The 72,089-nt window shown below is 37.5% G+C and overlaps 1 protein-coding gene and 1 non-coding gene across 3 annotated transcripts; one reads left to right on the forward strand and one right to left on the reverse strand.

Moving 5' to 3' along the window:
• Positions 1–7,670: 7,670 nt before the first annotated feature.
• Positions 7,671–54,423, reverse strand: LOC105034621 (DNA-directed RNA polymerases II, IV and V subunit 11-like). Of its 2 annotated transcripts, XR_012137190.1 has the most exons (6): positions 54,271–54,423; positions 54,039–54,128; positions 53,792–53,870; positions 53,602–53,697; positions 9,279–9,418; positions 7,671–7,910 (listed from the first exon to the last, which is right to left on the reverse strand). XR_012137190.1 is itself a non-coding variant. In XM_073249426.1 (5 exons), the coding sequence occupies exons 1-5, from the start codon at positions 54,321–54,323 to the stop codon at positions 7,872–7,874; spliced, it is 357 nt and encodes a 118-aa protein (XP_073105527.1). In that variant the 5' UTR covers positions 54,324–54,423; the 3' UTR covers positions 7,671–7,871. The 2 variants fall into 2 exon arrangements, 1 of the variants encoding a protein (XP_073105527.1); XM_073249426.1 differs by lacking the exon at positions 9,279–9,418.
• LOC114913094 (small nucleolar RNA R71) lies at positions 34,734–34,839 on the forward strand. Its single transcript, XR_003799134.1, has one exon. It is a non-coding gene; the product is annotated as a small nucleolar RNA R71 (small nucleolar RNA).
• Positions 54,424–72,089: the final 17,666 nt, after the last annotated feature.

Below are 72,089 nucleotides of genomic sequence, written 5' to 3' on the forward strand. Positions count from 1 at the left end.
TCCCTTTTGGCATAGACTTGTTACGATTGGGGATAACCCCTTCAGACAATTAAAACAAGATCATGTTAGGAACAGAAGGAGAATCTCGTCCTAACATGAGCAAAGTGAAGGTCCGATTATTTTAAGATCAGATCGGGGGAGAAGCCCATATAACGGCCCTTGAGCGCCCCCAAGATCATATTAGGAACAGGAGAAGAATCTCATCCTAATATGAGCAAAGTGAAGGTCTGATTATTTTAAAATCGGATCGGAGAAGAGGCCCATATAACAGCCCTTGAGTGCCCCCACAGCCATGTTAGGGACAGGAGGAAAACCTCATCCCAACATGAGCAAAGTCAAAGGCCCGATTCTTCTAGACCGGATGAGGGGAGAGGCCCTACAATGCCCTAATGTGCCCCCACAGCCATGTTAGGGACAGAAAGAAAACCTCGTCCTAACATGAGCAAAGTCAAAGGCCCGGTTCTTCTAGACCGGATGGGGGGAGAGGCCCTACAATATCCTAATGTGCCCCCACAGCCATATTAGGGACAGGAGAAAAACCTCGCCCTAACATGAGCAAAGTCGAAGGCCTGGTTCTTCTAGACCGGATGGGGGGAGAGGCCCTACAACGCCCTAATGTACCTCCACAGCCTTGTTAGGGACAGGAGGAGGACCTCGCCCTAACATGAGCAAAGTCAATGGCCCGATTCTTTTAGACCGGATGGGGGGAGAGGCCCTACAACGTCCTAATGTGCCCCCACAGCCATGTTAGGAACAGGAGGAAACCTCGTCCTGACATGAGCAAAATCGAAGACCCGGTTCTTCTAGACCGGACGGGGGGAGAGGCCCTTGCAGCGACCTTTCTGCGCCCCCACTGCCCTATTGGAAATAGGAGGAGAACCTCGTCCTAACCTGAGCTGAGATCGACTACGTCAAGGACAGAAGGAGGACCTCATCCTGGCGATGACAAAAATCTGATCACCCGACATGATCGGATAAAGGAAAAAGTCCCCTCAATGGTGCCTCCACACCTCTACGCGACCCCACGAAAAGCAAGGGGAGGACCCTCGCTCAGAAAAGAGAAGGAAAATTAAAAAGAAAAAGCGACAAACTACATCGGCAACAGATGAAAAACAAACTACATCAAAAACATAGGAAACTTTGTCTCAACAAAGATGGAATTTTCTACCAAACATCCCCGGCCTCTAAGAAGGCCCTCGACACAGGTCAAGAAAATAACGACCCCTTCGAAATAATGTGGAGTTCGGACCACCGAGCTCGAGCCTATGGCCATGGACGATAAGAAAAGCAAGCCAGCGCGGCGACGACTGGGCACCTCCAAACGACGTCGACGTCGGACAAGTCAAAAGACAAAAGAAGTTCGACGGACGATAATTTAACACAATACGTGGACGAGGTAACACAAAATTCTCTTTTCATTTCATTTGCGAAATATACACCACGAAGCCCAGAAAGCTAAAGGAAGAAAAGCAAAACCACAAGAACCAAACAAAACAACAAAAGAGAAAATGCATGCATGGAAGGATGGAAGGCCAAAAAGAGCCCTAGGGAAGCTCTGCTCCTTTCGATCTCGAATTATCTGCTTCACTCCTTATCAAGGACTACCTCAGATTTTCAACTTCTTCTTCTAGCTCTCTCTTTTTCAGCAGCATGTCCTTGGACACCCGGCGGAGTCGTTGGCTTTCGTTCTCCGCCTCTCGATGCCTCTTTCTCAGGACCTCGGATTCCACCTCCGCATCCTTGACGGCCTGCTGCTCACATGCCAGCTGGATCTTCAATTGCTGCAGCTCGGTCGTCCTCCCCCCAAGGGCGATGGAAAGCTCTTCTGCAGTTCTTCTCAAGGATTGGAGTTCGCTGGAATCCCGAGAGGAAGCGAGCTGAGCTCTGCTAGCCAACTGCCCTTGAAGACGGACAACTTCGTCGGTCGCCATCTTGAGTCTCCTCTTGTATTCATCCACCTGCTTGCACCAGCCGGCCCGGTATGCATCGTAGCTCACCTCGACATCCTGGAGCTGCTGCTGGAGGTCGGAGACCTTCTTCGACCACTCCCGATCGCTGTCGGCCCGAGTCAAAAGTTGGGATGAACCTCCCTCCAGCTGGCCGATCCTCTCCTGGGCAGCCGACAGTTCCATCTTGAGAGAATTGATCTTGGCAGCTTGGGTCCAAATTTGGTTGCTAGCGCGCTTCTTGTGTTCCTCAAGCTCCATCTCAAAGTTCGCCTTCCTCCAGCTGTACTCCATGATCCCCTTCACGTGGAGATTCCGAAAGTAGGTGGCCTTCACGGTGGCTTCGGAATGACTCTCCCTCAACCTGCGGAGCTCGCCTTCCATCTTCTTCGACCTTTTTGATAAATGGAGGACTTCCTTTTTCAGCCATTGTATTGTAGATTTCAGCAAAATCCCTTGAGGCAAGGGAAGCGCTTCGGTGGGGCGCTGCCATTGGGAGGTCAACACGTTAAAACGCAGCTCATTACAAAGAAGAAGAAAGAAAGAGAGAAAAAGAAGAGAAGAAAAGTCCCCCAAAAGGAGGAGACCAATTTTATTGACTGAACGTTTCTTGAAGACAGAAAAAAGAAGAAAAATGGCAATAAAGGAAGAATACAAAGTTAGAGATCTTGGACCTCTGGATCAACAGGGGGACTCTGCACATCTGGGGGGTGGACCGCGGCAGCTGCAACGACGGTGGAGGGTCCGGCTTCATCCTCGGATGCCTCGTCCAAGAAGCTGAGGTCGAGCTCGAGAAATTTCATGACCATCTTCTCTTAGCAGAGCTCGAACCCTTTATTAAATGCGGCCTGACCGAATTCAACCTTCAACTTCTTCATTTCGGTGGAAGTCTTGAACTCCTCCACTGCTTGACTTCTGGCCTCCGAGACCAGGGTCGGGATCTGTTCCGCCATGTTGGCAACATCGGCCTCCACCCTCCTCACCATCTCCTCCAGGTCGGCCTTCTGTTCCGTCGAGGTCTGTCTCTCTCTCTCAAGCACCTCTCGGAGACCGGCCACCTCGAGGGCCATTTCCTTAAGGCGGGCAGCCTCGGCCTGCTGACCTTCCACCACCTTGTTTGTCATCTCGATGTTGGCGAGGAGTTGGTGCCCGAGCTGCAAGGGCGATCGGAGAGTCAGAATGGGAGCTGAAAAGTTAATTAAATGAAGAAGCGAAAGGAAAAAGGAGGACAAATCTACTTACCTCGAGGAAGGCCCCCAGCGAGTCCCAGACACGTTGTGTAGGATCGACGCGGACGATCCTCTGGACGACTTCAGGCAGTGAGCACCCGTCTACCAGCTTTTTTATTAGATCCCTGTCACTAAAGGGATCATCCCCCTGCTCCTCTTCAGAGCCGCGAGACTCCTCAGTGGCAGACGGCTGACAGTGCCTTTATTGTGCCACGCCTTGAGCACCGTTCCGCTGCAGATTCCAAAAGAGCCTCTTCGGATCGCCTCGATTTGAAAAGACCCCAGCGCACGCGCATTAAATGCCAAAATATCTGAGGACGATTGCACGCGGACATCGAGGGAGCAACTTCGACTGTGACAATCTTTCTGTACTTCCTTCATTCGAAATTCGAACTCGAAAGTAGGGGGACTGGTGTTGGGTATAAAATATCCTCAGTCGAAGTTCTTAACGGGATTGACCCTCCCAGGACTCCTCCGGCTTTCGACCGCAGATGGTATCTCTCCGGACTTCTCCAACAGCCGGATTCCCATAGTGCTGACTGGATTCTCTCGACGGACGAACTCCCACTACACCACCCGAGCTCCTTCAACATGAGTTTCCCTAGTTATCTATTAAGCCGCCCTAAGCACTCACTAAGCTCCGCCACCAGCCGACTTTCTACGAATATCAGCTGTTCCCCGAATCCCTTCCAGACTTCTTCCAGCTGAGTCCAACTCCAATCCGAACTACTCCGGACTTCACCCCTGATTTTGATTGCAGGAAGATTCAGTCCGGACCCCTACGGGAGCTGGATCTCGTCCCCGACCTCGACTGCGGAGAGGCCTCGCTCGGACTCCTACGGGAGCCGGGCTCCGTCCTCAACCCCGACTGTTGGTAAACTTCGTCCAGACTCCTAAGGGAGCCGGACTTCACCCCTGATTTTGATTGCAGGAAGATTCAGCCCGGACTCCTACGGGAGCCGGATCTCATCCCCGACCTTGACTGTGGAGAGGCCTCGCCCGGACTCCTACGGGAGCTGGGCTCCGTCCTCAACCCCGACTGTTGGTAAACTTCGTCCGGACTCTTAAGGGAGCCGGACTTCACCCCTGATTTTGATTGCAGGAAGATTTAGCCCGGACTCCTACGGGAGCCAGATCTCGTCCCCGACCTCGACTGCGGAGAGGCCTCGCCCGGACTCCTATGGGAGTCGGGCTCCGTCCTCAAACCCGACTGTTGGTAAACTCCGTCCGGACTCCTAAGGGAGCCGGACTTCACCCCCGATTTTGATTGCAGGAAGATTCAGCCCAGACTCCTACGGGAGCCGGATCTCATCCCCGACCTCGACTGCGGAGAGGCCTCGTCCGGACTCCGTCCTCAACCCCGACTATTGGTAAACTTCATCCGGACTCCTAAGGGAGCCGGACTTCACCCCTGATTTTGATTGCAGGAAGATTCAGCCCAGACTCCTACGGGAGCTGGATCTCATCCCCGACCTCGACTGCGGAGAGGCCTCGCCCGAACTCCTACGGGAGCCGGGCTCCGTCCTCAACCCCGACTGTTGGTAAACTTCGTCCGGACTCCTAAGGGAGCCGGACTTCATCCCTGATTTTGATTGCAGGAAGATTCAGCCCGGACTCCTACGGGAGCCAGATCTCGTCCCCGACCTCGACTGCGGAGAGGCCTCACCCGGACTCCAACGGGAGCCGGGCTCCGTCCTCAACCCCGACTGTTGGTAAACTTCGTCCGGACTCTTGAGGGAGCCGGACTTCACCCTCGATTTTGATTGCAGGTGGACTTCGCCCAGGCTCCTACGGGAGCCAGACCTCGTCTCCAGCTCCAGCTACGGGAAGACTCCGCCCGGACTCCTACGGGAGCCGGGCTCCACCCACGGCCCCGATTGCTGGTAAACTCCGTCCGGACTCCTAAGGGAGCCGGACTTCATCCCTGATTTTGATTGCAGGTAGATTCAGCCCGGACTCCTACGGGAGCCGGATCTCGTCTCCAACCTCGACTGCGGAGAGGCCTCGCCCGGACTCCTATGGGAGCCGGGCTCCGTCCTCAACCCTGACTGTTGGTAAACTTCGTCCGGACTTCACCCCTGATTTTGATTGCAGGTGAACTCCGCCCAGGCTCCTACGGGAGTCAGATCTTGCCTCCAGCTCCGGCTGCGGGAAGACTCCGTCCGGACTCCCACGAGAGCTGGACTCCGGACTCCTCTAGAACGGGTAGCTAACCACCTCTCCCCGCTAGACACTCCAGCCGAGCTTCGGCCGACAAGCCTGCACTCCTTGGCATGGCCGCAGTAACGGCCACGACTCTGCCCCACTTCCTGCGATGGATTCCACGCGGCTCCATTACTCCTTGGCCAACTGCTATGATGCCCACGATCCTGCTCCACTTTCTGTGACGGATTCCACGCGATTCTTCCATCCTCTGACAAGTCGCGACAATGGACGCCGCTCCACTCCCCACGACATACTCCACATGGCATGTCCCGGTGATAGCCACGATTCCACTCCACTACTCTCCGCAACAAACTCCTCCTGACTCTGGGCGGCCCACTGCCAGACGGTTACAGATGTCGCTATCATTCTGTTGCTCCCTCCGCCTATAAAAGGAGACCCCAGATACGTTATTCTTTAAGCTCTATTTTCTATTCCAAAACTCTGCTAAAATTTTCGTTCGAGCACTCCATTCTTGTTGAGGCAGAGAACTGACTTGAGCGTTGGAGGGTCTTGCCGGAGCAAGCCCACCACCGGTTTAGACTTCTTTTGCAGATCCCGACGGCGACCGCGACCCCCACAGCTCCAGCTTCTCCGGCGCACGGATTTTTGCACCAACATATATAAAGCACAATAAGATATTTTTATTCTTATTTAAAATTATCATTATGATATATATTACATGATAATATATTATTGCATATGATGATTTAATATGATAATATATTATTGCATATGATAATATATTATTGCATATGTTTAATATGCAATAATATGTTTAATAATATGTTTAATAATATGCATATTATGATAATATATTATTAAACATATTATTGCATATTATGATTTATTACATGATAATATATTATTAAACATATTATTGCATATTATGATTTAATGATAGTTTTAAATTAGAATAAAAATATCTTATTATACTTTATATTTATATAATAAAATATTTAATATATTATTTCAATTTGTCTTATTTTTTTAATCAAAATAAATATCATATTAATAAATAATATATTATAAATATAAATAAAATATTAATTCTATAATAACAATTGATATATTTTATAAGATTGATAATTTATAGGACTAATAAATATATTTTTATACAATCTATTAATTATTATATATTATAAATAAAATATATAATATCTAATATAATATAATATTATATAGATAATATTGATATAATATATTAATGATGTATTGATATATCAATTTTTTTACTTAAACTGAGAGATATTTTTGTCATTTCTATTTCATTCCAAGATCGCAAGTGATGTTAGATTTCCGACCTCAAGAACAAATATGCTATTGTTGAATTGGAGCATGATTTGAGAAGTAGAAATGATTTAAAATCATTGCTGCATAAAATCACTATGGTACAATCGATTTTATGGTACAATCAAACACGATGATCTCATTATCTCCACCTATATCATCCTTGATCTTGGATCATCCCATACTAAACACCCTTATAAGATATGGTTTCTATTGCAAATTTTCCTACAACCATTACAATAGAAGCAGCTTTACAATTTTTGGAGGGCTTATTTCTGAAGACAAGAATACATCCATAACTCATTTATAATGGCTATTACACAAGCATACGGCCATCATTAATTTCATATTCACATGGTAGATTTACTTGTTGTTGAAAGAATCTTATAAATTACCAAAAAATCAATTAATACCAAAAAAAATATTAGCTATAACATCCCAAGTTTGTGCAGGAGTGCCAACCAATTTGGTTGTAAAGACACTGCACTTGGATAGCAGTTACTTCAATTAAAGTCCCACATAAAAATTTCAATTAAAGTCCCACTTAATAATTCATAATCTCAATGAATTCAGCACGCACAAAATCATCTCATAAAACATCTTTATCTTAAATGCAGCACGAGCAACATACAAGCACCACCCTCCATCTCCCGCATGGCAAAAGAGATGGCCATCTGACACTGCATTGAGTAAACAAGTGATCCAACAAGCACAAGTTCACCTCTGAATTCAAACCAAATGATCAAGTTTCGCAATCCGTGGATGCCTGACCCAACAAGCCTGAATTTCAAACCGGCCCAACCTATCTGTAATGCATGATGATTCATTTATCTTTTAAATCTAGAGAACCGCACAGCTGATCAGTATAGCATCCAGCATCAATAGGCTCATGCATATTTTGTGGAAGGTCAAGAGAAAAACAATTTGATGAGAACCAATTAAGCAACTCTTCCATTTGAACAGATCATTCCACCTTCAAAATTACTACAGATGATCAAGTTAATGCAGTTTATAAGCTTGTAATCATCATTTATAAGAGTCAGAAAGACTATCCGTTTAAGGTATATCCAAAGCAGCTTCACACAGTTAATAATTTCTGTTCTAAGGACATTTAAACAAGCACCCGCTAGTGCCTACTAATTGGCTCGTCCGCCAGATGATGGGCACTCATGAACGTGATAATACAAGCAATTGCTGCCCTGGCCTAGTAGAATGGCTTTCCTTCAAGTCTGTTCTTTTCATCCTGCAACCAAATGATGACATCCTGAGGTCAAATTTACAGCAGATTTGGAGCATGTAGCTTGCCAAATGGAACATATATTCTAAAAGGCCTAACCAGCAAAACTATGATATAATGTGAACAACTAATTTAAGTATGTGGCCAAGACCAATGAAAAATATTTTAAGATAAATTTAATGTCAAAATAGTGATCTAATCATCTTTAAAAATACCAAACTTGTTAATCTTGAAAAACATCTCAATAGAAATGTGCAGAAAGGGTGCAACAGAAGTAGGAAGCTCATAACCAATTTTTTTATGTGGAGAACATCAATGTGATATACTTCTGCTTGTTCAATTTATTTTCGGTGAAGTTGTTTGACAAAGCGAACAGCTACCAGTGTTCAGATTGTTGATTTCTCCTTTAGCTTCTATGATGACAAGTTCTACCAAAACGAACTTACTCGACCACTTCCCAACTACAAGCACTACTTTGAATTAGGGTCTAAAGAATCTCTCTAGTACACCTCTTCTATGCCATGGGCATCTTGCTACACCCTGATGCCTCCAGAAGTTGTCATAAATCAATCAACAGGGTTGACTCACATCCTTGCAACTGCTCCATGAGGAAGCCTGCCTAACATGCTTTTGATACTTCTATAGCAATCTTGTTAGGCAAGCCAATTTGAAGCATCAGAATCTGTTTGATATTCCATAGTATTACCATTGTGATACTCGTATAAGCCTGGAACCGATATTAAGCATTATGAACATGTTAGGCTATTTTTCCTAAGTGGTTTAGTTTGATAACAATAAAGGCTCCAAACTCTTCATGCACTGATTTTTTTTCTGGGATGAAACAGGATTACTTATAGAGGTGTACATAGTAGCTTTGTAATGGAAATGAATGCATTTTCAATTCAAAAACCATTGTTTTAGTCTTTGAAGCTAGCAATTAAATTTTCACTTTCATAGAATGGTCGTTAGCTTTGAATTTAGAAAGACAATGTGAAACTCCATGGCCAGGATGCTTATCATTTTGTTAACTCAAAATAACAATATAAACTTACCAACTTTCTTTTACTTCATTTTAAACAACAAACAATCATACAGAAGAAAACCAAACAAAATGATAAAGCAACAGCCACAAACAGACGATCATACAAAAAACCACAACAATATCATCCAACTCATTTGATGGATCCTAACAAGTCTACCAAGTTACACCTTTTGAGTAAAAAACTAACTATTAAGGGTGCAATTCACCAGATCAAAGTAAGTCTGTTTATGGAAAGAAAATTAAATCGAAAACAGGTCGATGTGTCACTTTTGTCCATTTCGAGTTTATAAGAGCTATACAAGACTCAATGAGATTGCACTGGAAGAACTCACTTTCCTATCGTTCAGTAGGAGATCCCTTCTTGTGGCTTGAAAATGATTGAAAATGATTCCCTCTTGCTAATGGGGAGAGATCTTTCATTAGGGTTTGATGCTCCTCAATGGAGATCCCCAGAATAATAGCTTCCTAACCCCTTACAAATATGCATATGGATATCAGTCAGATGGTAAATTTTGTAACCACATCCAAGTATGTTCAAATATGAAAATGGATACCATACAAATATTATATATTCATTTCACCCCTTAATATCTATTTAGGTTCAAATTTATCAAATTTTGAAGTATCAAGTTGGAGAAGTGTAGATGTTTACGAAATAAGCAAGACATAAGGAGGAATACCAACCTAATACTAATTCAAGACTTTAAGGAATCAGTTTTGATTCACTTTCCTGATGATTACTATTTTCCACCTCTGCTGTCGAACCAAATAGCCTATGCAAGAAATTAGAATTAATCCCATATTCAAATGGCTGTCCGACCTATCATTTGCAATACTCACCTTGAATCTAAATATTTGCACCTTAAGCAGTCCAAATTTAGTAATGGATCACAAAAGGCTGAGAGATATGATGGAAGACATTCATAGCTCTGAGTCTATATAATGCCCCAAAAGGACATGCTAGTCTAGTTCAATGTAAAGATGCAATAATCTAAGCCAGTTTTAAGGACTTGGTGGTCTACGTCCTCTTTTATGGAACATCGTGTCTGTTAAAGGAAACCACCAATCAAAAGAGTAAAACCACAAACTCTAGAGAAGAGTTCAAAGCAAAATTTTTGCAAATGCACCTCAACCTCTGGGAGAAGACTATGCTATGCAACAGACCATTAGAGGTAGGCCAACCACTTGCAAAGAGCAGATTTTAACTGCTAATAAAATTAGGCCAACCACAAAGAAGAGCATAATTATGCAACAACCATACATTGGAGTAATGCTAACCTGGTAAGGAAAGGCCATACACCCTATGAGATAATTCATGTGAAGGAATGACCAAATCTTGGAACGTCAGGCCAACCCTGAAGGAAAAGACTATTATGTTATGCAGATTCTTGATGTGGACCAACATCAAAGGAAGCCAGGAAGAAAGTCACATACTCCAAGCATCAAGTCTTCTAGAGCATAAGATAAGATGTTATGAAATTAGGCAAACTAAAAAGTTTGATGTATCCTAATGCACGTTTTAAGGCAACCTCAAAGAATTAAAAAAAACAAAAAGAAAGATGATTTGATTTATATCTGAATTGAAATGAAATCTTAACTATTTTAGCTTTTTGTAAGATAAGCAGCAGTTTTGGTTCAAAACAATAACCAAAACAAGTCGACTGCTAATAAAATGAAATAGAATTGAATTCAAAAAAATCTGTAGGCAAACAATTTAACTTTAACCTAAAACCCCTGGTAAAATCTGTTAAAAATGTGGAATCTAACAACAACTGACTAAACAACAGAAAGAGAGGAAAGTAAAAGAGAGGAAGAATATTGACAATTGAGAGAAATTAAAGAAAGAAAGAGGGAACAAAGAGAAAAGATAAATGGTAGAAGAAACAAAAGAGGCTTGTGGCCAACACCTCTCAAATTTGTCTATGTTCAAGTCCAGAATTTCATCCAATCAGCTGGCCTTAACACCCTTTCATTAAGTTCAGGTGGTGGTGCACTCGCAACCATCCCACCTCATATTGGTCACAATTAGGACTCCTCAAATGAAAGCTTGCAGTGACTGTTCCCCAGATTAAACTAGTCTCTAAGTTGAGATCAACAAGGGCTCCAAGAAAGGAAATGGAATCAGAAGCTTTGCACATCTACCTACTAACCTATGTTAGCGTCCAGAAACCTTCTAGACACTCCAAAAGATTTTGAAGATAAAAACAAATAAATAAGAATAGATAACATTTAGGGAAGTGTTGATCTAGCCTTTAGGTTGGTCTTTCTCTGACCAGCAACCATCGGCCAAAGGGATGTGTGGCTGCTCCTTTAGCTACAGCAATTTGTTTCCTTGGCACAATGAATCACCCTCAAGCTTTAGTCGATTAAGGCCTCGATATTCCATCACTGAGGCTTTGAATCAGCCTTCGTACAAGTCGAACCACTTCGAAATTACCAAGATACTTCTGACTTCACTGGTTGCAAGATCAGCCATTTATATTTTATAAGAGAATATAAGTTGTAAAAAGAAATCATAGCAGGATTTTTTTTTGTAACAAAACCATGTTGCCTTAACAAAACATGATATGCAAAATAGGAATGATATCATATTGAATCTCATCCGTGTCAGTCTGACCAAGGTTCGGTGCACCAACATCAGAGATGGTACCCACCAGCAACCCATTCCATATAGTATGGATCCATATCATGCCATTCTAGGGCACAATTGAAGAGAGAGAGGTAGAAAGGGAGGGAAAGAGGGAGAGAGAGGAAAAGAGAGAGAAAGATAGGGAGGGGGGAGAGAGAGAGAGGCCAAATGAGAGAGGGCTAGAACTGCAGTCATCATTGTTGAGAGGGAGGGAGAGAGGGGGAGAGAGACTTACCTAGCTCGAGATCTCGTCATCATCACTGTATAGCACTGTCGTTGAACCGGCTAAGGATGGAAGGCTTTGGGGATTGGGTTTTGGAATGGATAAACATGAAGTGAAGCAAAGCAAAGATGATCAGCTAACCCCTATATATCGAACCAAAGCCTTGAATCATGCTAGTAACCGAGTGGTTCGGTTGGGTATGCCCAAAACTAGTTGGATCAATATCGTTCAACTAACCTTGGGTCTAACCCATGGAAAAACTAATCGAATCTTAATGCTTAGCCATTTTACCACACATGCATGATCATTCAACCAAACAAACTAGTAGAGACATTCCATGCTTTCCATCTCTAGATTTTACTTCTTAACTAGACAAGAGAACACTTCCTATACTACCTCCATCGATGATAAATTCACATAGTTTTTCTTGCCAAGTCACATCAGTTGTGGAAATGTTAGCTTTACACCAATTTGTGCTTGGATGCTGTTTTTACTAATGTACCACCTAATGAATAAACCAAGATTCACCTCCTTCACTAAATTCTAGAGCCAATTCTTTTCATCATCCTCTAACTTAGCCTTTTTTCTAATGATTCTTCTTCGTCACCCACTTTTGAGATGCAATACTCAGCATATGTCCTCATCCTCCACAAAAATAGCATCTAATACTCTCTTTGCTCAATCATCTAAAAATCTTAGAATTGATCTTATGATAGTATTGGTGTTGATAGATCATGCCCCAGTTAGGTTTAGCCATATCCATACCCAAACCTGAAATATACTTGTTAGATCTATACCAAAAGTCAAACCCAATCTAATATGTATATATACTAGAATGGAGGCTCTACTTGTGCAAAGCTCTCTATTCGCAAAGTGGATGCCCATATTAATAGAGTTATTTTAGTAATAAAAAGTTTAATAGCTTATTGAATCATATTAAAAGAAGAATTGTCATTAGTATTACTAAATTAATACAGAAACTAATGATATTATTTATAACAATATTTGCTTAATATTTACCAATATTAATTAAAAAGCCTTTTTGTTAGTATTCTACAATGCTCATATCCCATGTAGGTCATTAGATTACATTAATGTTTTATTGATTTCTATTACAATTTTAGGATCAATCTTACCTAAAAGTGAAGTAAACACTAATAATTTTGACGTATTCAAGATTTTACATCTCGACAGGATGGAGGCGTCCCGACCTTCCCATCCTCTTTTTATAAGAAAACTAGATTGTGATGGGGTCGAGACTCCGAATCCTATCCACACAGGGAGCGAAGAAGAAAAATGAAAGAAAGAAAAAAAAAGGAAGGAAAGATGAAGAAAAGAAAAAAGTAAAAGAAAAGAAGAAGAAGAAGCACTAAAAGAAAGGGAAAAGAAGAAGAAAGGAAGGAAAAAGAAAGAAAGGAAAGAGAAAGAAGGAAAAGAGAAAAATGGAAAGCAAGGGATTACAAAAGAAAGAAAAGGGAAAGAAAAGAAAAGAAGATAGAAAAAAGAGAAAGAAAAGAAAGAAAAAAAGTAATTAAGTAAGAAAGAAAGGAAAGGAGAGAGAAACGAAGAATATCTACTGAGATACATGATCAAGACTATTGCTAGGATGGGACAGGTAGGACAACGGGCGTCCGTTCCATAGAGAAACTAGGACACCTCCGTCCCATGAGATTCAAAATCTTGGACATATTGTATTTAAATATATCTCCTAAATGCAATACTTTTCTATTTATTATTATATGCAAGTTGGACATGACCTTATTATTTCCAAATAATATATTATTTTATTATATAGATCGAAATATATATATATGCTATTAAAATTTTGTTACTTTTGTATAGGGACCATAATATTAATATTAAAAAAATATTTTAGAAAAATAATTATGCTCTTATACCTATTATATTCTATTCCACCTTCGTTATCTGTTATATTATATCTATTATATATTGTAATTCAAGAAGAGTTGGAAAAGGAGAAAAAACTACATCTCGCGCATCGCATGGGTTATATGCTAGCAAGTATTTACGTTCCACCAAGAACAGGCATCTCGGCCATTCCATCCCATTCTTATGACAAAAAAAGATTGACACAAGATCGGGACGCTGAAATTCGTCCATGCAAGGAGAGAAGAAGAAAGAGGAAAGAAAGAAATGAAAGAAAAATGAAGAAAAGAGAAGGAAAGAGAAGGAAAGAAAAAGAAAGAAAAGGATCAAAAGAGAGAAAAAGGAAAGGAAGGAAAAAAAGATAGACAAAAAAGAAAGAAAAAAAAGAGAAAGAAAGAAAGAAAGAAAAGAAGAATATGAGAAAGATGAAGGATATCTATCCAATGCATGATAACGAGGCATCCCACTCTATGAAGAAATCGGGATACCTCCGTTCCATGAGATTAAAAACCTTGTATGCTAGTTTAAACTGTAAACCCATAAGAGTAATCAAGTATTAATAAGTTATTTTGCTAGTTTTATGGAGTAAGTTTTCAAATTATTTGATGCACCCAAAGTGCCGGTTTGGTTTGGCCATATTCATGCCAAACCAAAAATATATTTGTTAGATTCAAGCCCAAACTCAAACCCAATTTAAACTCTAAACCCATAAAGTAATTGAGCATTAATAATTTGTTTGCTTCTATCAAAAAAATAATAAGTTGTTTTGCTATATTTTTCAGCTACTTTTTCAAATTATTTGATGGACCCAAAGTGCTACCTCATGAACTATGAACCACCAATGAAAGAACTAAGATATAGAAAAATGGAAAAAAATTGTAGCCAAAAGAGGGCATCAGCCAAAAAATCACATAAAAAGAGAGAAAATTTGTAAATAATCAAGCTCAACATACACGTTAAGTCATAGTAATATCTTCTTTTTTTTTGCAACAACTATTAACCATAGCTCTACTAATGTAAGAAGCTAGGTTGAGCAGCCCAATGACTAGGCCTAGAAAAACCGGGCTCAAGCACAGATTTCAAACCCAATAGCCTGATTTAGCCCAAAACTAACAGGACCCAACATATTCTGGGTCAAGCATGTGTTGAGTTTTCAACTCAAAGTAAATGGGGGCCCAACTTGGGCTTAGCTTGGCTCCAAATAATACACATAGTTAGTCGGGCCTGGGCCTAGGACCCTTGCACTTAATTTGCACCACACCAGGCTTTGGCTTTAGCTCTAAGATTCAACTTGCATTGGGCCTGTTAGATTTTAATAGGATGCTCATGCATATAGATTTCAAAACTTCCTTTTGAAATACGCAGTGGAACAATAGATTAAAACATCTTTTAATCTAGAACATGCATAAATAAAATTAAAGCACTAAAGGATCTAGTTCAAATTCAAAAATTAACACATGCTAATTTTATGCTGAAAATAAAATGTGATCGGATCACATACATGTTTTGCTTTTCCTTTCTTCAAATCTGGATCTAAAAGAAGATTAGGTTCTATCTTAGCCATACAAATATCTGACCTCTACCGGTATCCACTCAAGATCAATCTGGATTGGTCCTGTTGATGTAGATCTTTCTTCTCTAAGAAGGATCTTCCCGCGAATCTGAATCAAGTCTGGATCTTTATCAACTCTTTGATCCTTTCCTTGATCTTCTTTTCCTCTTCTTCTTTTTGATCTCTTTCTCTTGATTATGAAGCAACCAAGATCTGAAATCAGATTGGGAAAGAGGCCGCCCAAAGCTCTCTTGGGCGTGGGATGATGGGACGTCCAAGGGATCTTGGACGTGTGAACCAAAGGGAGGAAGAGAAGGGGCATGGAGGCTCTTTGGGAGGCTAGGAGCAATATAAAAATTCTCTTCTAGAGATCTAGAGAAGGATCTCTTAAATAGAGGAGTATTTAGAGTCCAAACCAAAATTTTGGTGTAAAACACTAGTCCTAATCGTATTAGGACTCCTCTTTAAATCAGCCTTTTGACCATGCCTAAGGGAATCACTTGGCACCTTCTAAGGCTCTCTCTCACATGCCAAAGGGAGGAGGACGTGCGCCCCTCCCTTATCCTTCACGTCGACCATCATGTGGGCGCACCCCAACTTGATCAAATCAAGTGGCACGCCCCTTGATTAAATCCAAACAATCAAGGAATAAATTAGGATATTGGACCCCTTGTACCTTGATCCAAACCTCTTGGGCGCTCAACATTTGGAGCCCAATCAATCTAATTCAATTAGGTTCAAAGCAGATAATTGACTCAAATTAATTCTTATCAAATAAGCAATCCAAATCAAATGAGGAACTAGATTCAATCATGTGCTAGCAAAGTCATTTTAAACCCAATAGAATTTCTCCTAACCCAATTGTGACTTCATAAGCTCAATTGTTTAATCCAGATCAAATCCTTTTGTTGTGTGATCCCATAGATTCAATTCTATCTGATAGTGAGATATACCATGATCTCTATCATAGTATCATTGAAACTCTTTCAATGAGTCGGAATATTTTCACTCTTACTCAATAAGGATTGTTGGTCCAGAACAATCCTAGTGAGCTTTCACAATCCACCAATGACACCTAGTAGTATATAGTGACAATCCAGCAGAACCAAAAAAGAACCTCTAGATGTAGTTTTTGTACGATTTAATCCCTCTATCATAAGTTCCGACTGATGACAGATCATGGATAAATCGTCAAACCTCAACATCAGTCATATGATAGATTCAATCAGCTCAAATCCAATAATGATTCTCATGAAAACTCCTTTCTATCAATCATACTATTGTGGCCACATACTGAAGGACTTAGCTTCTCGAATTCTATAAGACTACTCTCCCTTAAGATCGATAGATTCCATCTAGATGTGGCCAACATATGCAATAAATGGATCAACTGTCGCCAACATACGCAATAAAGACTCAAGTGGTTAAGAGGCCATATTTCTGTGCAGTCAAACTCTAGCAACCTCACCGTGAGTAGTCGTGGTACTGCAGGTCAAAGGACCATTTACATAACTACAGCATCAAGATGATCACTGACGATAGAGTAAAAATCCACATGATCTCTCGTATGGTCACACTCAGTATTAATTGTTCTCTAATAACTATCCGCACTTGCCACTCAGTGTCTCTACACTGTAAACTAAAGACTTATCTATCCCGAAAGAAGTGATCTGTGCGCCAGTCTATCCAGATCAATCATCATCCTCATGATGATACTATGACCGGGAGCAATTTAGAAATTAATTATACATACCTCTACTTCTCAACTTTTTAAGAATATGTATCTTAAGCATTAATTCTTTAGATGATTCACGGACACATCACACTTGAATAAAAAATAAAAAATTATCCTTTTATTGATCAAATCAATATTTTAAGTATAAATTTGTGCTCTAGAATAATACAATGTGTCCACCATATTGACTTTTAGGACATACATCCAACAGGGCCTAGGCCCAACTTGGCCTATTCACGGCCTTAATTAGCCATAGGTCCATAACCACACATGACACATCTATGAACCTTTTCAAGTGGTCAAACCATAAGCTACAGATAGGGATTTTATGTCATAAGGTGGGTTATAGTTTAACTACACTTCTCATGATTTTTTCTGATTATACATATATACATAATACATATATTGGATCAATTTCAGGTTTTTGGCTACAAATCCACCTAAATTCAAATCCAGCCAAATTGTCTTTGGGTTTGTTTTGAGGACTCAAACCCAACCTAATAGCTCGTTGGTCTATTTTATAGTCCAAAACCCTACATTACATATCAGTTTCAGATCACGTTCATGGGAGGTCAAGCCCTATTAACACCCGTATATGGTAGACATCTTCGCTTCAGTTGAAGTTCTTAGTGATAGAAACTTTTTGCAATTTTATGTCAAGCTTTCAATTAACTCACCTAGTCAACTTATTTTCAATGTGTAGTGCCAGCTAAATAACATTTTCCACTATCCAAACTCAAAGACTCAACATCTCACCTCGCATAGATTGTTCGCAAAATTGACCTTTTAAGACAGCTTTTGACATAAATCCAACTTCAAGGTGCAAAGTCAAAGAATTTCTTGGCAACTACTCATTCTTGTGATTCAAGTTACAAAGGCAAAATATAGTTGTTGCACATGATCCATGAGCAAAAATATATTCCACAAAATGCATTCATTTTAGCCCATGTAGTCACCTCTTCTTGACCTCCTATTAATTTCTTATTGTCATCCCCACCACATATCAGCTTGAGCTTTAGATTTCACGCTTGCAAACTACACTTCTTCCTACACTCAATTGGTGAAAACAAAAGACAACAACAATATAGGTCTTGGTACTGAACCCTATGCTACTGACTTACTGGTACAAATGGTGTCGGTATGATACAACCGTATATAGACACATGGTATGCCAATGCAGTCAGCAAAGCAGCTACACCATGTGTCAATGCAATGGTGTACCAAGCCCCTATACTGTATCAAATCAATATGGTATGCCCCATAACGGACAGTATAGTTTTGTACTTAAAACCTTGCCTCTTGCAATCTCTTGCTCGTCAAAAGAAAATCAACCTTCAAAACTACATAGGCCTTTTTCTTAGGCTTTAAAATTGTCTTTGTTTTCTTATTTTAGTTGACCTTATTTTCAGAAAGATTAGAAGTATTTAGGAGTTTTTTTTTTGGATGTCAACATAGGCTAGTAATTACATTCACAAAAGATCTAACTCTATTCCCCTTTATTTGTTGATCTCAAATTAAAGACTAAATATTTAGCTGGATAGCCCTCTTAATTTGCAAAACAGTAGGCTGCAAAGTTTTGTTTTAAGGTGTCCATGACAACCAAAGAGGGGCAAGGCAATTGACAAAAGACAAGGCACTATTCTTATTTTTTTCTTTCTAATCTTTTATTCCGTGTCTTATTTAAATTACTTGACTGTTTGATAATAATTCTCTAGATTTATCATTTATGTTCTCTCAAAAATAAGATTCTATGAAATGGTGTTGTAAAATAGATTCATGCTAGTGCGCTAATCTCTTATTCATATGTTCATCCATCCTCTTTCTCCCAATATAGGTGGAAGTTCTTGTAGTTTTCTTGTCATTTGATCAAATTTCTTAAATCCAGTCATCTTTTGCTGATTTTCACTAAATCATCACTTCACATTAATGATTCAAAAATTGAGGTACCAACCTATACCAATCTTCTGGCTCATATAGCATGTATCATGGCACAAACTTGCACAGAAACAAGGTACAAGCTAACTTGATCGGAACACCATGTTGATACAAGCCAATATGGGTGGCATCATACAGGCCATATTTATTGGTCCTTGAGTTAGTGCTTCAAATGTTTTGACCAAACCATATAAACCCAAGCTACTCCTCCCATCTTCCCCCACCCATGAAACCCTGAAGCAGATCTATTTGACCCTTTATTTACCTGCAATATTAAAATTAGTTCCACACCATCCTGTTCACATATTTTGAGAAGAAATGACCAATTTAATTAGAAGCATTGTTCAACGAATTCCCTAGGTACACTTGCAAAAAGCAGACCATCAGAAAGGTTCCATAAACACAAGGACAAGTTTGATCAACAAAATGTGAACTTCAAACACCTAGATTTTATCACCAAATGACATACAACAATTGAAAGCAAAAAAAAAAAGGCATGCATGGCTGCAATATTTGATCATCTTAAAAATGTGATGACAATCTTGAAGAATCTGAGGTAAAATATATAGTCCATTGAATATATTAATGGGGCTTCCACATCACATAATGCATGAGAAAAACAGACCATATATTTACCAAAGTAGCATCATTATTGTAAGGACGAAACTACATCAGACAATAACCATCAACATCCATTCTTATATCAGATGCTATACAGATATGGACACAAATTTTAGCATCAAACAGATATCCATACTCATATTTGTATCCATCAAAGAAAAGTGGACATGGATATGGATATATTCACAAATACATTCTTCTATCCCATTCCTTTCAGCCTTATTTGGTCTCATATAGCTCTCGTAAAATTTGGAATAAGTGATAGTATGTAATACCACAGCACCTTAACACCTTAACACCTTACTTATAGTGAATGGTATATGTAGGCTGAGATATATTATAGAATGTCAATGTGTATGTACAGAATCACTTGGAAAATTTTGTTTGTGCAGTTTAATTTGGAAATATATACCTTATGGACTAAAATACAGATAAGAAAAGTTCAATGACTAGGTTGCAAATACCAAAGAATTAGGACATCACGTTCTTGCCAAACACTTAAAATCATCGGAATAATTTTATCCAACCAAACTCAACTTCTGTGTGTCTTATTAGTAAAGAATGCCAGAACTCGCAGAACCACAGTTCAGCTTTGACAACTTTTATTGAAATAAGCATAGTTATTAGAGCTACAACTTACTAAACTGTATTGCAACAAACCATGATTCTCCCACTTCCTATTTTCACCCTGGCATGTTTAGTTAGGATAAATCAAAGGCTTGAACCATGGTTCTGATGTAGAGTGTCAACTTCCTCATGTTTGCTCCATAGAAAGTATGCGAAAGTTTGAAATCAAGTAACAATTCCTCCACACTCCCCCTCCCACCCAAATAAAAAAGCCATAGGGGCTAAAGTCAAGTTATGGGAAAATAGCAGGCACATTCAGTGCAATCTTACGCTCACTGGTCTATCACCATTAAATTTTTGATTTTACCTGCATGAATGCCATTAAAACAAATATGAGAGGTTGAGCTCAACCTTGAGTTAAGCATTAGTGACTCCCACACTACCAAACACGTGAAACTCCAGGCTGACATTGACAAACTTCAATTCATATACTTTATGAATTTTCATGCAGCCAAACACAACCTTAATCAAGTTGAAGAATTCTTCTGAACCCATTAAAGATGAAGATAGAATTTAAGATCTCAAGATGGCTTTTGTCCGATTGGATAGAATGCTCAAGGCAATAAGTTTAATAGAGCAATGGAATGCCATATCATGACTAAAACAATAATTACTCTCATGACTGGAAAGCATAATTCTAGCAACATTTCTAAAATGTGACACTCCACATTGGACAAGTGGACCAATAATCACAAAAGAAAAGGGAAATATGTGCCACTTGGACTATGTTAAGCTGAACCCAATTTGCTGAACTTGACCTAACAGGCAGATTGATCCAGGTTGGGACACATGTAAGATATCAAACTAGTCATAGAGCAAGGAGAAACTATATGGGTTCTTCATCTTGTGTTTGTTTTAAATTCCTTTCAGATTCTTTATATACATTTTTCAAAGGAAAAAAATTATGGACAGGGTTAACTATCTTCCACGGTGGCTTTAACCCTTTTCCACTAGAGATTGCAATATATTGGTATGTTATTAGGTATTCGCATAATTGCTTGATAACAAGGAAAATTGATTGAGATGTGATTGTTTGATTGAGACAAACATAGAAGGTTTCTTAAAACAAGAGTTTTACATAGAAATATTTTCTCAAAAAAGAGTTTAACATATAAAGAGTGGTATATGAGGAATATAATACCAGAATTCCACAAAAGTTTCCATGAAGCTGCAAGAGGCCTTTTTGGATTGAAAAGAGAAGAGTCTAATTACGACAAAAAAGAGTGTAGTAGAGATCTTTAAAAAGGGGCCAAAATGCATTTTTCTATATGTAGTTATTACAAATTTGGCAAAAAAAACCATAGAAACCCATGTTGGTGCAGTTACTGAAGTTTATCCAAGAGACTCTTGACCATGGTTCGCTGCATTGTCGCTAACTATCCAATTCAAAGTGCACCAAGTCATACCGAAGGCAAACCAACACGGTTCTGCCCCTCAATTCAAGACACCAGCAAGGGTGGAGGAGTGGGAAAAGGAAGGAGAGGAAGAGAGGGAGAGGAATGGAAGAAGAGAGGCCGAGAGAGGGGGAGAGAAAGAGAGAGGGATTTCAAGCCCGCTCTCCTCCGACACAGTATAAGAGCAACAAGGGCGGAGCCCCTATTTCAAAACAAAATAGGAGCTCTACCCCTTTATTTATTTTTTTTGAAATTTTTTAATTGAAATCGATAGTTGTTACCAACTTCACTTTAAAAAAAGAAATTCAAAAAAAAGGAGCCAAAGCTCCTATTTCGTTTCAAAACAAGGAATCCAAACTTGTGATACCACAACTGAAGGAGAGGAGGCTCAAAATCCCTCTCCCTCTCTCAGCCTCTATCTCCCCTTCTCTCTCCATACCTCTCCCTCTCTTCCCTCCCTCCCTCTCCTCTCTGTTGTTACACCATGGCCGAAGGAGAGGGAGCTCAAAAGCCCTCTCCCTCTCCCTCTCTAGGCCTCACCCCCTATTCCCTCTCTCTCCCTCCCTTCCTCGCTCTCCCTCTCCCTCGCTCCTCTCTCTCTCTTTTCCTCTCTTTCCTTCTCCCTCTCCCCTTTCCCTCTGTGGCTCCCCTTTATCAATATGCTGTAAGTTGGCATAGCATGATGCCGCACCATACCATACTATCAGGCAACCAATATAGATACCAATACCAATTCTGCTGACTTTTATCTTGAGAGGGGCAACCACCATACATTTTAAATGGAGATTATACTATTTGGTTGGAATCTTAGGGGAGCCATGGACCCTAGCCCCACTCTAGATTGGCTAGTGGTAGGGCTGAAAATGGATCCAAGAGGATCAGATATCAATATATCCAAATCCATAATTGTTTATATTTGATGAATATGGATGCAAATATGGATATTAATTACATGCAAAAATTCATATCCATATTTGTTTTAAATGAATATAAATATATATCAAACACTAAAAGTATGGGTATAAATATGGATATAAGTCAGTTAAAATTTTTGACCGTAATCAAAAATATCACTAAACAAAAGATAAATTAAGCCAGTAACATGTTAATATGGTCATCTATCTTTCTTGAAAGTTTATCAATGCTAATATAAGATTAAAAAGGGTGACAAACAAAATCAGATATTCAAATATAGATTGGATAGTTGTCTATCTAAATCCACATCCACTTTCTTAAGGACATGGATTGGATACAGATTCGAAAATGGATATTAGTTAGATACTTAAAGTTGTTTTCGTATCTAAATAGATTCGAATACAAGAGCAAATCCTGAAGGATATCAGCTCCACTTTCACCCCTAGCTAGTGGTGAAAAGAGAAATTATATCTTAGATCTTTGCCTATTGGTTCCATGATTATGAAGGCAACCACTACTTTTAATCAATAGATGTTGTCTCGAAACCAAAAATACAATGAAAATGAATTTGAACTTATATTGTTAGATATATGCCCTAGAAATCAATCGGGCCGACACATGTAATTTTTTTAAGAGCATAGTTTGTAATCTTGACTTATTAATAAAATAAAATTCGGATTATTTATCCATTCATATTATGAAATGTGTCTATGAATCGTCCAATAAATTAACAAGATGATGACACATATTCTCAAGAGTTGAAAATTTGAGGCATGTGTCATTAGTGGTTAATTCATAAACTGTTCTCGACTGTAGAATCATCATGGGGACGGTGATCGATGCAGATAGATTGGTGCACGGATTGCTTCCTTATGGATAGGTGAGTCTCAAATGTACAGTGTGGAAATACTGAACGAGAGTACGGGTGCTTGTTAGAGAACAAGAATGCCGAATGTGACCAACACGAGTAGTCACTTGGATATCTACCTTCTCATCGTGACATACTTGATGCTGCAGTAGTGTGAATAGTTCCTCAACCTGTAGTGTCTCGGCTATTCACAATGAGATTGCTGTGGTTTGACTACACCATAACTCAGTCTCTCAATCACATGGAACCTTGAGGTGCATATTGACTGCAGTAGGTTTATTGTAGGAATAAGATGTGCACCTATATGGAATCTATCGATCCTGGTAGTTAAGGAGAAGTCCTATGAGGATCATGAAACAGAGTTCGAAAATCCATGACCATAGCAAGTATGAATGATAGAAAAGAGTTTCCATGAGGATTCACTAAGAATTCAGATTGATTAAATCTTACATATGACAAGATCAGGTTGACAAATTATCCATAACCTTAGTCTTGTCAGGACTCATGATAGAAGAACCGGACCACACGACAACTACACCTAGAGGTTCATCTATTCAGTTCTACTGGATTGCCACTACATACTGCTAAATATCACTGATGGATCGTAGAACCAATTGAGAATTATTCTGATGATCAATAATTCTCAAATTGGCTGAATTAGAAAGGATTCTAATTCATTGAAAGGAGTTTCAATGATATTATTGATGGAGATTATAATATATCCTACTATCAGACAAAATTGAACCTGTGGGATCACACAACAAGAGATTTGATCTAAGATCGTACAATTGGGCTCATGTGGTTCCAATTGGATTTGAATTTGAGAAATCCTATTGGGTTTAGAAAAACCATGCTAGCACATGGTAAATCCAAAATCCTCTTTAGACTTAAATCCCTATGAGATGGGGATTGGATCAAGTCAAATGCAAGCAATATGGGCAGCCAAAAGTTGGTTTTCCCTCATAAATAAAGTTGGAAGAAATTGGGCTTGAGCCCAATTGGATGGATCCAAAAGGCGCCAACTGTTGGCACCCCCTTGACCTACTGTGACAAGGAATTGGAGACTAGGATGGGGCACACGCCCCATTAGGGTTTGGCACCAATATGGCAGCTAGAAGGCACCCAAGAGTCCTAATAAGAATTGATTTTGGATTCCTTCTGAGATAAAGATCTAATTTGATCAAATTTCTAAACGAAGTAGGACTCCTTTTGGCCTATAAAAGGGGCTTGAGATGTGATCTCTAAAGATATAAGAAAGCAACCAAAAACCCTAGCCTCCCTAGCTCTCCGCACCCCACTCTCCCTTTATTCCTCATGCCCACGCCCAAAGGGTTGGGCGTCATTGGTTTCCACACCTAAAGGTTGGGCGTCTTCTTCCTTCTACGCGCCAAAGTTCGGGGTGCTGATTTGAGAGGAGTTTTCTCGTCTTCCTTCTTTCTTGAAGTTGCTTGCTGATTTCTTGGTGAAGAAACAAAGAGGAGCTTTCCTAGATCTGTCCCATGGATATCTATAGAGGCCGAATGCTTGTGCTGCTCAAAAAGAACCGAAGAAATATCCATGATTAACAATTATGGTGAATAACTACCCGCACAAAGGTGAAGATGAGATCTTCATGTTTTTACTTTAATAAAATTTTATTTGCTACATATAGATCTTAAGAACATAATAGGGATGATCTCATGAGATGAGATCTAGAAGATGTATGTTAGATAAATATGCTTCCACTGTTTGTATGAAAATTTTTATTGTTCTAACATGCATGCTGCCCTAATTTTTCTTACAACTGGTATCAGAGCGTAGGTTGCATGATCATGTTCTTAGATCTGAAATTCATATTAGATCTAAATTATTTTGCTTATGATTGGATCTCTATTTCAGATTGGATCTGAAAACTCATGTTTATCAATTATATATGAAGTTTAGATGAGATCTAAATTTTATGTTTTCAAATAAACATGATTGTTAGATTAGATCTAATTTTCTGTTTTATTTGAATCTGATTTTTTGTGCTTTGATCTGGAATTTAGATTAGATCTAAAATATTAGATCAGAAATTTTAAAGAAAAATCAAAAATTATGATTGATAAACAAAGAGTTAATCAAAGTTCATCCTGACATAAGGTTGTCCTAGCATAACAAATATTATGTTGAAAGGTTGTCCTAAGATGATAAGAGATGAAACCCTAATTATACACCTGAAATTTAGATTGGATCTAAAATTTTAGATTAGAGATCTAATTAATAAGCAATTGGTTTAGTCTAAGTTCATCTTGATATAAGATTGCCCTGGTATAAAGTTAGTTATGTTAAAAGGTTATCCTAGGATGGTAACTAATCGAACCCTTTAATCATAAGTCATCTTTTGAGAAAAGAAAAAACTTAATTAGATTATGAGATAATCGCGATGCGGTTCATTGATACGTGTAGTAATCACATTGAATCATTGTGACCATTGGTGTAGGGTTGTATCATGAATTCACTTAGTTGCAATTAGTCAATTAGTGGTGAGGAACCAAAAGCCGTAGCCAATTTGGATGAGGTTGACCTATTAATGTCTAAGACAAGTGTTTTGAAAGGTAGTTACTTAGTTAGGACTGTTGCACTAGCAGCGAGGAGCTTCCCACCGATCTCTACTTATCTGGCCAATTTGGTTGACCAATTCTAATTTGGGGTACTTAGCATTGAGTTCAGCATAATTGCGTTGCACCACGAGTCTGGTCTTGATGAGTCAAGACGTGATCTCACTAGTAGATCCAATCTAATTGTGGATTTACATACGATGCAAATAAACAATTAAACCTAAAGAAGATCAAAAATAAATCTCCTCACAAAATATTAAGTCGAGCGATTTTTCACTGTTGTAGATGTACGGATTCTTCCGGATGTTGCCTGTTCTCGACTGAATACAGTGGTTCAGTTGTATCAAGGAAGACACAACCATTCTATTAGTATGAGATGCTGCAGGGTGGAGATGGGGTTAAGCCCAATAACTGTCAGGTGAGGGTCCCAATGACGGCTTCACTTTCGCAAGAACAGTGGATCTGACTTAACTAAGGAATGAGGCCAATAACTGTCAGATAAGACATCAGAAATTAGAGATTGGTGATCACTGCAATTTGTTTAAGAAACATTGGACAAGAGTTGTCCACTCATTGATTGACATATCGTCAATAATTGTCAAATGAGATGGTATGCCAATTGGTGGGACCGCAGTACCCACTTGAAACCCTAATTGCGGAGGTTTTCGTTTCTCCACTAGAGGAGTGTGGAAGATCTGAAGAAATAATTGAAGTTTATTTTTAAAATAAAAATCCTAAAACAAACTAAGAAGTCAATTATAAAATCTAACTAGAATCTTCTTTTCTCTGTAGAAAAATATCTGCTTCAAATCTTCTAACTTGTATTTTAAAAAACAACCGATTGACTAGACCTAATTACAAAGATTGGCTCGGAACTTAAAGATAGTTTTGAGTTCCAAAAAGCTGAGCTATGTACTTGGCCAGGACTTTCCTGCACTACCAGCCCGTCCGACCCCTGATCAAAGGGCTACCCACGAGAAGTGGTTGGACGATGACAATAAGGCTCGATGCTACGTGTTGGCTTCCATGTCCAATGAGCTCCAACGCCAGCACGAGGACATGAAAACTACCAGAAGCATGTTAGCTCACCAAAAAGAGTTGTACGATGAGCAAAGTCACATAACTCGCTACGAAGTGTCCAAGAGACTCTTCAAAGTGAAAATCCGTAATGGGTAGTCCGTCCATAAGTATTGTTTGACAATGATCAAAGACTTTGAGAAGCTTGAGAAGCTCGAGATGTCCATGGATAAAGAGTTGCAGATTGATTTGATCTTGCAGTCTCTCATTGATTCATATACGCAGTTTATTATAAACTATCATATGAATAAAATTGAATACACCAAGGCCAAATTATTCAATATGTTAGTGACTATAAAAGGCATCTTGAAGAGTTCAAGGGGCACTGTTCTAGCTGTGGAGCAGACTTCTTCTTTCAAGAGAAAGTCTACTGGAAAGAAAAAAAAGTTCGCGAAGAAGCAAGAGGTGGAGAACAAACCGAGGAAGGAAGTTCCCAAGAAAAGGCCATAGAGAGAGGAAAGTATTTCCACTGCAAAAATAACAGCCATTGAAAAAGGAACTGCCATGCCTACTTGACCAGCTTGAAGAATAAGAGGGACGGCACATCTTCTGAAGGTATGTCTGACCTGCTCGTTATCGAAACTAACCTTACGGTTTCTTCTACATCCACTTGGATTATAGACTGGTTCAAGTGCTCATTTATGCACTTTTTTACAGGATATTGAGGATAATAGGAGACTGAGGGATGGTGAGATAACCCTATGAGTCGGAAACAGAGCAAGAGTTGCTGCTGTGGCTGTGGGGACATACCCTCCGTGACTACCATCAAGATTTAGTTTAATTCTTAATGACTGTTATTTTGTACCTGCGGCTTGATGCATGTCGTAGCATATCAAAATTAACCCTACTCACTACTATGTAGATAGGGTGAGTCGAAATCGTATCCGCAGGGATCTTAGTTGATTATTTCGAAAATACAAAAGAAAAAAATAATAGATTGTAAGAAACTAAGAAAGAAGCATAGAAATTATAATAAAATTATTTTTTATCAATCAAATAAAGAAGCATACATAAAGAAAAGAAATAAAATTGCGATACAAGACAACTAAACCAAGTTAATCTTCTTGCTGCGTCCGATCGTGGATGTCTCCTTGAATCCTTTGTCTTCCTCCGTGCAGACAAGGCAGGATGGCTGGAATGCTTGATTTAGGAATTCCAAGAAAAAAAGATTGATGGAAGCGGGTATGTAGAAGAGAAAGGGTAGCGGCACTAGGATTAAGACCTCTCCTAGATTTGATGGGATGTGAAAAAGAGATCTGTGGAGGAATATGGTGTCGTGGGTTAGTACCTCCCCTAGACTTATGGAGAAGGAGAAGAGGGAGAGAGAAAGAGAGAAGCTTGAAAAGAACTTAGGGTTGGCTTGATTGAAGAAGATGGAGGCCTTGGGGTTCTATTTATAGTGGGGAGGCTAGGGTTTCATGAAAAGAGAGGTAGAAGCGTGAATAAGGACCCTTGGATCTTCATATTGATTCTTCTCCGTTGATCTTTAAGTCGTGTTCACACTGGAATAGGAGCTGGTTGCCTGGTTCACTCAAGTCTGATTTAATTTGAGTCTAATTTGAGTCATATGAACCCAAACTTCTAATTACCTACAAAATAGACTAGAGAGCATCAAATTTCAATAAAATAACATCAATTATTACAATATTTAGTGTCTCTAATGACTTAAATTAAGTATTCATCACACCTCCCAACTTGAACTTTTACTCGTCCTCGAGTAAAATAGATACATTAGCATTGTGCACCAAATTATCCTTGAATCGAAAGTTATCCTAAACATTCCTAACTGTAGTGGATATCCGGTTAGACCATTAATGAGGTACTTCATTGGATTATCAATTCGACCTAATTAATAGTTGAATATTAGCTATAGAAATTTTTAAAGATCTTCTTTCACCAACTTCCCACTCTACTCTTTAAGTTCTCTAACTTGATGTGAGCAGGATTTATTGTCTTCTTACAATTTAGCCCCCTTATTCTTTCTCTTTTCTTTTTTTTTTCTTTGTAGAAATATTTACATGTACAGTCAGTGCAATGTCTTAACCCCTTAAACTTTCTAATTGACTCTTGTAGCGAGCTTTAGGCCAATGACTCCCAAACCAGTTGGCTTTAGGGCATTAGGTGTAAAACACCCCTCAGGCTTACTGACTCGAGTCAAAAAGACTACGAGTTAAAAACTAACTATACAAAAGGTTTCTTCACAATCCTACCTTTTGACGCGAACAACAACGCTTACTTAGACAAAGGGGTCCGATTACTTAGTGAGAAATGCTAAAAACTTCTATTTTTTTATTTTATCTTTTTTTGTAATAAAAAAAAATTTGCATACCTTGACCTTTCCACCCATACCCTCATAAAGCAAATTCTTCATTGAGATGGTGGGAAGAGGATTTTAGAATCACTCCAAAATTTAGTCTGGTCTAAATTCTTCCATTAATGGACATCCTTAATAATTTTTTCCTCAATATCTCTAAAATTATCTAGACCGTTAATCACTCATTGATTAGGATGTCTAATTAACTTCAAATCAAGATAAAATTTAGATACACAAAACTAATTATTTCTGACCATACTCGAGGACTTAATTAAATTAGTTATTCTCTCCCCCAACTTAATTTTCATTGCCCCTAATGGAAGAAGAGAATCATAATAAAACTAAAATAGAATGTAACAAGGACACCACCTGAGTTTGATGTGTGTAACCTTGATTGAGAGGTCCTTCATTGCTGAGCGTGGTGTGTTCTTGACTCCATTGATCGTGGTGCTCCCCCCAACTTGGCTAATTGTCTTTCTCAAAAATTTTTATAACATAAAAAGAAACTGGATAACTGAAAAATAAAATATTAGATTGCCTCCCAACAAGCGCTAAGTTTAAGGTCTTCAACTAGACCAAGCCAAAGTTCAATTATAGACTGGATCCTGTAATTCAATTGAGTCAACTTGCTCGTCATCTCTGATTTCATCCACATATTGTTTCAATCATTGGCCATTTACTTTGAAGGTGTTTTCCTGTTTAGGATCTTTGATTTCAATTGCTCCATGAGGGAATACCTGAGTTACAATATATGGTCCATCCCAACGTGAACGGAGTCTTTCAGGGAATAGTCGTAACCTCTTATTGTAAAGCCACACTTTTTGATTAGGTTCGAACATTTTTTGTGAAATGTATTTATCATGATAAGCCTTAGTTCGAGCCTTATAAATTCGTGAACTCTCGTATGCTTCATTGCGTAGCTCTGCTAATTCGTTCAATTGTAGTCTCCTATTACTACTCGCATTTTTCATGTCGAAATTGAATTGCTTTATAACCCTAAATGCGTGGTGTTCTAGCTCTACTGACAGATGGCAGGCTTTTCCCAAAACGAGCCGGTAAAGAGACATTCCTATCGGGGTCCTGTATGCAGTACGGTAGGCCCATAATACATCGTCTAATCGTTCAGACCAATCTTTTCGATCAGACCTAACCTTCTTCTCAAGAATTCGTTTGATCTCCCTATTGGAGACTTCCACTTGGCCACTAGTTTAGAGGTGATATAGTGTGACAACTTTGTGAGTGATTCTGTATTTCTTCATTAAACTTTCAAAGTGCCTAATCGTGAAGTGTGCACCTCCATGACTAATAATGGTCCTTGGGCAACCGAATCGACTTAAGATGTTCTGTTGGATGAATTTGATTACCACCTTGTGATCATTCGTCCTGATTGCCATAGCCTCAACCTATTTAAATACGTAATCTACCATAACCAAAATGTATTCGTATCCATAGGATGGAGGAAAGGGGCCCATAAAATCGATTCTCCAAACATCAAAAACTTCCACAACTAAAATGGGAGATAGGGGCATTATGTTTTTTCTAGAAATGTTCCCTGTCTACCGATAGCGCAAGCACTCAAAAAAAAATTTATGTGCATCCTTAAATAATATCGGCCAGTAAAACCCATTTTGTAACACTTTCGCGGTCGTTCTCTTCCCACTGAAATATCTCCCGCATGCATGAGAGTGACAAAAGATAAGTATACTTTGATACTAACTCTCAGAGACACAGTATGGAATCACTTGATCAGGACAATGTTTGAACAATTCGGGTTCCTCCCAATAATAATATTTGACCTGTGAGAAGAATCGATCCTTCTCCTGTTTTATCCAATGGAGAGGAACTTGCCCTGTTGCCAAATATTTAACAATGTGGGCAAACCATGGGATTTGGTCAGAGGTAGTTGCAAAAAGTTGTTCGTCAGAGAATTTCTCCTTAACTTCATCAGTACTCATCGTATGATCAACTAAAATTCTAAAAATATGATCAGCGATCATATTTTCGGAACCCTTCTTGTCTCGGATTTCTCGATCAAATTCTTGAAGCAAAAGGATCCATCTGATCAATCGTGGTTGAGTATCTTTCTTTGAGAGCAGATGTTTCAAAGCCGCATGATCAGAATATACTAGAACCTCAGACCCTAACAGATATGAACGAAATTTATCAATGGCGAATACCACCGCTAGTAGCTCTTTTTCTGTCGTGGTGTAGTTCAATTGGGCATCGGATAAAGTTTTGCTAGCATAATAGATCACATGTGGCTCCTTATTGATTCTTTGACCTAAGACGGCCCCTATTGCGAAATCGGAAGCGTCACACATGATTTCAAATGGAAAAGACCAATCAGGGGATTTTATTATGGGTACTGTTGTCAGGGCTGCTCGTAATGTGTGGAAGGCTTGTAGACATTCTTCATTTAAGACAAATGACATATCTTTGGCTAGCAGATTGCACAAGAATCTCGATATTTTGCTAAAATATTTAATGAAGCATCTGTAAAATCCAATGTGACCTAGAAAGGATCGTATTTGTCGAATCAAAGTGGGGGGTGGTAGTTTTGAAATGACCTCGATTTTGGCTTTGTCTACCTCAATCCCCCTTTCAAAAATAATATGTCCCAATACGATTCCTTCCCGAACCATGAAATGGCTCTTTTCCCAACTTAAAATCAGATTTGTTTCCGTGCAGTGCTTAAGGACTTTGGAGAGGTTATGAAGACAATCCTCAAAGGTGGTTTCAAACACGGAGAAATCATTCATGAAAACTTTGAGATATTTGTCCATCATATATAAAAAAATGACCAAAATGCACCATTTAAATGTAGCGGGTGCATTGCAGAGCCCGAACGGCATACGCCGAAAAGTGAAAGTGCCATAGGGGCAAGTGAAGATGATTTTCTTTTGGTCATCCAGAAATACAGATATCTGATTGTACCCTGAATAACCATCTAGAAAATAGAAAAAATGTTGACCCACTAACCGTTCTAGGATTTTATCGACGAAAGGTAATGAAAAATGGTCCTTCCTAGTAACAGCGTTTAGTTTTCTATAGTCAATGCATACTCGCCAGCTAGATGGTGTGCGAGTGAGGAACAATTCACTTTCTTCATTCTCCACCACAGTAATACCTAATTTTTTAGGTACTATTTGGGTAGGGCTGACCCATTTACTGTCGGATATGGGGTAGATGATTCCAGCATCTAACCATTTTACCATCTCTTTTTTCACTACCTGCATGTTTTGGGTTCAGTCTCCTCTACATGTCTCGATGGGGTTTGACATCTGCCTCGCAATGAATGTGGTGCATATAGATGGAGGAGTTAATTTCTTTTAAATCGGCAATGGACCAGCCGATAGCCTCTTTATTTTCCTTCAGAACACCAACCAATTGTGCTTCCTGATCCGGGGTCAAGTCTGATGCAATGATCACTGGGAGGGTGTCATTAGGTCCTAAGAATGCATACTTAGTGCGGCTGGAAGTGGCTTTAATTCTAGTGCAGGTGGTAATTCTAATGACGGGACTGTGGGTGTATTGGCTAATGCGGGCAATGGTTCGTACTTGATTGTCCAAAGGGGAGTAGTTTTAGCATTTGATGTATCAACTAGAATATTTACTTCTTCGCTACCTCTCTCCATATCACAATCATCCACTCCAAAGTGCGTCAAGTGGGTGTCTCAGGAATCATGTGCAAAAATTGTTGATGTTGCTTCCTCTATGATGTCCTTGAAGCAACTATCAGTTGATGGTCCCTAGGATGCACCAAACACATTCAGTTTTAGTTTCTTATTCCCAAATGATATGTCCATGACTCCTGTCCTACAATTGATGCACGCGTTTGCCGTAGCTAGGAAGGGTCTGCCTAAGATAATGAAAATTTGTCTTGGATTGCTACTCAGTTCCATGTCAAGGACTAAAAAATTAACTAAAAAATAGAACTCATCTATCTTGACCAAAATATCTTCGATCATCCCATGTGGTATCTTACTTGATCTATCAGTTAACTGTAAAGTGACCGACGTGGGTTTCAGTTCTCCAAACCCAAAAAGTTCGTAAACCGAGCTAGGTAAAAGATTCACACCGGGCCCTAGGTCCAGGAGAGCTTGTTCGATGTGAAAGTCTCCTATAATGCAAGAAATGGTAGGGGTACCTAGATCTTTAAGCTTTAGAGGGGTACCGTGCTGGAATACAGAGCTAGCTTGTTCGGTGAGGCATACTTTCTTCGAGAGTTGTGATCGGGATTTACGTTTCTGAATGCACAATTCCTTCAAAAATTTTGCGTAAGCTGGGACCTGTTTGATTGCATCTAGAAGAGGGAGATTAATTTGAACTTGCTTAAATAATTCTAACATCTCATCTAGTTTTCCTCCCTTCTTATCTGCAGGAGTAGGGGCTTTTAGGGCACTCAGAAATAGAGCTTTAGGCAAGTAAGGTGATTTCGGTGCAGTTGGTCCATTCTCTACTTTTGGATCATCTTTGTTCTTGGGTGATTCGGGCTTGGTCAGAGGTCTAGGGTCGGTCTTATTGGTTTTACTCGTATGTTCAATGACCTTCCCACTTTTGAGAGTCATGATTGATTTGGCATGTTCAGAAAAAGGTATCTGGAGTATTGGAGCTCTCAACCATGAATTGCCCTCTCGGATTGCTCTCAGGTTGGCTAGGTAATTTTCCTCCTTCCCTCCTACTGACTGCGGTTGCTAGTTGACCTATTTGGATCTCTAGCTTAGCAATGGATTGCGTGTGGGAGTTAAGGGTTTGGATGTTGACTTCTAATCGTTCTAGCGCTTTTAGAACCTTCTCCTCAAAAGCTAAGCTGTGACCAGTGGTAGACGGTTGAGGAGCATTTTGGAACTGGTGGTATGGTCCATGCCTATATATCGGGTTCTGATAGTTAGGTCTAGGTACAGCAGGGCCAACCACTAACTGTGGTCTCCAGAAAAAATTTGGGTGGTTTCTCCAGCCGAGATTATAAGTATTCGAATATGGATCACTTCCTGATCTACGAGCTTGTTGGGTTTGAGCTTGCTGGACCTGCTCGTGCAAAAACTCAAGAAATTGAAGTACGATTGGGCATTCACTAATAAAATGGGTCGGGCTTGCACATAATGCACAAACATCTTAGACTGGGTTAGGCAGAGTCGAAGAATGTCCAGTATTCAGAAGACGGTCTAATTTTTGAGACAACTCATCTACCTTACTGTGGATATCCATAACGTTTCCAATCTGATAGATTCTACCTCTTTTCTGTTGAGACATGGGTTGTTCTCTAGAAATGGCAGAGATATGATGCAAGGATTTCTCACTCAATGTTTCAAAAAGCTGCCAAGCCTCATCCTCACTCTTTAGCATGATGTCCCACCACACGATACATCGATCATTTGTCGGTTTCTCCGATAGACCATTGTAGAAACACTGAACAAGTTGTCATTTGGGGACAGCATGGTGGGGGCATTTACGAATAAGATCTCTTAACCTTTCTCATGTCTCGTGAAAAAGTTCACCATCCAATTGGAAAAAACTAGTGATGGCTTTTCTAATTTGATTTGTTTTTCTAATTGAAAAGTATTTCTTGAGGAATTCTCTCTGAAGATGGTCCCAAATTGCAATGATTATGGAATCTAGGGAGTTTAACCAATGGTTGGCTTTGTCCTTAAGTGAAAAAGGGAACAGTTTCAACTTGAGGGCATCATCGGAGAAGTTTTGGATTTTTACTGTGGAGCATATCTCAAAAAATTCGTCCAAGTGTTTATACGGATCATCATTCGTCAGTCCATAGAATGATGGTAGCATTTGGATAATGTTAGACTTGATTTCGTATTGTGCCGCCTCCACAGGAGGAGGCTGAATACATGACGAGTAGGTGTAAGATGAGGGGTAAAATACTCCCTCAATTGTCATGGTGGGTCAGTTTCTTATTTTGGATCCATGATTTTGATTTGGTTTATTCGAATCGTTCTTTCTAGCTTTAAATCTAATGGGTGTAAATCAAATTATAATGATCGACGTCCTAGCATGCACCCAAAAGATCTCACCGAGTTTTAATTTCAATAATTTTTTTTTCTTTTTTGAAAAAGAAGAGGAGAAAAGGAAGAGGGAAAAGAGTTCTAAAGAAGAGAATCTAAGGAGTTCTAATGCTAAGAAGATAGAGAAGAATTAATTAAATTTGATGTTTTTAGTTAACAATCAAGTGGTTCAATTAATCATATCTATAGGTTACCCTAGATCTAGACAGCTCCTAACTTCCAAAGTCATCTTCAAGCACTCCAAGTAGCAGACTAGCCGCTCAACTGGTCAGGTAAGTGTAAGGTTGGTAGGGGTCCCCCCGTTGCTTTCCTTAGACACCAACTGCGTTGGCCAGGTAAGCGAACGGAACCAATTAATAAACCACCTTCCTTCGGGATGTAATCTCTGAACCACTTTCTTAAACACCAGTTAAACTGACTAACCTAAACCCAGTCCAACTTTTAGGATTCCTTGTCCTACTGAGCTCGAGGATCCTTAGAGGTCAACGTCTAATCGATTTTAAATTAGAGGTTTAGGTCAATGCGATTACAAGATAGTGATTTGTAGGCCAAAGAAGGGTGATGAAATCCCCACCTTATATTGATTAGAGTTTTGCCCTTAAGATTTTTTATAGAAATATGCAATGCAAAAAGAAAAAGTGTCCAAACATATTAAGTAGCTTTTAAGATTTAATTGGTTTATTTATATTAGTCAAGTGTTATGTGGTGTCTTTGTATTCTTTTTATATTATGTTATCTTTAAGCAAGAAGGAATAGAAGGTAAGTTTTAAATTAGGTTAATTAGGTATGAGAAGATCTAGCAAATCTAATTAAATAAAAAGTAAATAATGCTAAGATTAAAAGGCAAGTAGGTAGCCTACAAATAAAGCAACAAATCAAATCTACTTTTAGGACAATAAATTATTCTAAACTATGGAAAGCAGTAAATCACTAAAAATAATGGGCAATAATAAATAAGTAATTACTCACTATGCAAATAAAGTAATCTCACAGTTAAGAATAAAAGGTAACTACATAATCTAAATAAAAGGCAAAGAATCTAATCTACTTAGGAAGCAAGAAATCACTAATTATATAAAACAGTAAATTATTCTAACCTATAGAAAACAGTAGATCACTAGGCAATAGAAAGTAGAAAATTTTTCTATGCATGCAAATAAAGAAATCTAGATATAAAATAGTAAATCTACCATATACGAAAAGCAATATGAGGCAGAAATTTTTCAAAAAGAATAAATAGAACGTAATTAAGCAATTAAAATAAATTAACTAACAATAAAAGGCAAACTACTAATCAGCAAAATAAAATATGAAAAGCAAGAGTACAAGAGAAAGAAATAATCAACTAGAAATATAAAACAGTAAAGCATATAAGGCAGTCAAGCAATCTAAAGTAAGAAATAAAAATCTAAAAAGCAGTAAAATATTTTTTTGTTATTTTGTAGATTTTTTTTATTTTTTTTTAAAACAATCGCGCTAAGATCCCCGACAACGGCTTCAAAATTTGATGCGTGTCGTAGCACACCAAAATTAACCCTACTCACTGCTATGTAAATAGGGTGAGTCGGGATCGTATCCGCAGGGATCTTAGTTGATTGTTTCGAAAATGCAAAAGAAAAAAATAATAGATTGTAAGAAACTAAGAAAGAAGCATGAAAATTATAATAAAATTATTTTTCATTAATCAAATAAAGAAACGTACATAAAGAAAAGAAATAAAATTACGATACAAAACAACTAAACCAAATTGATCTTCTTGCTGCGTCCGATGGTGGATGTGTTTCCTTGAATCTTTCGTCTTCCTCCGTGTAGACAGCGGCAAAATGGCTGGAAGGCTTGGTCTAGAAACTCCAAAGAAGAAAGGTTGATGGAAGCGGGTATGTAGAAGAGAAAGGGTAGCAGCACTAAGATTAGGATCTCTCCTAGATTTGATGGGATATGAAAAAAAGATCTGTGGAGGAATATAGTATCGTGCTAGGGTTAGTACTATTGGGAAATGTGTCCCAAAAAGCCAATCGTCAAGCTGTTGATGGTTGAGCAACCAAGTATTGTAATTGATTTGTTAATAAATAAAATATATTTGGCATTTTCATCATAAGCTTTCATCTTCTAATGAACTCCGTTGTTATGATGAAGTCCTTAGGACTATTTAAGTTCGATAAAGAGAGGATTTATCGATTAGTCCTTAAAACTGTTCACGACCAAATGATAGGCTGTTAATAAGGACGACAGCTTCTATCAAGCATAGGTCGCTGTAGGCCATATGGGTTGGTTGTCCTCTTAACCAAGGAGTGTGGAGACACTGGTATGGCATACAGGTGAGATGTAAGGGTACATCGTCATTGAACGTGACCAACTCCAGAGCATTCTGCTGTCGAGAATGTCTCTGATGGGATATAGGTATAAGTGTCCCTTAGACTTGAGATCACCTCAGTGACTTGCAAGCAACTCACTGTGCTTTGGTACCGGACTAACTGAATTTCTAATTCAGGGACGGAAGGCTTCTGGGCACAGTCAAGTACTTGCGAAGTCAGAGTGTGATCAAGATGGGATTGACCACTCCAAGAGTTGGAGAAGAATGAGTCGCTGTATTTCAATTTAGCAAAACCTTGGCCAGGGTAATCCATCAGATGGATTTGATATTTTGAAATACAATGTGGACAACCTGATCAGAGTTGACAGTTGAGCTCTGGGGTGTCCTATGATCATTTTGGTCAAGGGGATGAATTATATGAAAACTATATCCGCATGGGTTCTAAGGATGTTGTTCTACACATTCGACCTATCCGGTCGTCGGGTATCATTGCTAGATGGTCACTTCGATTGGTATAGGAATTTATTCCTATGCTACCGGCTTAGGTTCGGACCTATGAGGTCACACACATTAGAGTTCATGATCCGATCGGATGGTTGATCAACGATTAAGAATCGTTCTAGGGTTAAATGATCAATACGATTGATATTTAACCCAGTGCAAGTGTTGCTGGAGGATCGATTAGCAATTTGATTGCTAATTGGCTTAATTTGATTAAGCCAATGGGCTGAGATTAAGTCTAATTAAATATGATTTAATTAGATTTGGTTTGGGCTTGATTGGATCAAGTCCAATTAGTTTATTGGATAAGCCAAGTGCAAGGAAAAACTAGTCCTAGTTCAACTAGGACTTGGGTCAATCTAATTTCTAATTTGATTAGAAAATTAAATCAGATTTAAATCTAATTTAATCTGATTAAATTAGGTTCTTAATTAGGTTAAGACCTATTTTAATTGGGTTGATCTAATTTTGATTTGATTTGGTTTGGAAAACCAAATTAAAACAAGTTATGAGACAGAATCCTAGTAGGACTAGGATTCCACCTTGCACCACATAAACCTTCTCCACGCCCTCTCTCTTATTCAACGCCAATCTCCACTTATTTTGTGCGACAAAAGCCCTCTCCCAGATCTCTCCCACGTTCACAAAAGGTCTCCTCTCTTCTTTCTTACATGGAAGGTGATTTGGATCAAATCTAAAAAGAATAAGTTTGGATTTCGAATTCTATGAGATAGAGTTTTAGAAATCCAAAACTCTTTCAATTTTGCACCGAATTTATCCAAATTTTTTTTGGAATTTTCGTGGCTTTTAGGGTTTACATTGTGCACCCTTTTCTGTTGATCCATCCACGAAAATATGAAGGAGGTGCTCAAGAGTTGGGCGTCCCTTTACTTGCCATGTTTGGATAAGCCTTGACTAGGTGTTTGACCTAGACAAGGACTCTATCATATCTCTCTATATAAGACGAGTTTCTTCGTGAAATTTTAAGGGGAGATAGATATTTGAGAGACCTTTCTGCCATCCAAAAATCAGAGAGAAATACCTTTGGGTCGTGGAGATATAAAAGACGCAAGTTTGGGTGTCTAGAGAGAAAAACGTGAAGAAGAAGAGGGTCTTCTTCTAGGGTTTTTATTTTCATATCTTTCCTCCTTCCATCTTGAGTTTCCTGAGAGCGTCTCAGATCTGAAACTCCTTCTTCTACTTTCCATCTTTGGAAGAGTCCAAATCAAGAAGAAGGAGGCACCTGATCAACCATCAAAGAAGGATCAGCGCAGTACTAGCATACTGTGCTGATTTCCTGAAGCAGGACTTCTGATCGAGATTCGTGGGCTCGTGTGGACGACTCCTAGAGGCCGGACGCGTGTGCGGCTTGCAACATCATCCTTAAGCCCGGATCAGCGAGGTTAGAGCGTCTAACTTGCAAGGTAATAGATCTGATCTATTATTTAATACATACATTAGATGTAGCTAGTATAGAAACATGTTGATATGATCAACATGTAGTTCATACTATATTTATATATATTTTAATTTTTGATTTAATGCTATGTAATAATCATGTAATAGGATCTTAGATCTAGGGATTTTCTGATCTTAGAAAATAAATTTTGATTTATTTTAGTCTTCCGCTGTATGATCTTGAAAAATTTTCAAGATCTAACCCTGAAACCCTAGATCTGGTTCCTTCAAGTACCTCCCCTAGACTTATGGAAAAGAAGAAGAGAGAGAGAAAGAGAGAAACTTGAAGAGAACTTAGGGTTGGTTTGATTGAAAAAGATGGAGGCCTTGGGGTTCTATTTATAAAGTGGAGAGGCTATGGTTTCATGAAAAGAAAGGTGGGAGCGTGAATAAGGACCCTTGGATCTTCATATTGGTTCTTCTCCATTGATCTTTAAGTCGTGTTCACATTGAAATAGGAGCTGGTTGTCTGATTTACTCAAGTCTGATCCAATTTGAGTCTAATTTGAGTCATATGAATCCAAACTCCCAATTACCTATAAAATAGACTAGAGAGCATCAAATTCCAATAAAATAACATCAAATATTAGAATATTTAGTGCCTCTAGTGACTTAAATTAAGTATTTAGCACGGCTAGCAAAAATTTGATTTCTGTGTCTTGTTTAGCGCAGGATAACTATGTAATTAGTTTTCTAAGAACTACTGTACCATTTATTTTGAAAATAAAATGGTTGAAAGTGGTTTCTTAATTAACAGTCTCTATCAGTTGCATGTTGATGTTTCTGTGAATATAACCGAGTAGGATGTAAATGCCATAGGAAATAAACGATCTAGAGGTGCATATGTGGCACCTTAGGCTAAATCATATAAAAGAAAAAAAGATTAACAAATTGGAGAAAGATGGGCTTTTAGGCTCATTGACCTCTGGGTCTTATCCAATCTGAGTCCTACCTTCAAGAAAAAATGACCAAACTACCCTTTATGGGACTAAAAAAAAGATCACTAAAATACTTACCCTGGTACACACTGACATGTGTGGCCCATTTCATGCGGCAGTCAGAGAAGGTTATCACTACTTCATCACCTTTACCGATGATTACTCATGGTACGGATATGTGTATCTCATGAGACATAAGTCTAAAACCTTTAAAAGATTCAAAGAATTTAGAAATGAAGTAGAAAAGCAAACTGAAAAACTCCTTAAGATTCTTCGATCAGATCGAGGAGATGAATATCTTAGTGAAAAATTTCTCAGTTATCTCAAAAAATATGGTTTAGTCTCACAATGGACTCCATCTGAAATGCCTCAACTCAACGAAGTTTCAGAATGAAAAAATCGAACCCTATTAGATATGGTTCGATCCATGATGAGCTTCACTGACCTTCCTACATTTCTTTGGAGACAGTTTATTAACAGCGAATTATGTATTGAATAGGATTTCTTCTAAAAGCATTCCTATCACACCATATGAGATATGATATGGTAAGAAACCAAGTCTGGGTCATCTCAGAATTTAAGGTTGTCCGACCTATATCAAAAGATAACCAGCGGACAAGTTAGAAGCCAGGTCTTTAAAGGCTCATTTTATCAGATATCCTAAGGAGTCTTTAGGATATTATTTCTATATTTTAGAGGATCGTAATGTGATTGTGAGCCGGTATACCATCTTTCTTAAAAAATAATTTATTCAAGATGGAGGCATAGGAAGACATATTAAGCTCGAAGAGAGAGTCTCTGAAGAACAACGAGCTTTAAAACCTGAAGAACCCATTCAACCGAGCCAATACACGCATCTCCTCTACCTCGTAGATTTAATGAGATTTTCCATCCTCCTGATAGATACTTAGGTATTATTACAAAGGATGTAGAGAAAATATTTCTCACAGAAAATGGGATACATGTTGATGACCCCAAGACCTATGATGAGGCGATATCAGATATCGACTCCGAAAAATAATTAGAAGCAATGAAGTCGGAGATTGACTCAATGCAAAACTAAGTCTGGACCTTAATGGATCCACCAAAAGGTATTGTACCTATTAGGTGTACATAGATCTATAAGAGGAAAATAGGTTCGGATGGAAAAATAGAGACCTTTAAGATAAGGCTCATAGCAAAAAGTTATAGTCAACGCAAGGCATTGACTATCAGGATATCTTTTCGCCAGTGGTCATGATGAAATCCATTCAAATATTGCTTGCTATTGCAGCATATCACGATTATGAAATATAATAGATGGATGTGAAAATAATTTTTCTGAATGGATATCTTGAGAAAGATATCTACATGAAGCAGCCTCTGGGTTTCACTTCCAGTGATGATGATCACAAAGTCTGCAAAATGCAAAAGTCTATTTACGAACTTAAGCAAACATCTTAGAGTTGGAATATTCGTTTTAATAATGTAATCAAATCATTTGATTTCATCAAGAACGAGAAGGAACCATGTCTGTTCAAAAAGATCAATGGGAGTACTGTCACTTTCCTTATACTGTATGTGGATGACATACTCCTTATTGGGAATGATATTCTCATATTGACTTCAGTCAAATGATGATTGTCTAAGGAATTCTCCATGAAGGACCTTGGGGAAGTATCCTTTATTTTGGAGATTAAGATCTATAGAGATAGATATAAGAGGATGCTAGGATTTTCATAAAAAATGTATATAGAGGAGGTAAAGAGGTTCGGTATGGAAAACTCCAAGAGGAGATTTGTGCCCTTTAGGCATGAAATTCATCTCTCCAAGAAAATGTGCCTCAACACACTGAAAAAGATAGAACACATGAGCAAGATCTCTCATGCATCGGCTATAGAGAGCCTTATGTATGCCATGCTATGTACACGACCTAATATAGCCCATGCTATGAGTGCCACAAACAGATATCAGTCGAATCCAGACGAAGAGCACTGGACATCTATGAAATGTATCCTTAAGTACTTGAGAAGAAATAAAGATATGTTCCTGATCTTTGAAGGTGGAGAATTGAGGGTGCAGGGATATATTGATTTAGACTTTATGTCTGATATTGATATTCGAAAGTCGACATCAGGCAGTGTATTCTTATGCAACAGTGGTGCTGTGAGTTGGAAGTATTCCAAGCAGCCTGTCATAGCGGACTCCACCACAGAAGCAGAGTACATCACTGCATCGAAAGCTGCGAAGGAGGCATTCTGGTTCAAAAAGTTTGTTGCGAAACTGGATGTGATGCCATCAGAGATCATTCTCCTCTACTGCGAAATAACGGTACCATAGCACTTGCTAAGGAGTCGAGATCTCATCAAAAGTCCAAGCACATCAAGCGATGATTCTACCTAATCCACGATTATCTTGAGAAAAAATACATCGAGATATGAGCAAACACTACTAACAATGTGGCTGACCCACTGACAAAGCAGCTGAGCCAAGAAAAGACTGAAGTCCATCTTGAAAAGATGGGACTTAGATATGTGGCCAATTGACTTTAGTACAAATAAAAATTTATTAGATGTATGCCCTAGAAGCCAATCGGACCGACACATGTAATCTTTCTAAGGGCATAGTTTATAATCTAGACTTATTAATGAAATAAAATTCGAATTATTTATCCATTCATATTGTGTAATGTATCTATGAATCGCTCAATGAATTAACAAGATGATAATACATTCTTAAAAATTAAAAATTTGAGACAGGTATCATTGATGGTTAATTTATAAACTACTTCTGACCGTAGGATCATCATGAAAATGATGATCGATCCAGATAGATTGGTTCACAAATCACTTCCTTATAGATAGATAAATCTCGAATTTACAGTGTGGGGATACCGAATGAGAGTGTAGGTGCTTGCTAGAGAACAAAGATGCCGAGAGTAACCAACACGAGTAGTCACTTGATATCTACCTTCTCGTCGTGACATACTCAATGCTGCAGTAGTATGAATAGTTCTTCGACCTGCGGTGCCTCAGCTATTCACAATGAGATTGCTGTAGTTTGACACACCATAATTCGATCTCCTAGTCATATAGAAAATTCAAGTGTATGTTGACTGCAGTAGGTTCATTGTAGAAATCGGATGTGCACCTATATGGGATCTATCAATCTTAGTAGTTAAAGAAAAGTCATATGAGGATCATGAAACTGAGTTCAAAAGTCTATGACCATGGCAAATGATGAAAAGGAGTTTCCATGAGGATTCACTAAGAACTCAGATTGATTGAATATTATATACGACAAGATCAGATTGACGAGTTATCCATAACCTTAATCTTATCGGGACTCACGATAAAAGAATCGAACTATAGGCAACTGCACCTAGAGGTTTATCTATTCAGTTCTACTGGATCGCCACTACATATTGCTAGGTGTCACTAATGGATCGTAGGACCAACTAAGAATTATTCTGATGATCAAAAATTTTCAAATTGACTGAATTGGAAAGGATTTCAATCTATCGAAAGGAGTTTCAATGATATTGTTGATGGGGATCATAATATATCCTACTACCAGATAGAATTGAACCTATGAGATCACACAACAAAATATTTGATCTAGGATCGTACAATTAGACTCATGTGGTTCCAATTAGGATTGGATTTGAGAAATCCTATTGGGTTTAGAAAAACCAACCCAAAATCCTCTTTAGACTTGAATCCCTATGAGATGGAGATTAGACCATGTCAAATGCAAGCAATATGGGCAGCCAAAAGTTGGTTTTTCCTCATAAATAAAGTTGGAAGAAATTGAGCTTAAGCCCAATTGGATTGGATCCATAGGGCGCCAACTGTTGGCACCCCCTTGACCTACTATGATAAGGAATTGGAGACTAGGATAGGGCGCACACCCCATCAGGGTTTAGCGCCAATTATGGCAGCTAGGAGGCACCCAAGAGTCCTAATAAGAGTTGGTTTTGGGTTCCTTATGAGATAAGAATTTAATTTGATCAAATTCCTAAACCAAGCAGGACTCTTTTCGGCCTGTAAAAGGAGCTTCAGCTGTGATCTCTAAAGACATAAGAAAGCAACCAAAAACCCTAGCCTTCCTAGCTCTCCATGCCCCACTCTCCCTTTCTTCCTCACGCCCATGCGTAAAGGGTTGGGCATCCTTATGTTTCCACACCCAAAGGTTAGGCATCTTCTTCCTTCTACACACCAAGATTCGAGGTGCCGATTTGAGAGAAGTTCTCTCATCTTCTTCCTTCTTTCTTGAAGTTACTTGCTGGTTTCTTGGTGAAGAAACAAAGAGGAGCTTTCCTACATCTGTTCCATGGATACCTATAAAGACCGGACACTTGTGTGGCTCAAAAGAAACCGAAGAAATATCTACGATCATCAATTGTGGTGAATAACTACCCGTGCAAAGATGAAGATGAGATCTCTATGTTTTTACTTTAATAAAATTTTATTTACTGCATATAGATCTTAAAAATATGATAGGGATGATCCTATAAGATAAGATCTAGAAGATGCATGTTAAATAAATATGCTTCCACTACTTGTATGAAAATTTTTAGTATTCTAGCATGCATGCTGTCCTAATTTTTCCTTTACCATCTATATCCACATCTACTTTCTTAAGGATATAGATTGGATACAGATTCGAATATAGATATTAGTTAGATGCTTAAAGTTGTTTTCATATCTAGATAGATTTAAATACAAGAACAAATCCAGAAGGATATCAGCTCCACTTTCACCCCTAGCTAGTGGTGAAAAGAGAAATTATATCTTAGATCTTTGCTTATTGGTTCCATGATTATGAAGGCAACCACTACTTTTAATCAATAGATATTGTCTCAAAACCAGAAATACAATGGAAATGAATTTGAACTTATATTGTCCATTATAATTAAGCATCATGTAATGAGGAGCAAAAAGGATTTCGGAAAATTGATTTAGCTTCTTGCAAGGGATGCCAAATATTAAGAATAAAATATAGAATCATGGTGAATATCATAATGAGTTGTCAAGATCATGACTACTATGGTAAGCATGACCTCAAAGATTCCAAGATCAGAATATCATGACTATTATGGTCAAAATATCATGACTATTCTCAAGGATTCCAAGATCATAATATCATAGCTATTATGGTCGTAAATATCATGGCTATTATGGTAGTGATTACTATAGAGATTCCATGATCAAATTTACCATACTTATTTGATTATTAGACACAATTGTATAGCTTCCATATGTGTTTGGATACAATTGTAAAGCTACCATAGTAGCTTTCTCTTTTAGTCTATTTAAAGAGTTGTATTCATGAAGATGAAAATGAGAAATACAAAATTATCTTTTTCATTAACATGGTATCAGAGCCAAAATCCTAACCAAAGCAAGTAACCACCACCCCCTTTCTTTATCCAGCCGCTATCTTCTTTCTGCCTCCCATCATCTCCGAACCCTTTCAGCCCCTGCCGACCACCAGATCTATCCCAAAATCAGATCTGCAAATCTACCATACCGCCATCCAGATCAGTCCTTTTACAGCCTACTACTTGTGTCTTTATGTGTTTACTGGTTTGTGCCTTTCAATGCAGATTTCTTGCAATGATTGTGGAGTTTGTTTTGATAGGATGTAGGTTATGTGATAATAACTTATAGATTAAAAGTCTCTAATAGGAATGATTGGGCTGATCCCAGATTATTTGTGGTAGCATGATGCGAGTTGTGGAGGTGTGAGGGTGTAGTTTGTTATGGTATTGTTCAGTGAAATATTTGAGTAATGGCATCAGGAGAGGGTCCTAAGAGTGTTGAAGTGGTGTCCTCACATTAGAAATTAATTGACATGATGCTAGCTGGTGATGGATCCAATTTTGTGGAATGGCATTTTTTTGTCAAGGTCATTGTTGGAGGACTTGGCAAGGAAGAATACCTCACTGAGTTATGTCCTGAGGGAAAAAAGAAAGCCAAACTATGGTTGACTGAAGATAAGAGACTATTTTTTCAGATTGTCAATTGCATTGATAAAAAGATGGCTCTCTCAATGCAGCATATTACTACGGTGAAAGAGTTATGGGAGTTATTGCATCAGTATTTTTCTGGAACTAGAAATATGAGAAGGTTATATAGTTTAGCTCAAGAGGTGAGTCGCCAAGTCAGAATGGGCTAAGTATCATAAAGTATTACTATGAGTATAAACGAGCCATTGAAGATTTTTATACAGCAATGCCGATCTCCACTGATATAGCTATGATGGTGCAGCATGAGAGACTATTTGTATTTGGTTGGTTGTCTGAATTGGATACAGAGTACGAGGTGATTCGATCACAGTTATTGGCCAACAAAGATGTGGATTCCTTGTTCGATGTTGTCACTACTGTACTCAATGCTGCCCAGGAGAGTACCTTAGGTACTAAGGACATGTCTGGTAGATCTACCCTTGTATCTCAGAATAATGGTAGTGGTGGATATAGAGGGAGAGATGGAGGACGTGGTGGTAGAGGAGGATGTGGAGGTAGAGGATATGATGGTCGTGGGAGCCAGAGGGTGTGCTATAACTGTGGAGAATCGGGATATTTTCATCTTCAGTATCCTAAACCTCCACAGGCACAGTAGATGCAGCCTCAGTATCAGGCATCCAGATTTGCTCATACTGTATCACATCTAATTGATTCAGCTACTCATCACCCAAAGGGTCACATCGTAGTCATGTCTGATGAAGAGTTTGCAAGGTACACCCAATTTCAGCAGTCTCGACAGTCAACATCCTCCTCTAAAGCTACTCTAGTCAAGACAGGTAATCCCGTCGCCTACCTTTCATCCTCATCCCGAGACTGGATCATTGACTCAGGTGCCACCAACCACATGACAGGTGATCAAGGTATCTTATCCCATTATAAACTGTCTGATGAATACTTTAATGTAACACTAGCAAATGGATCTACTACCAAAATTTTAGGTAGTGGAGATACATCCATTATCGATACATCCATTACTTCTTCGCTACCCTTGTCTTCTGTATTATATCTTCCTAAATTTCTTTTTAACTTGATGTCTGTTAGCCAAATCACTAAAGTCTTAAATTGTTGTGTTATATTTTTTCCTGGCTACTTTTTGTTTCAGGATCTATCGACTCGGAAGATCCTTAGTAAGGGAAGCGAGTCAAATGGGTTGTATCTGCTGAATTACGTTACTACTACTATCCCATCTAGTATTGCATCTACCGTTAGGTCTGACATCTCTCCATTCCAACTTCATTGTCATCTTGGTCATCCATCCTTAGAAATCTTGAAGAAAATGTGTCCTGAGTCAAGTTCAGTAATTAATTTGCCTTGTGAGTCGTGTGAGTTTACTAAACACCATCGGATGTCATATCCTCCAAGAGTGAATAAACGAGCCTTGTCTTCTTTTGATCTTGTTCACTCTGATGTCTGAGGTCCATGTCCTGTTACTTTCAAGCCTGGCTTTCGATATTTGTAACTTTTGTTGATGATTATTCAAAAAGTACTTGGTTATATATAATGAAATCCCGATCAAAGTTATTTTATACTTTTTCTGCTTTTTGTTCCGAAGTTCGTACTCAATATAATTACAATGTTCGTATTCTTCATGCGATAATGCCAAAGAATATTTTTCTAATCAATTTACCACCTATATGACACAGAATGGCATTATCCATGAAACATCATGTGTTGTTACCCCTCAACAAAATAGAATAGCTGAGAGGAAGAACCGTCATCTTATGAAAGTTGCTAGAGCCTTAATGTTTCAAATGAGAATACCTAAAATATTTTGGGTAGGTGTGGTTCATACTACTGCATTTCTTACAAACCGTATGCCGTCCTCTGTTCTTAATGGTCGTGCACCTTATACAGTTTTGTTCCCCACTCGGTCATTGTTTTTCATTACTCCAAAGACATTTGGCTGCACTTGTTTTATACAGGATATGAGATCCCATGTCAGTAAGTTGGACCCTCGATCACTAAAGTGTGTCTTTCTTGGATACTTCGGTACACAAAAAGGGTACCGATGTTATTCTCCTATGCTAGGTCGATATCTTGTGTCTCGAGATGTCACCTTCTTTGAATCGAGTCCTTTCTTTGCTAGTCCCTCTCCTTCTACTTCTGAGATGGATTCTATGGAAGATTTTCTGATCTACACAGTCAATTATCTCACTCCTACAGCTTCATTTGATCCACCTCGTCCTCCCATTACTCATGTACACCCATCATGATAAACCTTCCCAGTCAGTTGTTGCAGGTCCTAAACCAGCAGATCCACCAATGGCTATCCCATTCCTACCGGCTTCCGCGTTGTCTAATTCTAATCTTGATCTACCTATTGCTCTCAGAAAAGGTAAACGCAATTGTACATATCCTATTTCATCCTTTGTTTTCTATAACCATTTATCACAGTCAACCCGCTCCTTTGTTACCTTTCTTGATTCTATGACTATTCCTAAGACATTAGATGAGGCATTGTCACACAATGGCTAGAGGACAGCTATGGAGGAAGAAATGTCGGCTCTTGAGGCTAATGGCACTTGGGACCTAATTTCTCTCCCATCAAATAAGCATACTATTAAGGTGTAAGTGGGTATATGTGGTGAAGATGAAGGCTGATGGTTCTATTGATAGATTGAAAGCTCGTTTAATAGCTAAAAGATATGCCCAAACTTATGGTGTGGATTATACTTATACTTTCTCTCCTGTGGCTAAGATGACATTTATTCGCATATTTATTTCTTTAGCTACTATTTATTGTTGGCATTTGTATCAGTTAGATGTCAAGAATGTATTTCTTCATGGTGATTTGTAGGAAGAAGTGTATATGGAGCAACCCTTTGGGTTTGTTGCTCACAGGGAGTACGGTAAGGTGTGCAAATTAAAAAAAATCATTATATGGGTTGAAGCAGTCTTCCAGAGCTTGGTTTGGCAGATTCAGTGATGTGGTGATAAAGTTTAGCATGAAGAAGAGTTTATGTAATCATACTATGTTTTTCAAACATACTAACAGTGGTTGTATTTTATTGATTGTATATGTTGATGATATTGTGATTACAAGGAGCGACGCACAGGATATTTCTTCACTAAAGAAGTTTCTTCAGGCAAGTTTTCAAACAAAAGATTTAGGACAACTGAAATACTTCCTTGGGATTGAACTAGCTTACTCAAAGAAAGGTATATTTCTTTCTCAAAGAAAATATGTTCTAGATCTTTTGACAGATACTGGTCTACTTGGAGCAAAGTCTTGCAAAACTCCTATAGATCCAAATGTCAAACTTGTAGTAAATGAAGGGGAGATGCTTACTGAACCAGAGAAATACAGAAAACTTGTTGGAAAACTCAACTACCTCACAATCACTCGATCAGATATTGCATTTTCTGTGAGTGTATTAAGTCAGTTCATGACAGCACCTACTACTGTATATTGGGATGCCTTAATCTGTATAGTGAGATACTTAAAAGGAACCCCAGAAAAGGATATTGTGTATGGAGATCATGGTGGTATACAGATTGAGGGGTTCACTGATGCTGATTGGACAGGTTCGCCTAATAATAAAAAGTCTACAACAGGATACTGTGTATTTATGGGAGAAAATTTAATATCTTGAAAGAGTAAGAAGCAAAATATAGTCTCTCGATCAAGTGCAGAATCAGAATACCAAGCCATGACACAGACAACATGTGAATTGATGTGGATTCAACATCTTCTAAAAGAGATTGGTCTTATCGATTCTTCTCCTATGAAGCTGTGGTGTGATAATTAGGCAGCTATGCATATTGCCTCAAATCCAATGTTTCATGAGAGGATGAAGGACATCGAAATTGATTGTCACTTTATGAGGGAAAAGATTCAGTAAAAGCTCATTTCCACCAGTTACATATACTCAGAGAATCAACTGGCCGATTTATTTACAAAGAATCTTATCCGGACTAGGATTGATTACATTTGTGACAAGCTGGGCATGATTAATATTTATGCTCCAGCTTGAGGGAGAGTGTTAAGAATAAAATATAAAATCATGATGAATATCATAATGAATTGTCAAGATCATGACTACTATAGTAAGCATGACCTCAAAGATTCCAAGATCAGAATATCATGACTATTATGGTCAAAATATCATGACTATTCTCAAGGATTTCAAGATCAAAATATCATGGCTATTATGGTCAGAATATCATATCTATTATGGTCGTAAATATCATGGCTATTATGGTAGTGATTACTATAGAGATTTCAGGATCAAATTTACCATACTTATTTGATTATTAGACACAATTGTATAGCTTCCATATGTGTTTGGATACAATTGTAAAGCTACCATAGTAGCTATTCCCTTTTAGTCTATTTAAAGAGTTGTATTCATGAAGATGAAAATGAGAAATACAAAATTATCTTTTCCATTAACACCAAACAGTAAGGCGATCTTATTATTTGGGTAAGTCTTGGAATTAAAATAAAAGAGAGCAAATAGGAACCATCATGTTGTTTTTATGAATTTGTGACATGCCAAGAGAGCTTATGTGATCAGCAATGGAAAAATCCATGCTAAAATCTCCAAGAAGATGACCAGGAAGTTCTCCATAGACAATAGTCATTTGCTCTGTATCATCTTTAAGTCCCTACCAATTTGCAATTGTTATAGATGCACTGAGTGCTGGAAATTTTTTTTTTTTTTGAATGTTGACATTCAAGAAAATATTTTATAGGTTAATGGGGCCAGAAAAGGCATGGCACTATTTTAAAATGCTGGAAGGAAGAATCTAAAGATCAGTGGTTCAGAACTAGCTGAACCAAAATACAGAGCACAACATGGATTATAATTTGCATACAGTCAAGCTGAGAATGCAATTCAATTTGAGGAATGATTGAGATTCCCTCCAAACTTGCTTTTTTTTCTACATTGCTTTTGTTCTGAAAAAGAATTTACAGGCCAAAAATTTATGGTCTGAAACAAGAGATATTGTTGGTTAGAACCGTTTTACCACATGTACCTTGGACCATCCAAAAAAAAGTCAACACATCATCCAACAAAAAGTAAACTTTTTTCATTCAAACCAGCAAAAGATGTCAGCTAGTTAACCACGATTAATACTAAACCATTTTCCATTTAAAGTCTTCAACCAAGCTTGGATAACAATGAACCTTTTACCAATAATGGATGATGTGTTGATTTATTATTGGATGGTCCAAGGTACACATGGTAGAACGGTTCTAACAAATAATTTCTCCTAAAACAGGTTTAAAGTAGAATAATTAAGTGGGTTATTTAAAACAAACGAGGAAGGATCAGAACCTTGTGTGGTGAACAAAATAATCCATGAAAATCATAGCATGAGGATCTTTGGAGAATGTTTGATAAAGCCAGGAATTAACTTTATCAATTTGTACATAAAATTAAGATTAGGGGTAGAACCACATAGAATTAAGAGTGAAAGAACTACATGAGATGGATTGGACATTTGTAACCAAAGCCAAAACGGACTTTATAATGAAGTCCCAAACAAAAGCATCAAAGAGGCAGCGAGGAAGGTAAAAGACTGAGAACTTAGAGTGGAAGAACCCGAAAGCAATCCTAATTAAAACTCACCTTTGTTATGAGGTAACAGCAAAGCAGGAACCATATGGCCAATTAATAATTAAAAGATTGGAGGCGTTATGTAGGTTTACCAAAAAAAACAAAGGACAAATACGGAAAATGAAAACCCTTTGTTGCACATGGCAAACAAGGAACACAAGCAATCAACCTTCAAAGTTAGCTCACCAATATAATATATTCAGATAGGTAAGTTATCTTTAAACAGGAAAGCACTTCAAATAAAAATTATTAGCCGGTGCATAAATGACAAACACCATCAAACCAAGTAAATGGCAGTCATGTTGGACAATCAAAATATCTACATATCATGTTTAAGGTCTTCCCTATGTCAACCAACGGGCTTGGGTCCACTGCTTGGCATCTGTTTTCTTAAAGCTGGCATTGGGGAGAGGTCCTGAGTTTAAACCCAGCTGGTAGCATTCTCATTATAGTTCAGAAAAAAGAGAAAATTTCTCCTTTTTGTCTACACATGAAGCAACTAACTAAAATTTCTTCAGTTAGACCATGCTAAGATTCATGGTTATAATTCAAACAAAGGAAATATCCTGAGTTTTATAATCTTTTGAATGTAATTCTCATGCAGGCTCAATCAGTGTCGAGAGCCTTTATGACTTCCTGAGTTTCCTTTCGGCACAATATTCTTTTCCAGCTATTGGAACAACCACGTACTTCCATCCATATATAGGACTAAGTTAAGTGGAACTTGAGTTCTAGGGAACAAATTAAATTTGGGAAGTTAAACCTACCTAGTAAACCCATTCCTTTTGAATACTTTTCACTAAATTGCAAAAGTCCAATCAAATGACTCAGATAAGATTATTCTTCCTAGTTAAAATTTTTATAGGGGATCATTCAACCATATGAAGCACCTGAGGTGCCCAATTGGTGTAAGGATAAATTCGTCAGGTCAGCTTCATGAGTTGCCTTTGAGATCAAAGCCATGCTTAGATCTCAAAGCACTTCACCTTGATAAATGGTAACATTTATTTCTCTTTCACTTGATATATTTTAGCTCCATCTTTCTAGGATGCCTGCTTACAGGTTTCAACCATGGCCAAGATCAAAGCTCATATAGCAAATAATACAGTAGTACATAAGTGAAACCTAGTTGAAGTAGATTGTTCCTCCTCATGTGCAAAATTTAAGTAAATTCCACTGGCGATTCAGCCATATGAAATAGTATGCCTTGTAAGCAGATGGGACAAGAAAGCCAAAATTAATCATTCCCCAACACTCATGATAACTTTAGGAGACCAAGAAGAAATTCCCCCTACTCATAAGTTAAATAGGTAAACATCTCGTACATTACTAAATGAAACAGCATATGATCACCACTGTAAGAATGTTCAATTCCAACTTGTCAAAAAGAACTAAATACCAAAGCAGACTAGCCATGTTTGCAGAATAAATAAAAATACCCTGCCAAATCTTGAGTAATAATTTATTCAGAAAAAGTTCAAGAAGACATCAGACCTCAAATGCTTTCTTCAAATGAAGGAGCTCCTTGTCAAGATCATCTACAACCTGAGTGTACGCCTGGGTCGGCGAGGACTGGCTCGTGGTGTGTATCTAATGAAATCCCCACTAGAAATCAGAGCACTCCAAAACCTTTAAAAACAACAACAACAACAACTAAACTCTAGACTCATGCTGACTCACTCACCCTGACTATGATCTTGTATTGCAGAGGGTGCGGAAGCTTGTAGCCGGCGAAAAGCACATTCGGATCCCTATGCAGCTGCCTGCAACACAGAAAAATATCCAATATATATATATATATATATATATATATATATATATATATATATATATATATATATATATATATATATATATATATCATGAAATAGTTACAATCTAAAATTATTAGGAAAAAAGGGATAAAGAGAGAGATTAATTGGAGAACATACATTCTGAGGATATTCCCAATGGTGTGGTCTTCTCTCTCGACGGTAAGGGAAGCGGCATTCACAATCTTGGTGTCTCTCTCGTAGGATACCCTGTTTTTTTTAACCCCTCGAACGTTTATTGCATGGAATATCGTTATTTTTCCACGGAGAAGGAAAGAGGAAAGTGTAATGAGAAGGAAACAAGAAACGAAAGGAAGATAGATGGCGGGATGAAGAGGGAAGGGATCATTACTTCTTGGTGCCTTCGGGGACAACGAAGCGTTCGTAACGATCCGGAGCGTTCATAGTTGCTATTCTCCCGATACTTTTCCCACAGCTTCGTTCCCCGCAGCTGCTCTGCTTCCGTCTCCTCTCCCTCTCCTACCCTCTCCGCTCGCTCGCTCGCTCGGGTTCTGGAAGCTATCGTCGGCCTCAAGGCGCCAGGTAGTGTACTTTAAACACGGAAGCGTCAAACAATGGGCCCTCTCTGGAGTCGGTCGTCAGGGCCGAGTACACGTGTTGACCCGATCATCAGCTGGATTACCTATGAGCTTAACAAATAACTAGTAGCACACCCGTGCGATGCACGGGGACCAAAACAAAAAAAATGATACACACACACACACACACACACACACATATATATATATATATATATATATATATATATGTATGTATGTATGTATGTATGTATGTATATATATATATATGTATTTATATATTTTGTTAAAATTAAATAGAATAATAATTAAAATTAATTAACTGATCTAATATTAAAAATTAATAAATTATAGTACAATGAAATTTTAAGATAGCTTATTTACATATATAATTACATCAGTATATATAGAAATTAAAATAAACATAAAAAAATAAAATATAAATAATAGACCAATAGAAGGGAGGAATCTTCAACAGCCTCATATGATGTTAAATTCCCAGCAAAGCACTTCCATAGCCATCTTTATAGTATTTAGAGTTCAAAAACTTCAAGTATTCCTTAAAAGCAAAGTTTAGGACTTGAAATATAGAAAGGAAGAAATTAAGTATTGCCTTAGAGGATTATAAAAAATATATATAAAAAATCACATCTCCTTTGATCAATGTAAAAAGATTAACATTAAACGAAGAGAACAAAATATTGTTATACTCTATCAACAAATTCACAATTAATATAGTAAGATTAGAATTCAACAAAATAAATAGTAAAAAAGATTACACTTCTATTAGAAAGAGAGAACAGAACTCATATATAACATTCATTGATAAAATGTTATTAATACAAGAATAATCTTCCAATTACTGCTTAAAGAAGTAATAATGTAACAATGGACATAAAAGAAGAGTCAAGTCTCACTTCAAGTGAAAGAAAAAATAACCTTGGTAGGGAACTATGTGATAACATTAATAGTGTTTATATTCTTTGATAAAGAATTTTTTGAAAATTTGTACCTTAGAATCATGCTATAAAAGATTGCCAAGATAATAGTCCTTAAGAAGCTAAGTAAATTCCCATGAATATGTAGAAAGCAAGTAATGAAAGGTCGAGCTAAGAACATGTGAAAAGCCAAACATAGTATAGCAGTAAATCTACTTGTGTATAGTATTTAATTGCAAATTTAAAGTTCTATTGATGAAACATAATTTCATATAGTCTGAATATTCTTATACTTGATTAATCTATCAAATAATCCAAATAGTACTTGTTGCAACCAAGATAAACAATAAATATGATAACACTTATTTAAGATAGTACTTTGTTTAATGGTTTAATCAAGAATCAAATTAAATTTAATAACTTGAATTTCTCAATAAAAGTCTACAACACAAAAATTGCTTCATTAGATACTAATAGGCAAAATAATATAAGGTCCTGCAAATATTATCAAAGAATTGATATTATATTATGAATCAATATGTAAACAATTCATGGATGAATTATTCACTCATATCTATCTTAATTTTTGAAAAACTTTCTTGTACACAACATTGCGAGTTGTGTTAGATGATTCAGCATCATTTGAACTTATGAATATTTGAGACCATTTTTGTTTTTAACCCTGGTTACTACTACATATAGCTAGCCATGACTAAATATTGACTTTGGAAGATATAATCCAATATGGGAAAGAGTTTGGCCTTAAATTTTATTGATGATCATTGTAAAAGAAATGGTCAAAGAAAATTGTATTCTCTAAAACTTAATAGACAAACTAGAATTGGATGGAACCAAAGTCATTCGAGGAATGAATACAATGTTGGAAAATATGTTCCAAAAGTCAATCATCAACCTGTTGACGGTTGAGTAATCTTGTATTATAATTGATTTGTTAATAAATAAAATATATTTTTGACATTTCCATCATAAGTTTTTATTTTCTAATGAACTCCATTGTTGTGATGAAGTCCTTAGGACTATTTAGGTTCGATAAAGAGAGGATTTATCGATTAGTCCTTAAAATTGTTCATGACCAGATGATAGGCTGTTAATAAGGACGACAGCTTCTATCGAGTATAGGTCGCTGTAGGCCATATGGGTTGGTTGTTCTCTTAACCAAGGAGTGTGGAGACACTGGTATGGCATACAAGTGAGATGTAAGGGTACATCATCATTGAATATGATCAACTCCAGAGTATTCTGCTATCGAGAATGTCTCTGATGGGATATAGGAATAAGTATCCCTTAGACCTGAGATCGCCTCAGTGACTTGCAAGCAACTCACTGTGCTTTGGTACTGAACTAACTGAATTTTTAATTCAGTGACGGAAGGCTTCTGGGCACAGTCAAATACTTACAAAGTCAGAGTGTGATCAAGATGGGATTGACCACTTCCAGAGTTGAAGAAGAATGAGTCGCTGTATTTCAATTTAGCAAAATCTTGGTCAGGGTAATCCATCAGATGGATTTGATATTTTAAAATACAATGTGAACTACCTGATCAGAGTTAACAGTTGAACTCTGAGGTGTCCTATGAGCATTTTGGTCAAGAGAATGAATTATATGGAAACTATATCTGCATGGGTTCTAAGGATGTTGTTCTACACATTCGACCTATCCGACCGTCGATTGCTAGATGGTCACTTCGATTGGTATAAAAATTTATTTTTATACTACCGACTTAGGTTCGGACCTATGAGATCACACACATTAGAGTTCATGATCTAATCGAATGGTTGATCAATGATTAAGAATCGTTCTAGGGTAAAACGATCAATACGATTGACATTTAACCTAGTGTAAGTGTTGCAGGAGGATCGATTAGCAATCAATTGCTAATTGATTTAATTTGATTAAGCCAATGGGTTGAGATTAAGTATAATTGAATATAATTTAATTAAATTTAGTTTGGGCTTGATTGGATCAATTCTAATTAGTTTATTGGATAAACCAAGTGCAAGAAAAAACTAGTCCTAGTTCAATTAGGACTTGGATCAACCTAATTTCTAATTCGATTAAAAAATTAAATCAGATTTAAATCTAATTTAATCTGATTAAATTAAGTTTTTAATTGAGTTAAGACCTATTTTAATTGAGTTGATTTGATTTTGGTTTGATTTGATCTGAGAAACCAAATTTGAACAAGTCATAGATTGAATCCTAGTAAGACTAGGATTCCACCTTACGCCACCTTAGCCCCCCACGCCCACTCTCTCTTATTTTATGCGACAAAATCTTCTCTCCTAGGCCTTCACACATGCCCAAAGCTTTTCACTTTTTCTCTCTTACATGGAATGTGGTTGTGGACCAAGTCAAAGTAGGAATTAGTTTGGATTTCAAATTCTATGAGATAGAATTTTAGGAAACCAAAACTCTTTTCTTATAGCATTGATTTTATCCAAATTTTTTATGAGATTTTTGTGACTTTTATGGCACATCTTGTATGCCCTTTGCTGGTGGTCCATGACAGAAAAGGAAAGAGGGGGCGCCCATGAGTTGGGCACCCCTTATCTTGCCCTGTTTGGATTTTCCTTGACTAGGTATTTGACCTAGATAAAGATTCTTCATATCTCATTATTTAAGATGAATTTCTTCTTGAGATTTTTGTGAAATATAGAGCATTGAGAGACCTTTGGGGTGTGTAAAAATCAAAGAGAAAGAGTGTTGGGGCATGGAGATATAATAGATACAAAACTAAGTGTCTGGGTTAGAGCAAAGAGAAAAAGAAGAGGGTCTTCTTCTAGGATTGCTGAGTTCACCTATTTTCTTTTTCCATCTGTGAGTTTTTTGAGAGTGTCTCACATCTAAAACTCCTTCTCCTACTTCTCATCTTTGGAAGAGTCCAAATCAAGAAGAAAGAGGCATCTAATCGACCATCGAAGAAGGATCAGCACAGTACTAGCATACTGTACTGATTTCATGGACCAGAACTTCTGATCATGATTCGTAGGCTCGTGTGGACGACTCTTAGAGGTCGGATGCATGTACGGCTCGCAACATCATCCTCAAGCCTGGATCAGTAAAGTTAGAATGTCTAACTTGCAAGGTAATAGATCTGATCTATTATATTTTACATACATTAGATGTAGTATAGAAACATATTGATATGATCAACATGTAGTTCTTGCTCTTTATATTTTAATTTTTGATTTAATATTATATAATAATTATGTAATAAAATCTTAGATCTAGAGATTCTCTAATTTTATAAAATAAATTTTAATTTATTTTAGTCTTCTACTATCTGATCTTGAAAAAGTTTCAAGATCTAACCCTGAAATCCTAGATCTGGTTCCTTCAATTGGTATCAGAGCATAGGTTGTTTATTACATGATTATTTATATATGCTTAGATTATTTCTTAGATTAGATATAATTTATAATCTGATTGTTAAATTTAAAATTAAAATTTTTAGATCAATCACGAACTGTAGGTTGTCCTGCTGTAAGGTTTATCCCTTACAGTGCAAAGGTTGTCTTAGTTTGTGTAGATCTATCTTTAATCATAAATTTGTTAGATATGATCTAGATTAAATTTATGATTTATTAGATTTAAAAGATATTTAAATCTAAAATAAAATCTCTTTGTTAATAATTTCCACGCAAAGAACCATCATATATTTGTCTGAAAAATTTACGCAGTTTAAAGTTGAAATTGTTTTAATTACATGAACCTATTTAAATTAGATTTAAAATAGTTTCATGCTTATTTCACTTGCATTTTGATTATGAATCAAACATGTAACTTGGTTGGTAGAATTATGTTGTAAAAATATTTTACAAATATAAAAATTATTTTCGAAAAGCCAAACCCCAACCCTCAGCCCAAAACTTAATTGAGAATTAAAAAGTTGTTTGATTAGGTTCTAGGATTGTGAATTGAAGAACCTAAGACGCAAACCATAATACATTGGGTTAATGGGTTAGTGAGAATTAGGTCCATTAATTGGGTTAGACCTAAGGTTAGATTAAAGATGGACTTAATTAGAGAATTGATTAAATCTAATCAATTGTTGTCTTAGATTAGGTCAAGGATTCTCTAGATCAATTACAATAGTTGTAGTTGGTCAAGTCCATGTCTTTAACGAGAACCAAATAGACTTGATTCTTGGCTAAGTGGTCTAGCATGAATGGATCCTATATGTGATAACGGATCCTGCACTTGAGGAGCCAGCTGTCAATGCACGTGGAACAGTCAGAGACACTTACCAAAAGTGGCTGAGTGATCGGATCACGGTGAGCTACATCATGCTGGCTACCATGAGCAACGAGTTCAGTCGCAGATTTGAGATGGCTTAGCCAAAGGACATGCTTCAAGTGTTAGAGGATGCCTTTGGCACACCCGATGATGTGGAGAGGCACAAGACTAGTTGTGCCATCTTCAACGCCAAAATACGAAATGGTGCCTCTCTCACTGATCATCTTTTGTACATGATCGAGCTGATGGAGCATTTGAGCAAGCTTGGTTTTTTCTTGCATGAGCAGCTTGGGAAAGACGCAATACTGAACTCGCTGTCCAAGTCTTATCTCCCATTCCTCACTCATTATAGAATGACAAAGCCTGAAGTAAACTACCACGGGTTACTTGGGTTACTTCAGAACTTTGAGAAGGATCACCAACTCCACAAAGAGTCGGTGAACTTAGTGGGAGGTTTGTCTTCTAGTTCTCGACCCTTTGAGAAAGGAAAGAAGAACAAGAAGAAGAAAGTGAAGAAGGTGCAAGTTTAGGCTGGGACATCAGTGCAGGGCCAGATCAGAAAGATCAAGCCCGATAAGAGTCAAGCTGAATGCTTCTTTTTCAAGAAGCGAGGACACTGGAAGAGAAACTGTCCTCAGTACATTGCTTCTCTAGACCTGAACAGGTAGAGAAAGAAGCAAGCTGTTGCTGGGCAAGGTATTTATATGATAACTCCTTGCAATTTCTCTATTTGTGATATAACTGACTGAGTATTGGATACCGGTAGCCCTTACCATATTTGCAATTCGTTGCAGGGGTTGCAGGTCAGTAGGAGATTCGAGCAAGATGAGAGGTTCCTGAATGTTAGAGATGGAAGATCAGTTCCAGTTCTAGCATTATGAATCTTGAAACTTGTATTTGAGTCCTATACCATTGTTCTTAATGATTATCATTTCTGTCTCAGTTTCTTTTTAAATATTATTTCTGTAGGCCTTCTGGCCAAAAATGATTATGAAATTTCAATAAAAAAATAAGTTTGTAATATCATTATGAATGGTGTTACTATTTTTTATGGATATTTGAACAATGGTGTGTATATGTTATCACAACCTGTTAACGTAATCTATTCTACTGGCAAGCACCCTAGATTAGATAGTGTATCAGATATCTACTTTTAGCACTGTAGGCTAGATCATATAAACAAGAACAAGATAAATAAGTTGACTCAAGAGGAAATCCTCAAAGTCAGTGATTATGAATCACTTTCAATCTGTGAATTCTGTCTTCTTGGTAAAATGACCAAGTCACCTTTTACTGAAAAAAGTGAGAGAGCTACTTAGCTCTTGGGCCTAGTACATAATGATGTATGCAGGCTTATGAACACAAGTGCTCGAGGTGGATATTTCTACTTCATCACTTTCATGGATGATCTATCTAGATATGGATATATCTATCTGAAGAAACATAAGTCAGGTTCATTTGAAATGTTCAAATGATTCCGAAGTGAAGTAGAAAAATAAACTGAAAAAAGTATTAAAACTCTTCGATCTAACCAAGGAGAGGAATACCTTTCTGGTGAGTTTCTCACATATCTAGGAGAGAATGAGATTCTCTCTCAATGGACTTCTCCAAGAACACCACAGCATAATGGTGTGTCTAAAAGGAGAAATCGAACTCTGTTAGACATGGTCCGATCCATGATGGATTTTGCCAGCTTGCCGATATCCTTCTAGGAATATGCACTCGAATCGACCTGTTATCTGCTAAATAAAGTTTCAAGTAAGTCTGTAATTAAGACTCCATATGAGATATGGACAGGGCATAAGCCAGCACTTTCACACCTTAGGGTCTGGGGGTGCCCGACCTATGTCAAAGGTTAGTTACAGATAAACTTGGACCAAGGTCTGACAAATGTACATTCATAGGGTACTTCAAAGAGATCAAAGGATATTTTTTCTATCATGCTGATGAACAAAAGGTGTTCGTCAGCCTTAAGGTAACCTTTTTAGAAAAGAAGTTTCTTGGTGAAGGAACTGTTACCTCTAAGGTTGAACTTGATGAAGTTCAACAGGTAGAAGGACCGACACCAATAGCTGAACCTGAGTCGGATTTGATTAGATCAGATCTGGAGCCCAATGTATCTGCATCATTAAGGCGATCCAGGAGAGTACCGCATCAACTGGACAGATACTACGATTTTTTGATCTGGAACGGTGATCCCATCGAACTCGATGAGAACGATGAGGATCCGATCACCTATATGGATGCAATGCAGAGACTTGATTTCGAGAAATGACTTGAAACCATGAAATCCAAAATGGAGTCCATGAAGGTCAACGATGTATGGACATTGATTGACCCACCTGAAGGGGTTAAACCCATTGGGTGTAAATGGATCTTCAAAAGGAAGAGGGGCGTAGACGAAAAGATAAAGACCTATAAAATCCATCTGGTTGTCAAGGGGTATCATCAACATTATGGTATTGACTATAACGAAACGTTCTCCCCTATAGCAATGCTCAAATTCATTTAGATAATGCTTGCAATAGCTGTCCATCTGGATTATGAGATCTGGCAGATGGATGTAAAGATAGCTTTTCTGAATGGAGAGCTGACCGAAGAGGTGTATATGATACAATCTGAGGAGTTTACATCCACAAATGAGTCCAATGTGTGCAAGCTTCAGAGATCCATTTATGGATTGAAGCAAGCTTCTCGGAGTTGGAACATGCATTTCGATAAGGTGATCAAAATGTATGGCTTCGTCAAGAATGGAGAAGAGCCCTACATCTATAAATGGATAAATGGTCCAGTTGTGGTATTCCTTGTCTTGTACGTGGATGACATTCTCTTAATCGAAAATGACATCCCTGCACTACAGGAAATAAAAGTTTGGTTGTCATCACAGTTCTCCATGAAAGACTTGGGTGAAGCATCTTACATCCTAGGGATAAAAATCTATAGGGATAGATCTAAAAGGATGCTTGGGTTATCCCAGTCCACGTATATAGACACTGTGCTGAAGAGATTCAGCATGGAGAATTCCAAGAAGGGCTATCTATCGATAGACCATGGAATTTCTCTCTCTAAGAAGGATTGTCCGATAACTCCTGAAGAGAGAGAGCATATGACTAGAGTCCCATATGCTTCAACCGTGAGATCTATCATGTACGTCATGACATGTACAAGTCCAGATGTGACATACTCACTAGGAGTAGTGAGTAGATACCAATCTGATCCTAGAGAAAATCATTGGAAAGTGATTAAAGTCATTCTTAAGTATTTGAGAAATACTAAAGACCAATGGTTGGTTTATGGCGAGTCAGATCTGAAACTTGTGGGGTTCACAGACTCCAGCTTTCAATCTGACCATGATGACAGTAGAAGAATGTCAGGTTATATCTTTACTCTAAATGGTGGAGCCATCTGCTGGAAGAGTTTCAAGCAGCATACTGTGGCAGACTCTATTTGTGAGGTAGAGTACATCGCAGTATCGAATGCCGTGAAGGAAGTTGTTTGGCTGAAAAAATTCATCATCGAGCTCGGAGTAGCACCCTCCCTCGATGGTCTGGTCCTACTCTACTGCGACAGCACTGGTGCCATAGCTCAGGCGAAGGAACCCAAAGCACACCAGCGAACGAAGCACATTTTGTGTTGCTTCCACCTGGTCCGAAAGATCGTGGATCGAGGTAACGTCAACCTTCAGAAGATCAACGGAAAAAAAAATTTGACCGACCCCTTCACTAAAGCCCTGGCGATAAAGGAGTTCGACAACTACAAGTTGAAGATGGGTATTAGATATTGTGCTGAGTGGCTTTAGGACAAGTGGGAGTTGTTGAAAAATATGTCTCAAAAGTCAATCGTAAATCTGTTGACGGTTGAGCAATCTTATATTGTAATTGATTTATTAATAAATAAAATATATTTTTGGTATTTTCATCATAAGTTTTCATCTTCTAATGAACTCCATTGTTGTGATGAAGTCTTTAGGACTATTTAGGTTTGATAAAGAGAGGATTTATTGATTAGTCCTTAAAACTGTTTACGACCAAATGACAGGCTGTTAATAAGGACGACAGCTTCTATCGAGCATAGGTCGCTATAGGCCATATGGGTTAGTTATCCTCTTAACCAAGGAGTGTGGAGACACTGGTATGGCATACAGGTGAGATATAAGGGTACATCGTCATTGAGCATGACCAACTCCAAAGCATTCTGCTGTCGAGAATGTCTCTGATGGGATATAGATATAAGTGTCCCTTAGACCTGAGATCACCTCAATGACTTGCAAGCAACTCACTGTGCTTTGGTATTGGACTAACTAAATTTTTAATTCAATGATGGAAGGCTTCTGGGCACAGTCAAGTACTTGCGAAGTCAGAGTGTGATCAAGATGAGATTGACCACTCCAAGAGTTGGAGAATAATGAGTTGCTGTATTTCAATTTAGCAAAATCTTGACCAAAATAATCCATCAGATGAATTTGATATTTTAAAATACAATGTGGACAACCTGATCAGAGTTGACAGTTGAGCTCTGAGGTGTCCTATGAGCATTTTGGTCAAGGAGATGAATTATATGGAAACTATATCCGTATGGATTCTAAGGATGTTGTTCTACACATTCGACCTATCCGACCATCGGGTACCATTGCTAGATGGTCATTTCGATTGGTCAAAAATTTATTTCTGTACTACTGACTTAGGTTCGGACCTATAAGGTCACACACATTAGAGTTCATGATCCGATCGGATGGTTGATCAACGATTAAGAATCATTTTAGGGTTAAACGATCAATACGATTGACATTTAACCTGATACAAGTATTGCAGGAGGATCGATTAGCAATTTGATTATTAATTGACTTAATTTGATTAAGACAATGGGCTAAGATTAAGTCTAATTGAATATGATTTAATTAGATTTGGTTTGAGCTTGATTGGATCAAGTCCAATTAGTTTATTAGATAAACCAAGTGCAAGGAAAAAATAGTCCTAGTTCAATTAGGACTTGGGATAATCTAATTTCTAATTTGATTAAAAAATTAAATCAGATTTAAATCTAGTTTAATCTGATTAAATTAGATTCTTAATTGGGTTAAGACCTATTTGAATTGAGTTGATTTGGTTTTGGTTTGATTTGGTTTAAGAAACCAAATTTGAAAAAGTTATTGAACAAGTTGGGGTGTGGAGATATAATAGACACAAAACTAAGTGTCTGGGTTAGAGCAAAGAGAAGAAGAAGAGGGTCTTCTTCTAGGGTTGCTGAGTTCATCTCTTTCCTTCCTCCATCTGTGAGTTTTCTGAGAGTGTCTCACATCTAAAACTCCTTCTCCTACTTCTCATCTTTGGAAGAGTCCAAATCAAGAAGAACGAGGTATCTGATCGACCATCGAAGAAGGATCAGTATAGTACTAGCATACTGTGCTGATTTCTTGGATCAGGACTTCTGATCGTGATTCGTGGGCTCGTGTGGATGACTCTTAGAGGCCGAATGCATGTGCGGCTCGCAACATCATCCTCAAGTTCGGATCAGCAAAGTTAGAACATCTAACTTACAAGATAATAGATCTGATCTATTATATTTTACATACATTAGATGTAGTATAGAAATATGTTGATATGACAACATGTAGTTCTTGCTCTTTATATTTTAATTTTTGATTTAATATCATGTAATAATCATGTAATAGGATCTTAAATTTAGAGATTCTCTGATTTTATAAGATAAATTTTAATTTATTTTAGTCTTCCACTGCTTGATCTTGAAAAAGTTTCAAGATCTCACCCTGAAACTCTAGATATGATTCCTTCATACAATGTCCCTAAGTTTTTACCAGAAAGCACTTTGGCTTCAATGATGTGGTTATCCAATCTAGTTATCTGCAGTCTTGTCCTATTGCATAATCCTCTAGTGTGATTAGTATTTCTAAGGAGCATCACTGGCACACCAACTTTAAATCTTAACTTATGATTTGTAAGTCCTGAACATGTAATAGTATTGAGGAATTTTGATGAATAAATTTTTGCATTCATGTCTGAATTTGAGAATTCTTTGCACATGCCATCAGAACTCAAATATTCCTTCTCTTCATCAAAAATTAATGACATCAAATAGTTATTTACAAACTCAACACTTTCAAAAGTTGGAATAAGTATAGCTCTTTCTTGGAAAAAATCTTTTTTTGAGATATTCATCAATATGCCTGGATAAGAAAATTCCACAAGTTCTGTAAATGAATCTTCTGAATTATGAATAAGCATATCATCAAGAATTTCAACTTTTTCTTCACCGTCATTAGGTTCTCTAGCCTCATCATTTTCAATGCTTAGAATCTATTTTGAGAATTTTCTTATCTCTTTAACATCAGAGGAAGATGAACCTGATTGAAGTCTCGTGTTCTTAATTAAACACAAAAGCTTACAGAACTTTCACAAAGGAGAAGAATTAATGATTGCATGAACAATGTCTTGTCTAGACCCTTTTGGAATAACAGATAGGATTTATCTGAAATCTCATCCAAAAATCTTACCACCAAAAAGTTCAGTCGACTTAAAGATATCTCTTAGGGTTCTATCCAAAGTTTCAAAATAATACCTATGCACCATCGAAGTCTCATCCCAAATTATTAGCTTTGCTTTAATGATCGATTCTGCTTGGGGACTTGCTTGCTTTACATTGCAAGTTAAATTTTTCTTAATGACTAATAGAATTGAAAATCTTAAGTGGGCAGTTCTCCCTCCAGGAAGCAATAAAGAGGTAATTTCACTTGATGTTGTTGGGAATTATGTTCTAAAACTAATAGTGTGACGATTGAGTTCATCTTTATATATAAATTATTGATAAATAAATAATAGTTATTTTGATATTTTTTCATCACAAAATTATATCTTTCTTGAACTCTTGTATTGTGATGAAGTCCTTAGAACTATATTAGTGTATGATAAAGAGAAGATTTATCGTATAGTTCTTAAACATATTTGCGACTAAATAATACGTCATTATAGGATGATGGCGTTTATTGAGTGGAGGTCGTTGTGTGCCATATGGGTTGGTTGTCTGGCCTCTTAACCAAGGAGTATGGTGATACTGGTATGGCATATAGGTGAGATATAAGAGTACATCATCATGAAACAGGTGACTCACCTGCTGAGCATTTTGCTGTCAAGAGCTGCTCGCAAAGCACTTGGATATAAGTCTCCTTCAGACTTGAGATCACCATAGTGACTTGCAAGCAACTCATTATACTTTGATGCTGGACTATCTAAATTTTTAATGCAGTGATGGAAGGCTATTGGGTACAGTCAAGTACTTACGAAGTTTGTGTGTGGATCAAGATTGGATTGACCCCTTCAGATTATTGGAATTGATGTATCGCTGTATTTCAATTTAGTAAAATCTTGATTAGGATAATCTATGAGATAGATTTAAAAAGTTAAAATACAATGTGGATGAAGCAATCTCGATTGACAGTTAATCTGAGACCATCCTAAAGTATTCGAGAATCAAAAGGATGAATTATGCAGTAACTATATGCATGGGTTTTGAAATATTCTTTTATGATAATTTGATCTATCTGGACATCAAAAATTATTGCTAGATAGTATCTCGATTAGTACAAAAATTTATTCCTGTGCTACCGACTTAGTATTTGAACCTATGATATCACACACATAAGTCAGACACCGTAGAAAGGTATTGGCCTATATTTATATATCCAATTTGAAAGTGTTTGACTTGATTGAACATATAAGCTAACTTGATTAAGAATTAAGTTATGAGTCAAATAGGATTGAAGAGTTGACTATGTCTAGCTAGCACTACACATGAGATTCAGGTTCGATCTCGGGGATGAACAGTTTCTGATCTATAATCCATGGAGCATACGAAAGATTGAATTTAAGTGTTAATTAATTTTAAATTAGATCTGAATTAATTAGACTTAATTGGATCTAAAAATTTAAGTTAGACTTGGTACAAAAGTCTTAAAGAGTTTAGGATTGACAGTCTTTTGAAATTATTTCGAACCAGCTTCGAATTGGATTCGAATCAAATTCATTTTGGATGAGATATGAGAAATCCTTCTTGTACTGAGATTTTCTTCTCTTATGGGCCGACCAATACCTGAGAGCTTCCTCATTGTGGGCATCCTATATGGGTAAGAGATTAGGTGCAATTTGGTTATCATATGTGATGGCAATTTTATCTCATGTAGGAGTCCTTTTATGAGCATTAGACTGATTCAAAGTATGTTTGAGTTAGGAGTCCTATACTTATTGGGTCATAGAATTTATCTATAAATAGAGAAGGTCTCTACCTATGGATGCATAGAAAATAAATCAGATTGAGAGAAGAGAGAAAGAGAGAGAGGTGTGTGAAGAGAGGAGCTCTTCTTCTTCTCCTTGGCCTCTCCCCTTTGGTGCCACCCCTCCTCCCTTGGCGTGGGACCTCCTTGGGTGTCCCACTTGCTGGTGTGAGGTGTCACACCAACATATCTCCTCTCTCATTTGATTGAATTGTAAAAATCAGAGTTCATCCCGCTTTCCTGCAGCATCTAGCGTGTATGCGAAGTAGAGGGTTTGCACATTCAGACCTCCATAAAAGATTTTTTTAGATTTTTAAAGATTTGATCTCTAGTTCTACTACTAATCAGATAAAAATTTGATCCTTATTCATATAGATTAATAAAAAAATTTTAGATGCAATCTGGTCTATCTAAGGAAAATAATTTCTCTTCCCTTCAGTTGGTATCAGAGCAGGGCTGAAATACATGCATGTATATCTGAATTTTTTTAGATTATTTACATATTGTGTATAATTAAAATTTAATATTAGATATTAAATTTAATTTAAATCTATTTATATAAAATTTTTGATTTTATTAGATGAGCCTAATCAATTGTTGATTAAGATTGTTATAAGTTTGTTATAACAGAATTTTACTATTGCAGAATTTTTGATGGAATAACAACGTGAATTAAAATTTATTTTAATAAAATTTTAATGTTATTATTTTCATTAAGAAGTGGGATTTATTTTATATCTGAATTGGATCTATTTCGATGGATATTTAGATCTGAATCCAATCAAAATTTAGTACTATACGAAAATAGATTTTGTCAAATTTATTCCTTATATATTCATATTTGCATCTTATTAATTTTTTATATAATATCAAATCTAAAATTAATATTTTATAATTAGTATAAGATGTATTTTAGATATGATATAATGTATATAATGCATCAAATCTAATTAGATTAGATAAAGAATATAATTGATAAGATCAAGGACATGTTCATGATATAAAATAATTTTATCAATAATTATATATTAATATAATTATATATAAAATTAGATTTCAGATCTTAGTAGCCTAGTACTCGGATTAATGAGATCACCAGACCATCCGATCATAAGAGATTGAAGAGATTAATCTTTCTTTTGCCTAGTCGATGGGTTCTCTTATGACGTATAAGGTTGTCATTGTGATCCGATTTTATGAAGAAAAAAAGTGAATAGATTCTTATAAATTATTTTGATTATAAATATATTTAGATTAGATCTAAAATAATTTATAATTTATTATAATAAGATAAAATTTATAAATATAATTATTTTAGATCTGAATAGCATGTTACATAAGCTATAATCGATATTGATCTAAAAATTATCATGATGCATGAGATGTATATATGAAATTTAGATCATACCTATGTATGTTTAATTATTAAACATACTATGAAATTTATTTTTATAAATTGAAATATATGGTATGCTTCACCTGAGACCCTGGTAGATTAGTTTTATAGACTAAAATACATGTTTCACACACTTAATTTTGAATTAAGCTTTGAATGATCTAGATTTGAAAATTAAAGATCATTAAGATACCATATAAATCAATGGGTAGCTTAAATCAGATCCTTCTAATGGGTTAGATCTAGGGTTAGAAATACATATGGATCAAGTAAAGAAATTAGTTAAATCTAATCAAATATTAAATTAGATTATGTCAGAATTTTTCTAAATCAATCTCAATAGTTGAAGTTTGATCAAGTCTATATATTTGACCCTAATAAAAGGACCATGATCATGGCTCCATAGTTGAGTCCGAATCTTTTGGTGGATTAAATCGAAATTAATTAACCAGTTGGTATCTAAGATAAGTATGGCAGATTCGATCAAATGACTTTTAATTAGAAGCTATTCACGTAGATGCGTCTACGATGAATTAAGGGCACATCTCTCCCACTAATCTCACTTAACTGACCAACATGATAGATTATGTTTTGATTAAGTCACTAGTCGATTCGTGCAGACCCATACCATTAAGATGAATCAGTGTGATTGATTTAGGTGTCTTTAGACCAACTTATGTTTAAACCTCTATATGACTTGGTGAAGTCAGTGGGAGGATTTGCAGCTTGCAGGTCATCTTCTTCTCTAGTTCTCAAGTCAATGAAATCAAATCTTCTAAATTATTAGATCCATAAAATGATAGAGTTATGAGATAACTTGGTCATAGCCTCCCATTAAGGTGCGTAATAATGAGTCCAATATTCTAAATAGATATTGAAGGCGCTATACGTCTGGTGTCTATTACATATTGAAATTATCATTCATCGTATGACCATCATGATGTGCTTCCAGATCAATGCTCAGGTTGATCGAAACACACTCTGACCTAAACATCTATTTATTGGATGCACTTGATGTTATCATGTTAATGGTTGGACCTAACCAAAATTTTCAGTGAAGGCACCACATGCCTGCTGAAGGGATGCCTAGGGCAAAACCTAATTACTAGAAGTTGTTTGAAAAAATAATTGATTATGAACCTATCCATGGATGCACTAGGATTGATCGAGCCACATTTGGACCTGAATGCAGTCTGTGTGGATTCTAGTACCCACTAAGGAATTAGTATTATTCCTTGAGTTGGAGGTAGAGGCTACCAATTTGTTAAATAGTGCGAAGATCTTTACACTAAAGTCTATATCTTCAGGATTAAAAAATAATTCATATACTAATAGGCTTATATTTTTCTTTCAGTTATGACCAATACACTATCCCTCCATTCGCTGTTGGATAGCAACAAGCTCATCGGACCCAACTTCGATAGCTGGTATCAAAAAAAAATCATCTTGGAGCACGAGAGGACTTTATATGTCATTACGGATGAGGCACATGAAGAACCTATAGCCAACACTCCTCATACCGTGAGAGACACATACATGAAGTGGCTCAATGACTGCACGATTGTGCGTTGTATGATGAGGGCAACTATGAACGATAAACTTAATCGTAAGTTCGAAGATGCGTAGCTAGAGGAGATCATTCAAATATTGAATATGTCCTTTGGTATCTCTGAGAATGCAGAGAGACACAAAATCTTTTGCATAGTGTTCAATGCCTGTATGCAAGAGGGGGCTTCAGTCATCGATCATGTATTATACATAATTGAGTAGATTGAACATTTTAGCAAACTTGGCTTTCTGTTGCATGAACAATTAGGCAAGGATGCTATTCTCAATTCGCTATCGAAATTCTACCAATCTTTTCTCAGTCATTATAGAATGACGAAGCCTAAGATGAACTACCATAATTTGCTAAGATTACTGCAGACTTTTGAGAAGGATCACCAGCTTCAGAAGGAGTCAGTAAATTTAGTGAGAGGTTCATCTGCAGGATGTTGATCCTTTAAAAGAAGAAAGAAGAAGAAGGTACAAAAATCCCATACCGTCGATCCTAAACAGAGCAAAATATCAAAAGTTGATAAGAGCCAGGTAGAATGCTTCTTCTGTAAGAAGTTGGATCATTGGAAGGAGAATTATCTTGTTTATATAGTCGATCTTGACCCAAATAGTTCTAAGAATAAGAGAAAGAAGCAAGTGGTTGCTTTATAAGGTACTTATATGATAACTCATTATAATTTCTCTATTTGTGATACTACTACCTGGGTATTGGATACCGAAAGTTCAATTAATATATGTAATTCATTGTAAGGACTAGAAGTAAGTAGGAAGTTTAGAGAGAATGAGCGGTTCCTTAATGTTGGAGATGGAAGTTTTATTCCAGTTCTGACCTTGAGAATTTTTTAGCTTGTCTTCGAGTCCAGTAGTGTTATGTTAGATGATTGTCATTATTATCCCTCCTTTATGATGAATGTCATCTCTATAGGCCTTTTGGTCAAACTTGGTTGCAAGTTTATAATAAAGGATAATTTTTGTGATATCATTATGAATGATACTGTAATTATGCATGGATAATTAAAACATGATATATACATAATATCATGGCATATTAGTATAATGTACACAGCCAGCAAATATCCTAAATTATATAATGTCAGTGAATCCTACCTTTGACATTGTAGGCTTGGTCATGTGAACAAGAATAGGATGGACAGATTGATCAAGGAATGTGTTCTTGAGATGGATGATTATGAATCATTG

Source organism: Elaeis guineensis, chromosome 15, assembly GCF_000442705.2.
Source record: "Elaeis guineensis isolate ETL-2024a chromosome 15, EG11, whole genome shotgun sequence".
NCBI classification, from domain to species: domain Eukaryota; kingdom Viridiplantae; phylum Streptophyta; class Magnoliopsida; order Arecales; family Arecaceae; genus Elaeis; species Elaeis guineensis.

Excerpts from the sequence above, each read along its gene's own strand:
- LOC105034621 (XM_073249426.1), bottom strand. The coding sequence starts at position 54,323 with ATGAACGCTCCGGATCGTTACGAACGCTTCGTTGTCCCCGAAGGCACC. Across the intron at positions 53,698-53,791 it reads AATACAAGATCATAGTCAGG|ATACACACCACGAGCCAGTC; the intron begins GTGAGTGAGTCA and ends GGATTTCATTAG. Across the intron at positions 7,911-53,601 it reads ATTTGAAGAAAGCATTTGAG|GATGAAAAGAACAGACTTGA; the intron begins GTCTGATGTCTT and ends ATTTGGTTGCAG.